The sequence below is a fragment of the Nicotiana tabacum genome, chromosome 18 (assembly GCF_000715075.1).
Source record: "Nicotiana tabacum cultivar K326 chromosome 18, ASM71507v2, whole genome shotgun sequence".
In the NCBI taxonomy this organism is placed as follows: Eukaryota; Viridiplantae; Streptophyta; class Magnoliopsida; order Solanales; family Solanaceae; genus Nicotiana; species Nicotiana tabacum.
This window is the reverse complement of record NC_134097.1, coordinates 22,638,035-22,710,123: the sequence shown is the minus strand read 5'-3', so window position 1 is coordinate 22,710,123 and position 72,089 is coordinate 22,638,035. Positions and strand designations below refer to the sequence as shown.

At 38.8% G+C, this 72,089-nt stretch overlaps 2 protein-coding genes across 2 annotated transcripts; one reads left to right on the top strand and one right to left on the bottom strand.

The window, feature by feature from the left end:
* Positions 1-16,646: 16,646 nt before the first annotated feature.
* On the bottom strand, positions 16,647-39,950 carry LOC142172445 (uncharacterized). The gene is made up of 5 exons (XM_075236059.1): positions 39,750-39,950; positions 39,496-39,573; positions 39,031-39,204; positions 17,330-18,410; positions 16,647-17,209 (listed from the first exon to the last, which is right to left on the bottom strand). The coding sequence occupies exons 1-5, from the start codon at positions 39,948-39,950 to the stop codon at positions 16,647-16,649; spliced, it is 2,097 nt and encodes a 698-aa protein (XP_075092160.1).
* Positions 39,951-43,355: 3,405 nt separating this feature from the next.
* On the top strand, positions 43,356-49,406 carry LOC107781736 (axial regulator YABBY 5). The gene is made up of 7 exons (XM_016602477.2): positions 43,356-44,172; positions 45,531-45,671; positions 46,952-47,075; positions 47,202-47,250; positions 47,367-47,442; positions 47,999-48,068; positions 49,088-49,406. Exons 1-7 carry the CDS (start codon positions 44,098-44,100, stop codon positions 49,111-49,113), a joined length of 561 nt encoding a protein of 186 aa, XP_016457963.1. The 5' UTR covers positions 43,356-44,097; the 3' UTR covers positions 49,114-49,406.
* Positions 49,407-72,089: the final 22,683 nt, after the last annotated feature.

Here is a 72,089-nt window from a genome sequence, read left to right as displayed (position 1 = left end):
AAACCCAAACAACTTCCCAGATGGCACCCCGAAAATGCACTTTGCAAGATTGAGCTTAAGATTGTACCTGCGAAGCCTTTGAAAGAACTTTCTCAAATCTCTGACATGGTCGGATTGCTGTCTAGATTTCACGATCACATCATCCACATACACCTCGATTTCTTTGTGTATCATATCATGGAATATGGTTGTCATGGCCCTCATATAAGTTGCCCCAGCGTTTTTCAAACCAAACGGCATGACCCGATAACAATACATTCCCCATGGCGTGATGAATGCCGTCTTTTCTGCATCTTCCTCGTCCATTAGAATCTGATGATAACCCGCATAACAATCTACAAAAGAACCAATATCATGTTTGGCACAATTGTCAATTAGTATATGGATGTTGGGCAGTGGGAAATTGTCTTTTGGACTTGCCTTGTTAAGGTCCCGATAATCGACACATACCCTGGTCTTGCCGTCTTTCTTCGGCACAGGCACAACATTAGCTAACCAAGAGGGATACCGTGTAACCTGAATGACCTTCGCGTCAAATTGCTTGGTAATTTCCTCTTTGATCTTCACACTTATGTCCGTTTTGAACTTTCTCAACTTCTGCTTGACAGGAGAGACTGCCGGATCAGTAGGCAACTTGTGGACCACCAAATCGGTGCTTAGACCTGGCATATCATCATATGACCATGCAAAAACATCTTTGTACTCATGCAATACTCTAATTATCTCTTCCTTGAGTTGTGGCTCCAGATGAACACTTACTTTAGTTTCCCGCACATTGTCTTGATCCCCTAGATTAACTGCTTCTGTGTCATTTAGGTTAGGTTTGGGTTTTTCTTCAAAGTGGCTTAATTCCTTACTAATTTCCTCATAAGCTTTATCGTTGTTACAATCCACCCCATCATCACACTTGATTTCTTGTATTATTATTTCTGAGCTAGATTGGCTTTTAAAACTGGGCCAAAGATTCCCCATGCATGTCATATCATTGATATCAGCATAAAAAGAATTGTAAAAAAAGGAAAAAATGGAAACAAAATTAGGAACGAAGAAAATTGCATTTCATTGAATGTAAAGATAACAAGGTTTTAACTCATCCAAACGGACGGAACATAGCAACGGGATTACAAACCCTGGAATAACCCAGTGGACAAAAGGAAAACAAAACCCACTACCACGACTCCCTCCGAATTGGAAGAGGAGTAGCTTCCCAATTGTTGATGTTAGCATGTGGTCTGATGTACTGTATGTCTGCTCCGCTTGACCCTTCCTCGGCCTGAACCATGTTCACTTCAGCAAATAATCTCTCAAACACCTTATCCAAATTCTCTTCTGCCCCAATAAGTGGACCCGACACCTTGGCCAATGACTGCTTCTTGCTACCCGGCCTGACGAAGGACCTGGACAAGCGTGGAATCGGTTTGGGGAGAACCCAAGCTTTCTTCTTCAATTTACGAGCCCTTCTAACATCTGTCGTTATTGGTTTGAACCCCAATTCGAACGTGTCTAGATTTTTTGGCAGAGAAACAGGTTGAATAATGCCCTGAAGTTCCCCCCCCCCCCCCACCGTCGAACCCTCGAACACAAATGCTATTTTTGCGGATTCTGTCATCGTCAATCTTCAACTTGTTCAATGTGGACAACGTACAAATATTAGCACTTTACCCGAGTAACCATTGAACCTTCACACTTGACCGTAAAGTAGAGAGCTTTATTGTGTTCTGTGCCTTCTACAGGCAATTCATCATCAGAAAATGCTACCCTGTTTACCTCAAAGATCTTGTTGGCAATTGTCTCTAGATGGTTCACTGAAATTTTATCGGGCACATGAGCTTCATTCAATATCTTCATCAAAGCTCGGCAATGCTCGTCAGAATGGATCAATAATGACAACAACGAGATTTGGGCCGGTGTTTTTCTCAATTGTTCAACAATGAAATAATCTTGCATTTTCATCTTTTTCAAAAACTCTTCTGCCTCTTCTTCCATCACAGCTTTTTTGACTAGCACTGGATTGTCTTTAGCACCCTTAGCCTTTCTCAACTCTTCGGGAGCAAAACAACGTCCCGACCGAGTTAGTCCTTGTGCTTCACAACTCTCTTCCTCAATTTCCTTTCCTTTGTACGTCACCACTACCTTGTCATATTTCCATGGTACGACTTTGCTATCAACCATGGGTAATTGGACTACCGTTTTTATGACAACTGGTTCTATGTAGGCCCCTTTCACAACAACCATGGGTGCAGATGATGACCCTGGTACCACTAACTTGACTGGCTCTGGCTTTTTTGCAGAAACAAATAGTCCTTTTCCCATTACCAACACTGGCTTATCTTTTATTGCTTTTAGCTGAACCACTGGCCTTGTGCTCACTGTCTTTTCTTTGACCTTGGCTTTCGTAGAACGGATCACCATAACCGCCTGTGAGGGTCTTTTAGGCTCTGTCCCCTTATGTATCAGTTCGATCATATTGGCTTCATAGTGCGCTGGTAACGGATTTTGATTGATGTTTGGGGCCTCTGGAGCCTGTACTTCAATAAGACGATTATCAATGAGTTTTTGTATCGCGTTTTTCAACTTTCAACATTTTTCAGTATCGTGCCCCGGCATCCCTGAGCAATACTCGCAGCTAACAGAATGGTCCAGGTTTCTGGGAAGGGGGTTTGGTGCTTTTGACTCAATTGGGGTCAACATTCCCAACTGTTTCAATCTATGGAAGAGAGCGGTGTAAGATTCTCCCAGCGGAGTAAATGTTTTTCTGTTTGGGGCCTTTTCACTTCTAAAAGCTTGGTTTGGGCGGAAGCTGGTTCCTGGTCCGTTTACCCTGGGAGGTGGATAGGTGTTTTGTGGGGGTGGATGTGTGTTTTGAGGATTCGGTGCACGCCATTGCGAGTGCACCGGAGGCTGAGTGTAGGTTTGGGCGTGGTGGATAGAAAGGTGTGGTTTTGGGGGTGGATAATAGTGTTGCGGTGGGCCATATGGGGTATATTGGTAGTTTGGGTGGTGGGGTCTGGGTAGGTTGTAGTAGAGTGGAGGGTTATTGGGCCTGGACCAAGCACTAGCTTTAACCGTAACAACTTCTTCCTTCTTCTTCTTTCCAAGCACACCACCAGTACCGCTTTGGATAGCCTGGGTAGGTGCTTTCAATGCCGAGTAGCTCAAGATCTTGTTAGATTTCAATCCCTCTTCAATCATGGCTCCCATCTTTACCACTTCATTAAACAACTTTCCGACAGATGTCACTAGATGACCAAAATAGGTAGGCTCCAATGTTTGCAAGAAGTAGTCTACCATCTCACTCTCCCTCATTGGAGGATCAACCCTTGCTGCTTGTTCCCTCCAGCGGAAACCAAACTCTCTAAAGCTTTCCCCAGGCTTCTTTTCCAGCTTCAACAATGACAGACGGTTGGAAACTATCTCAAGGTTATACTGAAAATGGCCAATGAATGCCTGTGCCAAATCATCCCATGTATACCATCGGCCGGGGTCCTGTCTTGTGTACCATTCTAGTGCGGATCCGCTCAGGATTTGACCAAAATATGCTATCAACAATACATCCTTCATCTCAGCACCTCTCATTTTGCTACAAAAGCCACACAGATAGGCTACTGGGTCACTGTGCCCCTCATACAAGTCAAACTTCGGCATTTTAAACCCCGCAGGCAACTGAACATCAGGGAAAGGGCACAAATCTTTGTATGCGACGCTGACTTGGTTACCTAAACCATGCATGTTCCTGAAGGATTGCTCCAGGATTTTGACTTTACTAATCACTTCCTCCTGTTCTGTATTCTTAATCGATTTCTCAACCTCTCCCGGGATTTCAAAATGGGGAGAATAGGTATATGGCTCAGGCGCTTTGAAAGTAGGTTCGGGAGGGTAATATTGGGTGTCATGAGCTTGGAATAGCGGTTCACAGGACGATCTATGTAATGGGGCTGGGGGAGGTTCCACAAAGACTGGAACCATGGGTGGGGGAGGGTTTTGTTTGGGGGGTGGAGCTGGGGGAGCGTATGAAGTGGTACCATAGCCCTGGGCGTGATAGGGGAAGGCTGAAGATGCGTGGGGAGTGGTGGGCTCCTGAGCTTGATCCAGGGGTGGGATGTAAGATGGATTAGCGGGATATAGTGGTGTCGGATGTCCCTGAGACCATGCCCGATGCATTTCAGCCATTTGTGCTTTTAGTTTCCTCATATCTTCTTTCATAGCACCCACATCTGTTACCTCAACTTCATTTGAAGGGTCTGCGATGCTGATTTCCGAGTCATGCCCTGTCATTTTTACTTTATCTTTCGACCGGGTGTTGTAAGGGTGAGTTGCCAGAATTGCCAATCAACTAACCACCTGCCTGAACTCACACATTTAGACAACCACTTTGTTAGCGATTAAGTTTTAACAGATTTGACAACCGCACGTTGGCATGAATGCACTTATACAGTTAATCATTTCCATTATGCGTTTGCTCGATTGCATGCGTCATCCCGGCACTTCGTTCCTTGTTTCTTTTTACCTTTCTTTCAAATTTCATCACCTCATCCCTCTCTTGTTCTCATCTCTTTCTTTTATTTCTTTCTCTTTTGTGTTCTCGCTCATTTCTCTTTTTGTTTTTCCGCTCTTTTCTTTCTTTCTCTCATTCTTTGGTTTTTCTTCTTTTTCTTCTTTTTTTTTCTTACGATTACGGTCGAATCCTATGGAGATTGCCTACGTATCGTGACCCCGCACGAATCAGACCAAGCGTAGTTCATGAAAATAAATGCAAAATAAATGGTGGAAATAAGAATTTTTTTTTTTTGAAATTTTCATTACTAAAACAAAATATTACAAACTAAACACTTTTCGGAATGAAACTAACAAACGCAAATTAAAAGCAAACACAGACTCTAAGACTGCAGACATACTTGACCTGGAAAGATAACGGACATACGAAAGACTGACTCAAAATGGTAGAAAATTACATACACGGACTATGCATACTCTAGTGCTTCAAACTTAGGTGTCCGCGGGGCGTCGTTCGGCCTCACCGCGGTCCTAGGATCCAAATCCCTTTCAAGCTTCTCTAATTCATTCATGGTTCGCTTTACATAGATCATTACTGCTAAGACAAAAGTTGTATAGGTCATGTATTCACAAACCCGGCATCTCCTGAAAATGGCATGAGCAATGGCTCTAATCCTGTCTTTTGTTTGCTTCTTTTCTATAAGCAAGCGTCTTATCTGATTGCTGCACATCTTTAAAGCTTGAGAGTCCTGCAGGTGTTGATCTTGCAACTACTGCACTTCTACCTCCATTTGGGCCAACAAGTCGTAACAGTGTCCACTTTCAATTCCAAAATCTCTAGCCTGCCTAACCGTTTTACCCTCAAGGGCAACCACTTTTCTCTTTAAATTGGCAACAATTTTCTCATGGTCCCTTTTCAACTGATTCAAGTACTGGTGACGCTCCTCTGTTCTTGTAGCCCACTGCGCTTTAAGCTCTGCCATGATGTTCTCAGATTTTTCTAATTCATCCCGCCATTCCCTGACTTCGTTTTCCAGTTTTTTTATCAATTGCTCATCTGATCGACTCCTTGGTTGCTTGTCGACGGTTATCCTCAATTGCCTGATTTGGGCCCTAAGCGCCTCATTTTCTCAAGACAGTCTGTTCTTTTCACCTTGATTTGTGGCAACCTGTACACTGTTCTCGAATTTCAGACTCTCAACTTGCTGCTTCAGTTTACCAATCTCAACTCGATAGCCTTCTTCCTTTGCTAACCAATCCCACTACTCTTGGGACGACTGGCGCAATCTTCGAGATGATGTCTTTTAGCCGGTATCCCACATGCCACGTCACCTCTGAACCAATCATGATACCCTGGGGCAACTTCCCCTTTGACCCTATCTGACACACAAGTGTTCACCATCAAATGTTGACATTCACTCCAGATTTGGCGAACCTCTTCCTCGGGGAACCGACCGTCAGGACTAATTTCGACCACTTGGGTACTCAGATCTTCATCTCTCGGTACTACTTGATACCTCTCGAGTTGCCTCAGAACCCGATATGGTGCATAGGGCTGGATGCTTTTGAGTCCTATCAACAAAAAATGCGGTCGGGCTGCTGGAATATATATGACTTCCTCGACAGGCAACCATCCAAGCACCCACTATATCTGGCTGGCAGTGAGGTTCCGAAATAATGATGTCCAGGCCGTGACTCCTTCAGGTAGACTAGCCCCTTTGATTCTTGTGTAAAATTCTCCTATACAAGTTTTCTCAACCGAACCATAACTCAATAGCTGAGAGCGAGGGCACAAATGTTCAGTCATCCACATTTGTAACAACAAGTTACATCTCTCAAAAAATTTGCCCCCAGTTTTGCACGCAGTGAGAGCCCAGAAGATGTCAGCCACGATCATAGGTGCTAAAGTGCTTTTCCCCATGGTTTGCAAAGTACTGACGACCCCCGCTACTTTCAAATCAATATTACCATCTTTCCTTGGGAATATTATGAGGCCCAAAAAGGCTATCATAAAAGCCACCCGTCTGTGTTCCTCCCATTTTTGTCGGTTACTTCTACTGCATAGCTTAAAGTCTGGATTATTGAACCCGCCCACATGTCCATATCTATCATATATGAAGCGGAAACTGCAGAAACCCTTTGCAAAATCTAGATGATGAACTGTTCGGGGTATTTTCAAGGAATCCAAGAACCGGTGTATGGTAATGGCCCTAGGAGCAATCAAGTATTTGAACTCAATGGAGCTTGATTACTTCTGATATACCCCGCTATTTCTTCCAATGTTGGGGTGAGCTCAAAGTCCGAGAAATGAAATACATTATGTGCCGAATCCCAATAAGCGACCAATGCCCTGATAATATCCCCCGAGGCTGAATGTCTAATAAATCCGGAAGATCTTTCAAATATTTCTTCACTTCGTCTTGCCCTTCTTTGCCTAAATCATTCCACCATAATTGCAGCTCAAAAGGGATTTTGGTCATTATTGAAAAAGGCTCATTTATCATCGTGTTCATCCTGCACATTTATTAAGGCGATTAAGTAAAACAGAAAAACTTTTATTGGACTCCAAAAATACTCTCTACATTCTCGACTCAAAATTACCCCTATATTTTCAAATGAAGAACTCAATTCTCAAACGCGGCCTTTCAGTACTTCGGGAACCAAGATTTTAAGGCTGCGAAAGTCAACCGGTCAAATCAAAAATTGACCAAGATGGCCGTTTTTGCAAAGTCAGCCTTCCAGCGTCCCTTTTGGGGACATTCAGCTATTTATGACAAGACGGCTCTACTTGACTTATTTACAACTCTTTACTTGTTTTTTTCTTTTTTTTAAGGATAAAAGACCCGGTATTTCAACACGGCCTTTCAACGCCTCGAGGACGAAAGCTTAAGGCTGTGAGGGTCGAAAAATGAAAACATGACCAAAGGTGGCTATTTATGCAAGGTCAACCTTTCGGCGTTCCGTTTGGGAACATTTGGTTATTTGACAAAACAGCATCACCCAACTTTGTTATGACGAAAAATAAAAAATTTGACACATTTTCTTTTTTTTTGCTATTTTTGCAAAGGAAAGGTTGGACCCGATGAGGGTTGCCTACGTATCCCACACCCTGCGAGAATCAAACCGGCGTAGTTCGGACGATTTAACTAACTATATTTTAAACACAAGGCCCCTTTTTTCCATTTTCCATGGCAAAACAAACTATTTTCCCTTTTCTATATATTTTTTTTTTTTTGAAATCAAGACGAAGTAACGACTCTTTTTTTCATTTTCAATAAACAACCTATTTTTCCAGACTAAAATAAAGACTCTTTTTCTTTTCTTTTCAACAAACAATTTTCCAAAAATAAAAGATTCTTTTTTTTCTAATTTCTTTTGCCTTTAGTAAAACAGACTGTTAAAATAAAGCGTTTTTCTTTTTCGTTTTTTCAAAATTTTGGCAGAGTTTCAACAGTGTCTGGGCATTGGGTTTTTCTAAAATAATCAATTAACCCCCTAACTGTTATTTCTCTCTTTTTCTCTTTTTTTTTTTCAATTTTCCAACGTTCCCGAGGTTCAGAAACCAGTCAGCATGCAGGTTCGGAACAAGTAAATGCACAGCACAAGAGAATGCATCAGAATGGTCTTTTTATTTCAGGTTGCTAGTCCTTGACGGACCCAACCCCTGTGTTGAGTCCCCTAAGTCAAATGCAACGTGATGCAAATAAGCGTTCCTACTAGGGATCCGACATGAAGTCACGTTATTCTATGTTCAAACCTAGATCAGTGTTCTAGACTGTGTACCCGAGCGGACAACTCGAGTCGAGGAGGGGGCAACTTACCGGGAAATAAAAAGGCCATCCGGCTTCGTAACTTGTCCGGACTCTTTCTTATTTTAAGGTATGACACTAACAGAATAGGGAGTCTCAACCAGTAAGCACATCCCCGGAGGTGAAGAGAGAAGGGTGTCGGCACAGTTTATATACAGTTCAGATAATATCAAAGCGGTAACATTTAGCATATTCAGCACAAAACATGTAGGAAAATCAGATACAACCAAATACAACAATTTATCTAAGCTCGAATTCTGAACCCTGAACCAGAGATTTTGGGTTCGGTCCCCAGCAGAGTCGCCAGAGCTGTCACACCTCCTTTTTACTACACCCCGCAAAGGGCATCAAGGAGTTTTTCCAATTAAAGGACAATCGGAACGGGATTTAATTACTAATTATTCAGAGTCGCCACTTGAGAGATTAATGGTGTCCCAAGTCACCGATTGAATCCCGAATCGAGGAAATTTATGACTCTGTTAACAGTCCGCGTACCAGAAATCCGAGTAAGGAATTCTGTTAACCTGGGAGAAGGTGTTAGGCATTCCCGAGCTCCGTAGTTCTAGCACGGTCGCTTAACTGTTGTATTTGATTTTATCTGATTTTTAATACCTGTTAGCTTATGTGCCTTTTATTCGTAAACCGCTTTTTATCATTATTTATTCTAAAAGAATTACGACGTCGTGAAAACGCATTTCGAACCACGTCGCAATCAATGCACCCGTGGTTGTCAACATATTTCGACTTCGTCGAGATTTGGATTTGGGTCGCATCAATGCGCACCCGAGTTTTAAGAAAATGATTTAATTAAATCGCGCCTAAAGATTCTAACGTAATATTATTTGGGGAAGGCCGTGAAGTTCGCTAAACGGCCCTCCCAAATTCTAATCAATTATAATAACCAATTACTGAGGGGCCCATTTCCATTTCTAGATGTTGAGCGCCAGTCAAGCATCGAATCTGTCCAGACTTCAATGGAGTATCAATTACAATTGCAATCACACGTATAAACACACATTAATCCTTCACAACCACAGTCTAATTTCAGTTGCAATATACGCAGGAACAATTCCAAATTATTTGTATTCCACACTTATAATAGAGGAGACCGTGATTCAGCTTGAGGAAGATACTAAACTATCCCGATTTTAACGCAACACTCGGATTATTTCTACTTACCCTTAGATATTATTAAGGCGAATGAAACACGTATACTGAAATATTAACCAAGGCTCAAATGATTGCAATCTCACACCACTCTAACAGCTATCACAGGAGAGTTCCAAGACCTGGATTAATTGCCTATTTCAGACCACCTTTTGACATTTACAACTGAATTTAACAAGAACAAGGTTAATTCTAGATCGCCCCCTCAAACTAACCAATTAACAAATCCTAGATCCCTAAACATCAACTGCTAAATACACAACGACTTGGACAGTCCCAATTATCAGTCCCTGTTATTACAAATCAGTTATTGGCTCGAATCAACACCAACTTAATCAATTATTAACAGTCAAACAATTTAAACAAACTAAACTATGGAAAAGCAATCATCAGACAACATTTTCAAAGGCAACAGAATTCCAGTAGCATTCTCATTCTCTCTACTTCAACTTGGATTTACATAGATGCAAGTCAAGGAAATGTACCTGGGAATCAAAATTCAACAGGAAAGAGAAGAAGTTAGCACAGCATCAAGGAGCAACACTCAACCAGCCAGGAATCGCAAGGAAATTTGAAATCAAATGATAATCGAGTAGTCAACACCAAACCACACCTTCAAAAATCACAAACCACCACCGAATATGACTAAATCCCACTCTAATTAGACCTTAAACCAATCCCAAGTAGTTTTCAGAACTTCAGTCGTCAACTCATGAATGAAGAGCAACGAATTAACAACTACATTCGAGATGTATCCTCGGTTTCAATAGAATAATTTCTGATTCCCTTTTTTTAGAGTTTTTTTTATTGTTTTTTTTTTTTGAAGTTTTGAGTTTTTATTCAAATCCCAGATCTGAAATTTAGAGAACATACTTTTGGGGGAATTTTGGGCTCCCAAAACTTGTGTGTGAAGGCATGGGAATGCCCTTTTATAGGCAAAGATAAGGGCAGCCCTCCAATTTTCTGTTTTCAATTTTAGTCCCTTATTTCCCAACTTGTTCCCCAAGTAACTACTACCAAAATTATTAAAACTTACACTAAAACCCCATATGGAATGTCTTGGAAGGTTCTTTTAGCCATACAATGCCTATACTACCCCTGCCCTAATTTTGAAATTACCAAACTTACTAAAAGTTACCCTTTCCCATACCTACACTACCCTTACTTTCACTATGGAATTACTACCCAACCACAGCCCTTTTACCCTAGCTACAGATTCAAGTTAGTTAAACAAGTATTAAACTATTCAGCTAAATCCAATCAACCAAACCTTTACTACTAAAAACTGAATTAAGAAAAACTAAATCTACCAATCGAGCTAACAGAAAACTAATTCAAACCAATTAAGATCTAACAATATTCATAACAGAATTCGCAAACACATAAAAGTCTAGAATTACTAAACCAAAACTAAAGAAGGAAACAAAATCAACTACAAATATTTACAAAAATCAATTATTGCCGAAGTCAGAACTAAAGTTGAAATTAAAATGAGTAAAACCTAATCGAATCGAATTATACTAACTAAATAGAACTAAACACTGAAACGAATTAAAATACTCTAAACCTAGAATTGTAACAGAAGCATGAACGATTAGAAACAGATAACAACTTAACTTCATTAAACAACTAATACATGAACCTAGAAACAAGATAAAAAATGAATCAAAACAGAGAAGGAAAACTTACAGCTAAAATCTTCGCTTGATCAATTCATCGAACTAGATTTTTTTGGTTGACGTTACATGTTTGTAAAGCATATGGCGTCAATTAGAAATTAACTTGACGCCTTAAAATTCCCTAGAACAGGTTCGAACCCTGAACCCTAGATCCGATATTTGATGTGATTCAAAGAGATTCGAGGGATTTCGACCAGGGATTCAGGATGAGGAAGGTCAGGGGATTATTAGGTACCAATTTGGGGCCATTTGGACAAACTTGCGAACTGGCCGGAAAATTAAAATCGACATTCGACGAGTTCTGGCCGGATTCGAGGAAAAGCAAATACAGGACTGGAAAAAGGTGGAAAAGGGGAGTTGATGGTGTTAATTGGGTGAACGTTGGTGTAGTTGACGTTCACCGCCGGCGAGGGATTTGGGGGCAACGTGGATTAGGGTTCATGAGGATGAAGGAGACGGTACGAATGGGGTGAGGGGGTGTTTCGGACACTTATATACCAAACATCCTAGTTAGATCCGGACCGTTGGATTGATGAGATCCAACGGTCATGATTGAGGGCTGGGGAAACGACGTCGTTTCATCGACGGAGAGGAGGACCGGGTAAGGGATTGGGCCTGGGTTGTTTGTCCGGTGGAAACGGGTATTGGTCTAAGGGCATTGGATCAAAAAATGGCCCAGAGGTCTTTTGAAAGTCCACCCCTTTCACACTCTATTTTTCTTTCTCTTTATTTCTTTTATCCAATTTGTATTTTGTATTTATTTATTTTTTTCTGATTTTATAAAATTGTAACAACTAAAATAAAGTCCTAATATATTTCAAGACTAGACTAATTAAATTCTAAAATTATTTAAAACCTATTTTATGCCAAATGTACGATTAAAACAATTAAAATGTGAAAGTGATCTATTTTGTAATTTTTCATGTTTGGTTCTAGAATGCACTAACCCCTAATTGATCCTAAAAATATAAAATTATATCCTAAATGCAAATGCATATATATTTTTTGTATTTTATATGAATTAACATGCACAAATAAAATGCAACCATTATCAAAAATGATACCAAAATGCACAAAAATTTGTAAAAATAATGAAAAAATATTTTGTTGGAATTTTGGGAATTATTCATATATAGGGCAAAAATCATGTGCTCACAGGGATGCTATGGGCCGACTTCACTGCTAAAGGGTGCACCAAGTAACCTTCTTTCCAAGGTTGGATGCGACTCATCCAACCTTTTCTCCTCTAGTTGGAGCATCTTTTTTCATATTTTTGCACTCCAAACACCCTAAATCATCACACACAACTCCATTAGTCATAAAACCAATAATTAGATCATGTTGGGCATTTTAAACACCAAATAGCAACAAAAAGCGGTTAAAATATGGGTAAAGTAACATCAAAACATATAGAAATATGCTCAACATCAGGGTTCAGGGATGTATTAAACGTTTGGCTGTTTTAGCTTCCGCATTATTACTTCGAATTATTGCAATTAATACAGTTTTCTTCTTTATTTAATTTTAAATTGTTCTAACGTAGGCTTGTCTGACAAGTAAAATGGTAGGCGCCATCACAATTCCAATGATGCACTACTAGAAAATGGCTATTTTGTGACTGCAAAAACGGCCAGAAAGTGGTCAGAAAATGCTAATTTCCGACTACATTTAAATCGAAAAGTCGTAGTCGCAAAATAGCTGGTCTGAAATAGTTAGCGACTGAATCTGTCCCTAATTTGCGACTACAGCGGTCGCTAAGGCCAAATAGAAAAACGACTATAAATGTGCTCAAGTTTCTGACTGACGCGGTCGCAAATAGGTTAAATTAAATTTTAATTTTATATTAACTTTTCCACTACTTCGATCGCAAACGGTATATATAATTATAATAATATTTAATTTTGTTTGAGTTTTTCCACTACGGTGGTCGCAAATCTAATTCTAAATTATTTATTTATTTATCTTTCCGACTACCGTGGTCGCAAATCTAATTTAAAACTATTTATTTATTTATTTGTATTTCCGATTACAGTAGTCGCAGATGTTCCTGAATCTAGAATATTTTGATGTATTTTGCGACTACTATGTTTGGAAATAAGTCAGAAAACTGGGAATTTTATGCCAAATTCCAGCTCTTTTAAAGCAATACCACCTACGAATTCAAATATAAAACAACTAATTAATCTACCATGCTAACCAATCAATCCACCATTGCAACTAATCAAATCCATATAATGCAAAACATAAATATTTGTAACTAAAATATCCAAAAAGAGTTAAACATTGTGGCACCATTCAATCTAGTCTAAAATACTACAATCATAGTCAAGTGAAAATATTACCAAGTATAAACATCTAACTACAACAAATAATAATGTCTCAAACATCAATAACCATAACAAACTAAAACTCATTATCCCCGCCATCCTCGCCATTCGAAGGACCAAATGGACGTCCGCTCATAAATTTCTCCACTAGACTCTGTAATTTATTAAAATTTGCGCGGTCTTCTTTCTGTTCCTCCTTCAACTCTTCAACTTCCTTTTGTAATGCTTCCACCTCTTCGTGATCTTGCGAATAACTCGCATCACCAGATAACAATTTCATAGAACGGCCTACAGATTATTGTGATCCAAGACCGTAGGTTCTACCTTTCTTTGCGCCACCAACCACCTGCGTCCATATTGAAGCTACATCATTGAGTGACACTTGGGTTGAGCTACCATACTCAGAATCGGGTTGACTTTGACGCCATTCCTCAAAACGTTGCTGATAGGCTTCCTGAAATTAAAATGGAGTCAAAGCGATACTTGAAGAAATTAAAATGTATGTTTCACAGTTTTTCGATGAAGCATGTATCTATAAAAATACAAACACACACATAAACAAGGAATGAAATGGTGCAAGTATGATGAAAGTAAAATTTTAAGAAAGAAAAAACTTATACTTAAGCAACAAACAATACTTTTTTCCTTTTTTTCTAGCTCATGCTTCCTTCTTTTTCCTTTAGTATTTCTTTCTTCCCCAAGCAATGCCATGATCTTTCTTCCTCCAGTCCACTTCTCACTTATTAATGTCAAGAATCATTTCTTAGGGAAGCACTACATGATCTTTTTCTCAAACTACTGCTGCTTCTGAGAGCCAACATCCATTCTAAAAGTACATGGATATGTGAGTCTACATGAAGAAATTCTGCATGCCAAAACCAGAGGCAACAGATGCACAATTACAAGCCAATATAGACAGGATATATACTAATCAATGTGTGGACTGGATATGTACTAAGAAGCACTTGGAAGTTGGAAATTAGGGTGATAGAAGATTTTTCTCAAGGAAAATGCTTACAACAAAACCATGTTAACATCTACGAATTTTCGGGGATGTGTATCTAGACATAAATAATCACATGTTTTACAACAAAACCATGTTAACATCTACGAATTTTCGGGGATGTGTATCTAAACATATTGCTTGATAGAACAAAATTTGTTATAGCTGCATAAGTCCTTGGTGACTTAATGTATAACCAATTTTTGTATTCCCTTATATTTGAATGATCTGTATACAAAAAACTCCAACCTCATGAAAAATGCACTTATTCTGTGCAAATTGCCAGTCAGTGCATTTCTATGAAACAAAAGGAAGGTTCATGTTCAAGAAATGGTGAACAAAAATTGGGGCACATATAAGGTCCTGCCATTTGGGGCACATATGAGGTCCTTCCAACAGATAAAGATGTTCATACTAAAGGTGCCAAACCTTGTTCTATAGTTTCGAAAAATGTAAACATTCCCTAACTTGGACAACATTTCAAAACGCATGCCCCAATTGAACTATATGAGATCCACTATATCTTGAGTAACTAGTTGAAATCAGTAACCCGAATTGTCACTGGTGTTCTGCCACAAGATTGGCTGGCAAAGGCGGAAGAAACTTTAAGTTTCATTCAAACCATGTCCGTTGAAACAACATATTGATTGAGCTAATTAACCTAAAGTAAATTGTAACATATATAAAATATAGTATAAAAGTCATAGATTGTGTAAGGTCCTTGTCTTATGACTAAAAGAATAATCAACCCCAACAAATCAAAGAAGAAGAAGAAGAAAAAGAAGAAGAAGAAAGAAGAAGAGACAAAAAGGAAATAGAAGGATCTTACATATACCTTTGCAACACGCGGCTCGACCCATTCTCTTGTCCCAACCCTTTTCTTTTTCAAATGTTTGTCCTCAAAGACCTCAGCATAAGTCACAACTCTCCTTTTTTCCTTTTCCTGCCAAAAACAAATTAAGTTTGATAAAGTTCAATTGCATCTAGTTAAAATCAAAATAAATATAATAAGAAAGTTACCATTCTCCTTCGATGGGTCTCCATACTAATTGAACCCCCAGTGTGCAATGAGCCACCCGTATTGGAGGCACGGGCAGCCTTTGCAGCATTGCTCCTCTTCTTAAATTCTTTAGAAGCCCATATCACAATAAGTCTATCCCACATGTCTTTTAGCATCCAACTGGGCTTCTCGCCCTTCTGTCGAGCTTTATAAAGGAGATTTTTAAGACGATCAATAGCTTTTTTCTCAAAATCATGACTTATTTGCTGATGATATTTGGGAATCCATGCACACCTTGTCTGCAAATTATTTAAAACATTAGATGAAATAAGGGTAGTTTGATAAATAATAAAAAATTTATGGATTTTGTACCCTAAATTGATTCCACATCTGATCTCTATAATAATACGGTATATCTGACCATTTACTCTAAGCATCTCGATAAAATCCTTTGACACAATCCACAACCACCTTCGTAGATTCATTGGAGGGAACAAACCTACATTAAAATTAACATATGTTAAAAATATATTCAACAATTCAAACGAATAATAAAGTAATTGCTTACCGAGTAGTCCCATCAGGAATGATAATCAGTCTATGAAAGGAATCATATAATACAATCTCTTTAAAAGTCTGAGTTTGTGTATCATCAGGAGCAGGTGTATGTGTATTAATGGATGGGGATGACAGTATGGTAGAGTCTCCAACATGCAGCCTAGAAACACTAGGAGTGGATGATGATGGAGATGAAGATGGAGCCACAGATGCGGAACCACCATTCTGACTAACATGGTAGCTTGGGTATGGAGTGCAGGATGACAGAGGCATAGATGAGGAGCCACCATGATGACTAGTATGATAAGCTGACGAAGAAGATGAATGCAATAGGCATCAAAGATTCGAGGAAAATGTGACAATCGTGGCTCTTCATAGACGTCAACTTCCCTTCTTTCATATCAACACACCTGGATAAGTTTGATGCATATCCATCAGGCATCCTCAAATTCTTAACCCAATCACAAATCTCTCTTCTCTCATCCAAAGTGAATGTGTAACTGGCCTTGGGTTTCTGAATCTTGTTGTTCAAGTATGTCAGGTACAACTCTTGGGCTTCTGAATCTTGTTGTTCAAGTATGTCAAGTACAACTCACTTCCCCTACAATATTACTTTAAGTCCATCCTAGCCTTCAAGTTATCTTTTGTCTTATTATTGACATCCATTATTGTATTAAACAAGTTGTCAAAAAAGTTTTTCTCAATATGCATGACATCTAAATTATGCCGAAGAAGATTATGCCTCCAATAAGGTAACTCCCAAAATATGCTCTGTTTAGTCCAATTATGCGTAACACCATAACCAGGTATTTTATTAGACATTGGAGACTCTGTTACCTTTGGTAGAAACCTAACTCTGTTCCAAATTTCTTCTGGCGACAATGGTGACGGTGGCTCCTCAAAATCAGTTTGGTTCTTCATAAATGCACTAGAATTTCTCCTAAACTCATGATCCATAGGCAAGAATCGACAATGGCAGTCAAACCATGTATTCTTTCCTCCATGTTTCAACGTGAATGCTTTTGTTTCTTCCATACAAATTGGGCAAGCTAACTTTCCTGCAGTCGACCACCAGGACAACATTCCATAAGCAGGGAAATCATTTATAGTCCACATCAAAGCAGCATGCAATCTGAAGTTTTGTTTAGTTGATATATCATATGTTTCCACACCTTCATGTCACAATAACTTTAACTCATCAATTAAAGGTTGCATGTATACATCAATCAAACTTTTCGAATTGCGCGGACCTGGAACAATGCAAGTTAGGAACAAATATGGACTTGTCGTACACAGCTCAGGAGGAAGATTATACGGCGTAACAAACACTGGCCAACATGAATATGGTGCAGCAGAGACAGAAAAAGGGGTGAATCCGTCTGCACATAAATCCAACCTAATATTTCTAGGTTCACTAGCAAAATTCGGAAACAACCTATCAAAATGCTTCCATGCTTCTCCATCTGACAGATGACACAAAATACCAGGTGGCCTTTTATTTTCATGGTGCCATCTCATATGAGGAGCAGAGCTCATTGATGCATATAACCTCTTTAACCTAGGTATAAGGGGTAAGTAATGCATCGCCTTAACTGGAACCTTCTTCTTTTTTGAATTTATGGCTTTCTTATAACGAGGTTGGTTACAAAATTTGCAATTTTTTAAGGCTGCATCATCCTTATAGAATAACATGCAACCTTTCTCACAACAATCAATCCTCTCTGATGAAAGTCCTAACTTAGAAACCAATTTCTTTGCTGTGTAGAAATCTTTGGGTAGGTCAATTTTATTCGGATTAAGTTCATTCATAAGGCCAATGATAGAGTCCATACCCGCTTGAGAAATACTTGAATCTGATTTAATACTTAATAATCTAACTGCGACAGACAACTTAGAATGCATTGAGCCTTCATACAATGGACGACATGCTTCGTCTAAGTGTTCATAGAAACGTCTACCATCATCATTTGGGTCAGATTGAGCCCCCGGGTGCATCACAAAAGCATCCCTAACCGTTTCACTGAATCGAGAATTTTCAACATTATTCTCCGCTAATGGACTACCCTCACTATCAAAAATTTTTTGAAAATCAATATTACCAACACTAGTAACATCCTCTCCATGAATAGTCCACACGTAATAATTTTCCATAAACCCTTTTTTATAAAGATGAACTTTAACAACATCTGGATGTAATAACTTTCCGCATTTGCATTTCATACAAGGACACTTAATCACCCCTTCACTGAGAAATTCATGAAGTGTTTTTGTTTTAGCCATGAATTCGGCAACCCCTTCTATAAATTCCTCCCTCAACCCACTACGATTAGGATAAGTTCGATTATACATCCATCTACGATGTGCAAGCTCCATCTACACAAAATAAATCCAAGATATGTAAAACAATACATATTAATTAGTAAATTGCCATATAATGCAGTCATGATTTAGTAAATTGCCATATAATGCAGTCAAATATAGCCCTAAATCTTCTTCTGCTTCAGTTATACTTATCACTTTTGATCTAGACTCTTAATGTATGGAAATCTGATGTGCTCTGCACATAATCATCACAGATTCCAGGTTATGTTGAGCATTTACCGTATGTTTTCTCCTATAGTATTATCAACAAGTATGCATTTTTGCTCGTACTTTTTAGGGCTCGGAAGGACTTCTTGTCTACTAGAATCCCAGAGTATTAAATATGTCTTTAGTTCATTTCATATATAACTAGCACCGCTTTTGTAAAATGTTCCTCTCAAATTCTCTTTTATAGTTGAATTTACTTATCAATATGAAGATAAGAGTTTATGTACCAGCCTTGTTTTACTTCTGTGAAATTGTAAGTTTTCTGTTTCATTAGCAAGAATATGTGTCTTTATAATTGTCTAAATTCAAGCTCAAAGCGCGTGAGAACTTGAGTGTGAGTTTTTTTTTTTTTTTTTTGCACCAGAAAGTTGAAAGTCCAAGCTGAATTTCACTTTGAATGCAAGTGAAGTGTGTGTCCACTATTTTATTCCTTCAAAGACACTGATGCATAATTCTCTTTTAGGTTTCTACTTTGCTGGTACGATACAAGGAACTAATGTTCGACACAGCATATAGTCGGATAAAGTTTTGGCAGAGGGAGCCAGAAATGCTGCAGATATGGTGGACATTACTATCAATAATGTATACCACATGCAGATTTCTTTAACAAAGTACCCCAAAAAGTCAATTGGTCCTATGAATAAAGTTCATATATGGAAATCTATACATGACAAAAGCGCATTGAAGCTATCAATTTGTAACAATTTAAAAATAATGTGACCAGCAAACAAAACTAATTACTTCTATCTTTTCTTACCGTAAGATTTCAGCCGTTTGCCTCTGTCAGCCTTTTATCTCCCTCAGTCGTTTGCCTCTGTCAGCCTTTTATCTCCTTCAGTCGTTTGCCTCTGTCAGTCGCACAGATGAACTCGAAGAACAATCAGCCTCACGGGTGAAATGGAAGAGAAATCAAAGAAGAAAAAAGATATGAGAGGGAAAGAGAGGAGGGAAATTGGGCGCCCAGAAATTGGGAAAATAGGGCGCGGCAGAAATTGGGGAAATAGGGCTTTGGCATAAATCCGAAATATTAAATTTAGATTTCTGACTACCGTGGTCGCAAACCCACTTAAATATTCTTTTACCATTTTAATTTTAACTTTGTGACCGACACAGTCGCTTTGTTAGTCAACTAATATTTTTGACTTTTTATTATCCGACCGATTCGGTCGCAAAAGTGATGGCGGGAAATTAGCCCGCTATTTTTCCACTGCTTTCGTTGGAATAATAATCAAATTTCTTTTTAACAAAAAAAGTAATAAAAAATCAGTCTGTTTCCGACTACAACAGTCGCAAAAGTAATCCCATTAGCGACTACTTCATTTTCAGTCGGAAATTTCAGTCACAAATTAATGTTTTTCTAGTAGTGATGGAAATTTCAGGTCGTGACACAACAATATAACCCAGCTGCCTTCATGTTAATTCGAATAGCATGGGATAAAGCGGGGCAAAAGAATCAACCCTCTTGTAACAATTTATAAAATTCGCCCACTAAAAAGTCACACAGCACAATTTAATACGTTATATACATCTTTGGAGTATAAATCAAAGGGGGCCATGGGCTTTAATCGTTATTCAGGAAATTATGTAAATTGTATACTCGGAAGATATATAACAATAAGAATAATTGAATCACAATGTTATATATTATTAAGGTAAAGAACATGTGAATTGTGTACCTCGAATGTATATATACAACGTACGTACCTGTTGGATATTCTGTAAATATTTTTTTCTAAGTAGATATGAATTGTAATATTTTTTAAATAGATATTTTTGAGTAATTATTTTTACAGTATGGGAATTCTTGTTATTTTTTCAAAAATAAGTAGGGTAAAGTTAGGTTTTTTAAAGAACAATTAATATGAAAACATGCAGCACTGAAGCACGTTATATCCTTTATTAGCTTTTAAATAATAGTTTTAATTACATTGAAAGACTTTATAGGTACCTCTAAGGGCTCATCAAGATAGAAATGAATTATCCTTCATTAAGAGGGTGTTTGGCTAAGCTTATAAGCTGGTCAAACTGGTTTATAAGTACTTTTTGGCTTATATACGTGTTTGGTAAAATTAAAAGTGCTTATAAGTTAAGTGCTTATAAGCCAAAAGTCATAAGTTGGTCTCCCCCAACTTATCAAATTTCAACTTATAAACACGTTAGGTTTGACCAAGATATTACTATTCTATCCCTAAAATACTTCTTTTTAAAACAAAATTCTTCATATACCCAGTTCTTCAGCTGCTTATTATTAGTTTCAGCACTTTTATCCAAAACGTAACTGTTTATTTTTTAAATCAACTTCAGCACTTAAAAGTGCTTTTGAGCACCTAATCCTTATCAGCTACTCTAAATCAGCTAAGCCAAACGGGCTCTAAGTTTTAAAATTATACTAACCCCTATACTCAAATTTGAGAAATATTTGTACACTTATGTGGCCGGAACATTTACAATTGAACCTTCATTTATCCTTTATATGTTGGGCTAACCGGGGCGGATTTATAGCCCTAATTATGGGGCATGTGAACTCATGGTCGTACCGTCAAATTAAGTACTTTATGTACGTATTTTTTAGAATTACTCTAATATAATCTGTTGGCACCTATGATCCAAAAGATTGAATGGAGTACTTGGTTGAATATTTGATTCTTTACTTTGAGGAACGGGGATCAATTCCAACATAATACATTTTTTTTTACTTTTTTTAGTGGTGTACCCACGTTCAAGAAATCCTCTAATTGCATATTTTGTTACGTGTGTGTCATTACTCATTCCTAATATTATTATATTGTACGACTGAATTTACTACCATATAACATTTGTAGTGCAATTTTCATTTTATTTTTGCTTTGTTAGTGGATGATAATGGTACAAAAAAGCTGCAATTATTAGGGATATCTTCCAATGTTTAACCTATTGTTTCTCTAACAGTGTAAAGCTTCAACTTATTGTTAAACCCGTTTAAATCTACAGGACCTATCAGAAATGAGAATCATCCTGTCTCAAATGGTGAAGTATTGAAGAAGATTAATATAAAAAACCTAGATCAAGAATTATTTCAAACCTAGGAATAGGATAATTTTGGAGTTATATACCCCTTAGTTACTGAATACCACTTTGGTTTTATGATGTTTGGCTACAATATCTATATTTACTAACAAAACATAAAATGTATGCTTATGTTCCCTTTATAACTGACTCATAATAACAGATCGACTGCTATTGCGTATATAATTACCACATATTAATATCATGTTGAGCTTGGTTAATTCCAGTACTCTTAATGTGTAATCCAAAGTTATCTAGTCTTAAATCAGTTCACAAATATGATTTTAGAATTTTCTTCATTGAGAGTGCCAATATAATAACCTAACCTTCTAGCATTTAAATGGTTCAACAAATAATAATGTAGTTTATAATAATTTAAAACGTCAAATTATTAGAAAAACAATTGCATCGATTTAAATAAGGGTCACATGATATCAGCGGCGAAGCTGTGTGGTCAAGTGGTCAACTGAACATCAACAACAACAATCAAGTAAAATCCCACAGGTAAAGGGTCTGGGAGAGTAATGTGTGCGCAGACCTTACCCCTACCCCGATGGAGTGGAGATGTTGTTTCCGATATACCCTTGGCTCAAGAAAACTAAAAAGACGAAAAAATAATATATCAGTATCATCAACAGAGACTATAGAAATAATAACAACATTATAAGAACCATAAAACAATTGAGATGCAGTGACAATAACCAGTAAATAAGGCTCGATGCTATGAAAAATGGAAGAATAGTGTGAACACAATATTAATCACTAGCAATCTAAGACAAAACATATCAGACTAGCCTCACACCCAGAACTAAATAAAAAATGCTTAACTACTTCCTAACCTACAACCCTAACGCTCGATCTCCAAACCTTCCTATCAAGGGCCATATCCTGAGAAATCTGAAGTCATACCATGTCCTGCTTGATTATCTATTCCCAATACTTTTTAGGTCGCCATTTACCTCTTCTCGTACCCGCCAAAACCAACCGCTCACACCTTCTTACCGGGGCATCAGGGTTTCTCCTCCGCACATGCCAAACCATTTGTTCCTCGCTTCCCGCATCTTGTCATCTATAAGAGTCATGTCCACTTTCTCCCGAATATCTGCATTCTTAATCTTATCCATCCTAGTATGCCCGCACATCCACCTTAACATCCTCATTTCTGCTACTTTCATCTTCTGGGTATGTGAGTGTTTTAACCAGCCAACATTCTACCATATACAATATGGCTGGTCTAATCACCGCCTCTATAAAACTTATCTTTGAGTATCAATAGCATTTTCTTGTCATACAGGACTCTAGATGTCAACCTCCATTTCATCCAACCAACCCCTATACAATGTGTGACGTCCTCGTTGATCTTCCCGTCCTCCTGGATAACCGACCCAAAGTGCTTGAAACTGCCTATCTTGGGGATGACCTATGACCCAAGCCTCACATCCATACTCACTTCCCTCAACTCGGCACTGAACTTGCACTCCAAGTATTCTGTCTTAGTCTTGATCAACTTGAAACCCTTAGACTCAAGGGCATGTCTCCAAACCTCCAGCCTCTCATTAACACCGCTTCGCGTTTCATCAATCAGAGCTATGTCATTAGCGAATAACATACACCTTAGAACCTCCCCTTTAATAAGTCGCATCAATGCATCCATCACTAGAGCAAATAAGAACGAGCTGAGCACATATCCTTGATGTAACCCCATAAAATCGAGAAATGGCTCTGAATCGCCTCCCACTGTCCTAGTCCGAGTCTTAGTTTCGTCATACATGTCCTTGATCGCTCTAATGTAAGCTACTGGCACACTTTTTACCTCCAGGCATCTCCAGAGAAACTCCGTAGGGACCTTATCATATGTTTTCTCCAAATCAATAAATACCATGTGCAGATCCTTCTTCCTATCCCTGTATTATTCCACCAACCTCCTAATAAGGTGGATAGTTTCCGTGGTCGAACGACCCGGCATTGAACCCAAATTGGTTGCGGATATAGATACCATCCTCATCACCCTCACTTCCACCACCCTCTCCCAAACTTTCATCGAATGATTTAGTAACTTGATACCACTATAGATATTACAACTTTGGATATCACCTTTGTTCTTATACAACAGTACCACCGCACTCCACCTCCACTCATCCAACATTCTCGTCATCCTGAAAATAGTATTAAACAGCCCAGTCAGCTACTCCAAGCCTGCTCTACCAACACACCTCCAAAATTTGACCGGAATTTCGTCTGGCCCAGTTGCTATGCCTCTGCTCATCTTATGCATAGCCTCCATGACCTCCACAACCTTAAAACTGATGCAATACCTAAAGTCTCGCTGACTCTCTAAATGCCCACTACTAGAATAATGCAAATTTTCCATGGATATTTCCCACGAAAATATTATCAGCGGTAATTCCCACCAAAAATTTGAGAAAAACAGTGGGAAAATGGGGACAAAAAAATTTTGCCAAAATTTTAATAGGTCTCCCAGACTCTCCGTGGGAACTATTTAGCGACTAAAACCGCAAAATTCGTTTCCCACCTATTTCAGTGGGAAAAGTATTGGAAATTACTTACATAAAATTAAAAAATAGTTCCCAGGGAAAACAATGGAAAACTAAAGAAAGTATATTAAATATTTTTAATATTCCTACACATTCTCTTGGAAAGAAAATATTAGTACATTTTTTATTTTACCAAGAAGGTTTTGCACATTCTAATTAGGTCGCAGACGCTTCTTTCATTCAGCAAATTCTTTGTTATCTTCTCCCATTCTCTTCTATGTAAACTTAAACATCAATTTTGTCCAACAAGCTTACAATTTCGGGAATCCCTTCACTCTGACGAGTAGGAAAGTCAATCTCTCTTTCTCTCTCTCCTTTCCCCTTTCCCCGATTTCTCCCCCAAAATATATTTAGGGTTCTTCAACTGTATCAACCCTAGATTATTTTTATGCTTCCTCTATTTCATTTATGTAACTGAAGGCAATTTCGTGATCCTTGGGGTGTAAATAAAATACAGCAATAGTAGGAAAAGGATTTTAGGGGTTTAGAATCCAAATCCTTGTAAAAATCAAATTCCAATTGTAGAACTAGTTAAACTCGTTTCCATATTATTTCTTTGTTTCATGTTACTTTTCTTCTTAGAGAAGGGCTTGACTTTGGCTTAATTAACAATTTGATGTTTTACATTAGGTATGTAGGTTTAAGATGTGCATAGTTAGTAGATCGATTAGCTTTAATCCTTTATTGCAGTTACTCTCAACTTCTCTCAAGACTAATTAATAATTACCCATATATCAAACATTGAGTGGAAAAAAAAAGAGGCAATGATGAGTCGTTCCCTTGCAACTTGCCTTTAAAATATTGCTTGTGAAAGGACGACGCATTAAGACTTGTCACTGGTGACGTTGAAAGCCTCAAGTCTCAGATAAACTCCCTTTAGCATCTGGTGCATTTCCTCTGGCCCGTTCTCCGGCACCATTTGATAATAATTAAGGAGTAGTTTCTTGTATTAATTTGTCTTGGATGGTACTTGGATGTCGAATATTGAATGTTGGATTTTTGAGTTTTTGTTCTACTCTGTTTAATTGGATATTGTTTATGAATTAGATTGAATTAGATGTTGTTTATGAAATGAATTGGATTAAATGTTGAATTTGGTGTTTGAATACTTAATTGTAGTTAGTCGTGTATTGTTGGTTATACTTCCAGTTTGGCAGGTGTTGTAGTTCTAAAAAACGGAATTGGTCATGAAAATATTTTCAAGATTTCCCACGAATTTCCCACCGACGTTGTGGGATTTTCGTTCTTTTTCCTAGAATTTCAATATTTCCCACTGGGATTTCCCACTAACGTTGTGGGAATTGTTATTCTTTTTTCTCATAATTTCAATCTTTCCCACTGATTCTCGTGAGAATGTTCATATATTTATTTTCAGGTTATGCATATTTTCTACTACTATCATGGGTAAAATAAAAAAGAATATATCTAAATTAATATTAATACTTCCCATAGAGATGGTGAAAAATTTAAGAAAATTAAATTATTATATTTTGTTACCTTTTCCAGTATGGTCGTGGAATTTTACTACTTGACCCTACCAATTTCACATGAAACGCTCCCTGGAAAATTCTGTGGAATTACCCACGACGGTCTAGGGAAACTATTTTCCTACCAGCCCTTTTTCCACTAACCGTCTCCCATGGAATTGTTGTGGGAATATTTACACTCGGATGTTCCACTAATTTGTCTGTGGGAAATGATTGTGTTTCTAGTAGTGGCCCAACTCACCTAGCACAATATCCCGGTACCCCTCTTCATTTAAATGTCTATGAAAGTAAGTCTGTCATCTCCGTTTAATCTAAGCTTCCCCCATCAATACTCTATCGTCCTCGTCTTTGATGCACCTCACTTGATCAAGATCCCGAGCGGCCTTCCTCTCTTTCGCCTTAGCTAGCCGAAATAACTTCTTATCCACGCCTTTGTCCTCAATTCCTCGTACAACCGGCCAAACGCTGCAGTCTTGTCCTTCATGACCACCAACTTCACCTCCTTCCTCACTACCTTATACCTCTCCATGTTCGCTCTCCTCTCCTCCTGGCCTGAGCTCCCTACTAACTTCAGGTATGTCGCCTTCTTCGCTTTCACTGTGTCATTCTACCACCAGTCGCCTTTGTGCCTGTCACGACCCTAATCTGAACCCGGTCGTAATGGCGCCTCTCGTGAAGCAAGGCTAGCCAACTAAACTCAATTCACTTGTTAAAGCAGTTAAGCAACATAAAAGTAGTCTGAAAGATGATTTAATGATAATAAGTAGCGGAAATACAACCCGACACAACCCTAACCAGGGTGTCACAAGTCACGAGCATCTATTAGCCATAATACAAGTTTCCTAAAGTCATAAACTACTACAAATGTTTGAGACGGAACAAAAGTTCTAGAGGAGTAGAGACACGGGGCTGCGGACGTCAACAGCTACCTCGTAATCTCCGAAAGGCCCGCCTGGAACTGGAGGAAATCAGCACTCAGGAGCAGAACCAGCAACGCCTGAATCTGCACACAGGGGTGCATGGAGTAAAGTGAGTACTCCAACTCAATGAGTAACAAAGGTAAATAATGACTGAAAGTAAGAAAACACGTAAGGCACAAGGCATTCTATAATGAAGCAGTAAAACCGTTTAAAAGCATTACAATAGTGAAAAGTCGAGTAAAATTCTCTTTCAACAAGTAAGCAAGTAATTGACAGTCAATTATGAAAAATAAACACATAAAGGTTCGCCCATCGGGCACAGTATCGCCACATCCGCCCCTCGGGCACAGTATCGCCACAATAACAGCCCCTCGGGCTCAATCTCACATCACAATGGGTACCCGGGCTCAATGGGGGTGTGCAGATTCTTGGAGGGGCCCCTTACGGCCCAAGCGCAATAACAAGCCATCTCGTGGCACAAAACTAGGGCCTCGACCTCATATCAATCAAACCACCCCGTGGCATATATATATATATACATATATATATATATATATAGCCCTCGGCCTCAAATCAGTATCAGTATTTCCTCACAACTTAGGACCTTGGCCTTACTCAGTCAAAAATACTCACAAGCCCCTCGGGCAATAGTAAAATAGTATTTCTCAGCCCAAATATTATTTAAATATCATTTAAGTCTTAAAACTGAGTAAACATGGCTGAGTAGTAAAACAGTGAAAAATAACATGACTGAGTTCAAGTATAAAGTCAAAACAGTGAGGAAATAGAAATGAAAATCCCTGAAGGGTTCAAATAGTTGGCACGAAGCCCAAATATGGCATTCAACCCAAATGATGATAATAGCAAATAGTTTTCAGTCAAATACGCGGTAAAATCATCAACCGGGACGGACCAAGTCACAATCCCCAATAGTAAACGACCCTACGCACGTCATCAAGTGTGTGTGTCTCACCTCAACATAGCACTACGATGTGCAATCCGGGTTTTCAAACCCTCAGAACATCATTTATAGTCATTACTCACCTCGAACTGGCTAAATCTCTAGCTCGCAACGCCTTTGCCCCTTGAATCGGCCCACATGCGCGTCGAATCTATCCAAAATCAGAACGAGGATGTCAAAGTATGCTACGGGAACAAATCCCAAGCGAAAACAATCAATAAAGGGCACAAATCTCGAAATTAGCAAAACCTGAGCCCCGAGCCCACTTCTCGCAATTCAGAAATTTTCACATCATTAGATCCGTATCTACCCACGAGTTCATACATATCAAAAGTTCTCAAATCCGACCCCAAATGGTCCTCCAAATCCCCAATCAAAAGTCCAATTTCTCAAACCCTAGTTCTTCAATTTTAGGCTTAGCTTTCATGATTTTCTAGGTGGAATTCACATAATAATCGAGTTTGTAGTCCAAGAATCTTACCTTCCAATGGTTCCCCTTGAATCCCTCTTCAATTTCCTTCAAAAATCTCCAAAAATGAGCAGCTATGGGTGAAATAAGTCCCAAAATTGCGAACAAGACGACTTAAAAACATTCTGCCCAGGCCTATATTTCCTTCTTCGCGAACGCGGTCAAACCCATGCGTTCGCGAAGCACAAACTCGCGTTGACCAACTTTTCCTCTATGCGAACGCGTAATGACCATTGCGAACGAGATGCTTTGTCCACCTTAACCTTCGCGAACGCGCTCACTCATCCGCGAACGCGATGAACACTGGACCTCGAACCCATCTGACCCAATTTCCTCTACGTGATCGCGAAGACCTTCTCGCAAACGCGATGCACCAGTTGCCAGCCCTTTGCGAACGCAAAGCCCTTCTCGCGAACGCGAAGGCTTAATTCTTGCCTTCCTCAACTGCCTCTTTGCGAACGCGAGGCTCCACTCGCAAACGCGAAGGGTAAAATCCCTACAACATCTGAACAGCATTTTCTGCAACATTTTCCAACGTCAAATGATCTGATTGGCCACCCGAAACTCACCCGAGGCCCCCGGGACCTCAACCAAAGGCACCAACACATCCTAAAACCTCATTCAAACTTGTTCCAATCATCAAAACACCTCAAACAACATCAAATCACCCAAAACACATCAGATTCAAGCCTATGTTTCTAAAATCTTCCGAAATACGCTTTTGATCAAAAACCCAACCAAACCATGTCCGAATGACCTGAAATTTTACACACACATCCCAAATGACACAACAAAGCTTCTGCAACTCTCGTAATTCCATTCTGACCCTTATATCAAAATCTCGCCTATCAACCGGAAATCGCCAAAATATCAACTTCGCCAATTCAAGCCTAATTCTACTCCGAACCTCTAAAACCCGTTCCGATCACACTCCTAAGTCACAAATCACCTCCCAAAGCTAACCGAACCATCGAAACTCACATCTGAGTCTTCTAACATATAAGTTAACATCTAGTTGACTTTTCCAAGTCAAACTCCCTTAAAAGAGACTAAGTGTCTCAAATCTTACCAAAATCATTCCGGATTCGATCCGACCAACCCGATACCACATAACACGGATAACAAAGTATAAAGAAGCAGAAATGGGGAAAATGGAGTGGTAACTTATGAGACGACTGGCCGGGTCGTCACAGCCTCTCCAACTTAAACAAACGTTCGTCCGCGAACAAGCCAAGAAACATATCTGAAGCCTCAAACAGGTGATGATATCTACTCTGCATCTCCCGCTCGGTCTCCTAGGTAGCCTCCTCCATGGGCCGACCTCTCCACTACACTTTCACTAAAGCTATATCCTTTGACCTCAACTTTCGAACCTGATGACCCAAAATAGCTACTGGTTCCACATTATAGGTCAAATCATCATCCAAATGAACCATGCTGAAATCCAAAACATGAGACGGGTCCCCAATATACTTTCGGAGCATAGAAACATGAAATACCGGATGCACACTCGACAAGCTAGGTGGCAAAGCAAGCTCATAAGCCACCTCCCCAATCCTCCGAAGCACCTTAAAAGGTCCAATGAACCGCGGACTCAATTTTCCTTTCTTCCCAAGTCTCATAACACCCTTCATGGGTGAAACCTTCAGTAGAACCTTCTCGCCCACCTTGTAAGACACATCTCGAACCTTCCTGTCAGCATAACTCTTTTGCCTCGATTGCGCTGTACGAAGCCTCTCCTAAATCACTTTCACCTTTTCCAAAATCTGTCCCCAATAGCCTAGCCTCACCAGGCTCAAACCAACCAACTGGAGATCTACACCGCCTCCCATACAAAGCCTCATATGGAGCCATCTGAATACTCGACTAGTAGTTATTGTTATAAGAAAACTCTACAAGCGGTAGAAACTGATCCCACGACCCTCCGAAATCAATAACACAAGCACGCAACATGTCCTCCAATATCTGAATAGTGCGCTCGAACTGCCCGTCCGTCTGAGGGTGAAACATTGTGCTCAACTAAACCTGAGTACCCAACTCTCGCTGCACAGACCTCCAAAACTGCGATGTAAACTGAGTGCCACTATCTGAAACGATGGAAACTGGGACACCATGCAAACGAACAATCTCCCAGATATAGATCTCTACCAACCGCTCTGAAGAATAGGTAGTACACATAGGAATGAAGTGCGCGGACTTGCTCAGCCGATCCACAATCACCCAAATAGCATCGAACTTTCTCAAAGTCCGTGGAAGTCCAACAATAAAGTCCATAGCGATCCTCTCCTACTTCCACTCTGGAATATCTATCTGCTGAAGCAAGCCACCCGATCTCTAATGCTCATATTTCACCTGCTGACAATTGAGACACCGAGCTACAAATCCTACAATATCTTTCTTCATTCTTCTCCACCAATAGTACTGCCTCAAATCCGGATACATCTTTGCGGCACCCGGATGAATGGAATACCGCGAGCTATGGGCCTCTTCCAGAATCAACTCCCGAAGCCCATCCAAATTGGGCACACAAATCCGGCCTTGCATCCTCAACACTCCATCATCGCCAATGATCACATCTCCGGCATAATCATGCCAGACTTTGTCCTTCAGGACAAGCAAATGCAGATCATCACATCGGCGCTCTCTGATGCGATCATATAAGGAAGATCGAGAAACCACACAAGCCAATACCTGACTGGGCTCCAAAATATCTAACCTCACGAACCGATTGGCCAAGGCCTTAACATCAACTGCAAGAGGTCTCTCCCCAACTGGAATATACGCCAAACTCCCCATACTCACTGCTTTTCGGCTCAAAGCATCGGCCACCACATTGGCCTTTCCCGGAAGGTAAAATATAGTGATATTATAATCCTTAAGCAACTCTAACCATCTCCGCCGCCTCAAATTAAGATTCTTTTGCTTGAACAAATGCTGAAGACTGTGATGATCAGTGAACACTTCACAAGATACGCCATATAAGTAATGCCTTCAAATCTTGAACGCATGAACTATGGCAGCCAACTCCAAATCATGAATGGGGTAGTGCTTCTCATGGGGCTTCAACTGACGAGAAGCATAAGCAATAACTCTACCCTCCTGCATCAACACACAACCAATCCGAACTCTCGAAGCATCACAAAAAACTATATATGAACCTGAAACTGATGGCAAAACCAACACTGGAGTTGTGGTCAAAACTGTCTTGAGCTTCTGAAAGCTCTCCTCACACTCGTCCGACCATACAAATGAAGCACCCTTCTGAGTCAAATTGGTCAAGGGCGATGCGATGGATGAGAATCCCTGAACAAACCGGCAATAATAGCCTGCCAAACCAAGAAAGTTGTGAATCTCTATGGCTGAGGACGGTCTGGGCCAACTCTGAACCACCTCTATCTTCATCGAATCAACTTGAATACCCTTACTGGACACCACGTGCCCTAAGAAAGCCACTGAACTGAGACAAAACTCACACTTGGAGAACTTTGCATAAAGCTTCTCATCCCTCAATCTCTGAAACACAACTCTCAAATGCTCCGCGTGCTCCTCCTGATTACACGAATATACTAGAATATCGTCAATGAAGACTATGACAAACGATTCGAGATAAGGCCGAAACATGTTGTTTATCAAATGCATGTATCAATGTTGGGGCATTGGTCAGCCCAAAAGACATCACCAAAACCCATAATGACCATATCGGGTCCTGAAAGGCGTCTTAAGAATATCCGAGTCCCTGATCTTCAACTGGTGATAACCTAAACGGAGATCAATCTTGGAGAATACCCTCGCTCCCTGAAGCTGGTCAAATAAATCATCAATGCGAGGCAAATGATACTTGTTCTTAATTGTTACCTTGTTCAATTGCCTATAATCAATGCACATTCTCATCGTGCCATCCTTCTTTTTCACAAACAGAACTGGCGCACCCCATGGTGACACACTAGGACGAATGAACCATTTATCGAGGAGTTCCTGAAGCTGTTCTTTTAATTCCTTCAACTCCATTAGTGCCATACAATACGTCGGAATAGAAATGGGCTGAGTGCCAGGCACAAGGTTAATACCAAAATCAATATCCCTGTCTGGTGGCATGCCCGGCAAGTCTGCAGGAAACACATGAGGAAAATCCCTCACAACTGAAACAGAATCAATGCTAGGAGCCTCAGCTCCGACATCCCTCACAAACGCTAGAAATGAAAGGCAACCCTTCCCAGCCATATGTTGGGCCTTCAAGAAAGAGATCACTCTACTAGGAACATAATCAGTCACACCTCGCCACTCGATCCGTGGCACCCCCGGCATAGCCAATGTGATTGTCTTAGCATGACAGTCCAGAATAGCACGACACGGAGATAACCAATCCATGCCCAAAATGACATCAAAATCCACCATGCTCAATAGTAGTAGATCTATTCGGGTCTCCAAACCCCCAATAGTCACCACACACAACCGGTACACACGGTCTACAACAACAGTATCGCCTACTGGGGTAGATACATGAATAGGTAAAGCAAGAAACTCATTGGGCATACCCAAATAATGAGCAAAATACGAGGACGCATAAGAAAGGTGGAACCGGGATCAAATAATACAGAGGCATCTCTGTGGAAGACTGAAACAATACCTGTATAGACAGCATCTGAAGTAATAGCATCGGGTTTGCTTGGGAGTGCATAGAAATGGGCCTGACCGCCCCCTGATCGACCTCCCTATCAGGGACGGCCTCTAGCTGACTGACCCCCACCCCTGGCTGGTTGAGTGGGTGGTGGTGAAGAAACTAACACTGAAGCCGATAACTGACCCCGTTGCTGGGATGAACTAGCAACACAACGAGGACACTTCCTCCACATGTGGCCCATCTCGCCACACTCATAACAACTTCCAAGTTCCGGAGAAGGGGACTGAAGGGAACCTCTCGTACCGGAGTGACTAGCAGATGCACACGGCATAGAAGAGCCCTGAGCTAATAGAGCACAAGATGAACTATGAGCTGGAAGGGCGCTGAGTGATGACTGGCCCTGCTGAGATCCATGATAACTGTGACTCGAAGATGCCCCATGATAACTTGGGCGAGTTGACTGAGCAGGCCTGAATGAACGACCTCTGTTGTGCTGAAATTGGCCCTTCGAAGGAGCGCCACTATAGCTGCCAGATCCTCGAGGCCTCTTGGCCTCCCTCTCCTCTCGCTCCTGACGGTGAACCGTCTCAATCTCACGGTGATATCCACAACCTCCTCGAAAGTAGTATCAGTTACCCTCTCCCTAGTCATAAGAATACGGAGATGATAAGTAAGTCCATCAACAAACCTCTTGATCCTCTCTCAATCTGTCAGAACCAACCAGATGGTATGACGAGCCAACTCAAAAAACCTCAACTCATACTATGACATAGTCATATCCCCCTATCGCAACCACTCGAACTGCCTACGCAGCTCCTCTCTACGGGGCTGCGGCACATACTTCTCCAAGAAGAGAATGGAGAACTGCTGCCAAGTAAGGGGTGCTGCACCAATAGGCCTACACCTCTCAAAATCCTCCCACCAAGTGAAAGCAGCTCCTGAAAATGATAGGTGGTAAAAGCGACCCCGCTGGTCTCTAAAATACCTGTAGTACGAAGCATCCTCTAACACTTATCCAAAAAGCCCTGGGCATCCTCACCCTCTACGCCACTGAAGGTAGGAGGCTACAATCTACCAAACCACTCCAACCTACATTGCTCATCCTCTGGCATGACAGGAACTACATAGTCCTGAGTAGCTGCAAGCGGCTGGACTGGATGTGCCCCCAGCGTCTGAAGTCCCTGCATAACCTGCTCAGGTGTACGAGCGGTGGGAGTTTGATTGCCTCCCCCGGCCTGTGAAGTAGATGCGACTGTAGTGGCTGAAACCACCTAAGCTAGGTCAGTGCAAACTGATAAGATCTGTGCCAAGGCCTCCTGAAGACCCGGAATCATGATGGGCACAGCTGGTGCCTGAACTGGTGTTGCTGGAGCATCCACCGCTTGAGCCTGATCCTGAGATGGGGCAGCTGGTGGATCCACAGGTGCTACCCTCGCTGCTCTGCCTCTACCACATCCACGACCGCGTCCACGGCCTTTGGTGGCCGCAGCTGGTGGCACTGGTGGTCATCCACCCTGTCCGGTAGCGTGTGTCCTCACCATCTGTGAGAGAATAGAATAACAGAAGTTTAGCACTCGGATCAACAAGTTCGCACGACAAGAATTTCAAGAATATGAAGTTTTTCCTAAAGGTTTTGCAGCCTCTCGAGGATAAATACAAACGTCTCCGTACCGATCTGCGAGATTCTACTAAACTTGCGCATGACTCGTGAGACCTACGTAACCTAGGCTCTGATACCAACTTGTCATGACCCTAACCCCGAACCCGACCGTGATGGCGCCTCTTGTGAAGACAAGGCCAGTCAAATAAAACCAATTAACTTGTTAAAGCAGGTAAGCAACATAAAAGCAATCTAAAACATGACTTAATGATAACAAGTAGCGGAAATACAAATCGACACAGCCCTAACCGGGGTATCACAAGTCACGAGCATCTATGAGCTATAATACAAGTATGCTAAAGTCATAAACTACTACAAATGTTTGAAAAGGAACAAAAGTGCTAGAGAAGTAGAGGCATGGGGTTGCGGACGTCAACAACTACCTCCTAATCTCCGAAAGGCCCACCTGGAACTGGAGGAAATCAGCACTCAGGAGCAGAACCAGCAACGCCTGAATCTGCACACAAGGGTGCAGAGAGTAAAGTGAGTACTCCAACTCAGTGAGTAACAAATGTAAATAATAACTGAAAGTAAGAAAACATGTAAGGCACAAGGCATTCTATAATGAAGCAGTAAAACCATTTAAAAGCATTATAACAATGAAAAATCGAGTAAAATTCTCTTTCAACAAGTAAGCAAGTAATTGACAGTCAATTATGAAAAATAAACACATAAAGGTTTGCCCCTCGGGCACAGTATCACCACATCCTCCCCTCGGGCAACATCTCAGAACAATAACAGCCCCTCGAGCTCAATCTCACATCACAATGGGTACCCGCGCTCATTGGGGGTGTGCAGACTCTTGGAGGGTCCCCTTACAGCGCAAGTGCAATAACAAGTCATCGCGTGGCATCAAAACTAGGTCCTCGGCCTCATATCAATAAAACTACCTCGTGGCATATATATATATATATATATCAGGCCCTCGGCCTCAAATCAGTATCAGTGTTTCCTCACAACTTAGGCCCTCGGCCTTACTCAGTCAAAAATACTCACAAGCCCCTCGGGCAATAGTAAAACAGTGTATCTCATCCCAAACATCATTTAAATATCATTTAAGTCTTAAAATTGAGTAAACATGGTTGAGTATGAAAACAATGGAAAATAACATGACTGAGTTCAAGTATAGAGTCAAAACAGTAAGGAAATAGCAATGAAAATTCCCGAAGGGTTCAAATAGTTGGCACGAAGTCAAATATGGCATTCAACTCAAATAATGATGATAACAAATAGTTTTCAGTCAAATACGCAGTAAAATCATCAACCAGGACGGACCAAGTCACAATCCCCAATAGTACACGACCCCACGCTCGTCATCAAGTGTGTGTCTCACCTTAACATAGCACTACGATGTGCAATCCGGGGTTTCAAACCCTCAGAACATCATTTACAGTCATTACTCAGGTCAAACCGGCTAAATATCTAGCTCGCGATGCCTTTGCTCCTCGAATCGGCCTCCACGCGTGTCGAATCTATCCAAAATCAGAACGAGGATGTCAAAGTATGCTAAGGGAACAAAGCCCAAGCGAAAACAATCAATAAAAACACAAATCCCGAAATTAGCAAAACCCGAGCCCCGGGCCCACTCCTCGAAATTCAGAAATTTTCACTTCATTAGATTGCTTATCTCCCCACGAGTTCATACATATCAAAAGTTCTCAAATCCGACCCCAAATGGTCCTCCAAATCCCCAATCAAAAGTCCAATTTCTCAAGCCCTAGTTCTTCAATTTTAGGCTTAGCTTTCATGATATTTTAGGTGGAATTCACATAATAATCGAGTTTTTAGTCCAAGAATCTTACCTCCCAACGATTCTCCTTGAATCCCTCTTCAATTTCCTTTAAAGGTCTCCATAAATGAGCAGCTATGGGTGAAATAAGCCTCAAAATCGCGAACAAGATGACTTAAAAACATTCTGCCCAGGCCTATATTTCCTTCTTCGCGAACGCGGTCAAACCCACGCGTTCGCGAAGCACAAACTCGCGTTAGACAACTTTTCCTCTATGCGAACGCGTAATGACCATCACGAACGCGATGCTTCGTCCACCTTAACCTTCGCGAACGTGCTCACTCATCTGCGAACGCGATGAACACTGGACCTCGAACCCATCTGACCCAATTTCCTCTACGCGATCGCGAAGACATTCTTGCGAACGCGATGCACCACTTGCCAGACCTTCGTGAACGTGAAGCCTTTCTCGCGAACGCGAAGTCTTAATTCTTGCCTTCCTCAACTTCCTCTTCGCGAACGCGAGGCTCCACTCACAAACGCGAAGGATAAAATCCCTACAACAGCTGGACAACATTTTTTGGAAGCTTTTCCAACTTTAAATGATCCGATTGACCACCCAAAACTCACCCGAGGCCTCCAGGACCTCAACCAAAGGCACCAACACATCCTAAAACCTCAGTCAAACTTGTTCTAATCATCAAAACACCTCAAACAATATTAAATCACCCAAAACACATCGGATTCAAACCTAAGTTTCTAAAATCTTCCGAAATACGCTTTTGATCAAAATCCCAACCAAACCACGTCCGAATGACCTAAAATTTTACACACACATCCCAAATGACACAACAAAGCTACTGCAACTCTCGGAATTCTATTCCAACCCCTATATCAAAATCTCACCTATCAATCGGAAATCCCCAAAATATCAACTTCGCCAATTCAAGCCTAATTCTACTCTGAACCTCCAAAACCCGTTATGATCACACTCCTAAGTCACAAATCACCTCCCGAAGCTAAATGAACTATCGTAGCTCACATCCGAGTCCTCTAACACATAAGTCAATATCCGATTGACTTTTCCAACTCAAACTCCCTTAAAAGAGACTAAGTGTCTCAAGCCTTACCAAAATCATTCCGGATTCGATCCGACCAATCCGATACCACATAACACGGATAACAAAGTATAAAAAAGCAGAAATAGAAAAAATGGAGCGGTAACTCATGAGACGACTTGCCAGATCATCACAGTGCTCCCCAGAGAAACCCTTCGAGACTCCAACACCTCTGTCGCCGCCTCCCATATATAGTTCGTTGTCGTCGTCCATATAGCACTTGCATCCTCACTACTCCTCCAGGCTCCAATAGCCAATGATTTGCTGAAACATTACACGGTGTATAAGGTAAAATAATACTCTATATTTTTGGTAATTAAATGATTTTATTTACCAAGTAAAGTTATTTACATATCCAAACAAAACTGAGACTATTCTTTAGCATAACTCCTACTAGACATGAAACCCCAGCTTAGAGATACCTAAACTTTGCTACTTACTCATCTCTTGCTTCTAATTACTCCTAATCTACAACAGGATACCAGTTTAGTGTTGACATGGTTCATACTAGTCTATGGAATAAGCTGGACTTGACATGTATTTTCTGTATGATCAATCGTTGGATAGCTTTAGTTGATCTCTTCTTCTTCTGGAAAATCACATTATTCCTCTCTTGCCAAATGTAATAAATTGTTGCTGCTAATATCATTATACATATTGCTGCCCCTCCACTCTTGCCTTTACCAACCTGTTCTAACCAATTCAACTCATCTTGCCAAGTTTTCTTTCTTCTCTATATACCTTGCCAATCAAGTAACTGCTGCCAATTCACTCTGAGTTTACCAGGATTCTGTCGATTCTACTATGGATGTGTTTGTTATTCCAGGTGAACTTCATCCCTGCATTTTTTAATTCATCAAGCCTAGTGTAAAATAAGAAGTTCTTGAAATACCTTACTCTATCTCTCCAACTGAATTCACATGTACCATATCCTCACTAGATAGGATAGTGTTAAAGTCACCCATTACTAAATTAGGCCCACTGATTCCATTCATAGTCACATTTAAATGCTCCCATAGAATTTTCCTATCCTATATAGTATGCATTTCATACACTACACATAAATTGAAATTGATCCTGTACTGAATCATAGTAACATTCCTAAGTATAACTTTTTCATGTGTTCTTATCATAGAGAAATTCATCTCTGACTGATCTCATACTACCCATATTCTACGACCTGGTGCTTCATCATAATTTTCTTCCCATTGCCAATTGCTAAGTATCTTCATCATTATTGAAACTACATTATTCTTCTTTACTCTATTCTTTATAACTTCCATAAGTACCACTTTGTTCTCCCTACAATTTTTTTTAGTTCTTTTTGTTTAAAGACTTTATTCAACCCCCTAATATTCCATGTTATGATGTTCATCAAAATATAGTGGATTGTTGTGAGCCTCTTCCTCTATCACTCATACTATGTTGCCCTCTTACTTCCTGATTTTTAGATAGTTGTAATATCTTATGTGCTTTATCAACTAGTACTTTGAGGCATTACCAATGTCTAATTCACTCCCCTTTAAGGGTCCCATATTCTTATTTGATGCAGAATTTTCCCTTGCAAGTTGCCATTGTGAGTCATTCCCCTGTTGGGATATCTGCTCATCTCCTGCAGTCTCTAGTTGTTCAAGGAACTTGCCTTGCGCATCAATTTTATCCACAGCAAGGTCAAGCACCCTTACTATTCTACATTCCTATTTTATCTTCAAGTCTAAACCCCTCTGATGGCCACCCTCCTGCTTCTGCTTCTTGTGATCTCTACATGAGTGACCTAGCTGACAGCAGGTCTGGCAATATGTTTCCTATCAAATTGCACCATATGCTCGATCACATTACCTTTAGGATCATGTAGCTTGATTTTCTCTTGTAGAGGCCTAGTGGTAGAGGCCTAGTGATGTCCATTTCAATCAGGACCCTAGCATATGAGACTCTATCAGCAACTGTGGTACAAGCATCAGCATACAAAGGCTTGCCTAAACCACTTCCAGTTTTGCTTAGGGCATATTTGCTCTAGTATTTGAGCGGCAAATCAGGGAACTTGACCTATAGAGGAATGGTTTTCAGAACTTCCTCATTGAAATCAAGGCATGGCTTATCGTCCATAGTCTAATTATGATTGGCCTACTATTGTTAGTATATGGACCATTCAGTAGTACATCATCACTCTCTTCACTACTATTCAACAAAATCACAAAATATCCATCATTATAGAAGAGTACCTTAGATTTTTTGACATTACTCCACTGACTAGCTTTGAATCGTTCAATTGCCTCAATAGTTGGATTATTGCCCACCATATACAGGATTATTGCTCGATTCCATTTCTGCTTCTCCTATTCTATTTTCCTCGTATAATAGTTGTACTACAACCTCACCATCCTGCATCAGCGGATAATATAGGACATATTTATGCCCTTAACACCTAGTTTGTTCTCCTCAAACAACCCTACCCGTGATCTTCCCCCATCTCCATTCTGCTCTACTGCCTTGTCCCGTGTGTTCTTTCAATTGACGATCTCTAAAAGTCGTTGTTCCTATGGTGGGGTTGCATATACTATTCCATTGCTCTGTGACTTGCTCGTACTCGCATCACCAATTGTGACCGGCACTAGAGCTAGTCCTTTAGCTCCAACGTTCACAACAGTTATCAATTTAGCACCTGAGCTCACCAGCGTTGCCAATTTAGCGCTAGCACTACCCAGATATGGCCAATTTGGCTCGCTATCACTTTCCTGATCCTGATCTTCATCTTGCATTTTCTCTTTTGCTTTTGCAGTGCGTTTTCATTGTTCTCGCATGATAATGTCCGTTAGTTTTCTTTCTACCACTAGTGTTTTGCTGATGTTTCTGTTCGCTCTTCCACTTCCCTCCCCCCATTTCTGGCGAAGGTGCATGTTAGCTTGGTCACCTAACGTGCGCTGAGAGAGAAAAAAAATTAGACACAATATAATTGTAAAATACTATTTATTATTGATCAGAAAATAGACTTTGAACACTCTTGCATAGCCCACTAGCTAAGTACAATTAAATTTTGAACACCCTTATTTAAGTTTTTGGTTCGTTACCGCATGATGCACAAGAAAGGAACTCAGGTCAAGTTCTTTAAATTTCTTTCTGATGAAGTCTTAGTTTTGATTATTTTTAATTGTTAAATCATACTTGTAATTTTTACAAAAATTTTCCTCCTTTTCTTTCTCTTTTTATAATTTATATTTTCGGCATTCTTCTCGTCCTTATTGAAATTTATATAATTTTCAAATCCAAATAGAAAGTCAAAAAGTATGCTTGAATATTGTCTTTTTGCTAATAAGGTTTTAGCTGGCATATAGAAAGCAAAGCTAGCTAGTAATCCGACTTTAAAAGTTGGTTGATATATGTATAGAGTATCAAGAAACAATGAACAAAAAAGGGGTCAGAACAAAGAGAGATGCTTTAGAATAAAGCACCAACAAAATCTGATACTTTAACCCTGTTAGACCTCATAGCATTTCTTGTAGATATATACTCTTCGGAAAATGGGTCATATTTGTCCCTGTACTCTTTAAAAATGGTTATATTTGTTCTTCGTTATACTTTTTTGATATACTTATCTTACATTTGTCCTTCGTCATACTTTTTGACATATTTATCCTTACACTTATACTTTAGGATCATATTTGCCCCTCATCCATTAAATCCCTATGTCCCATCTTTGTTTTCCTACATGGTGCCTATGTGGATTTCTTTTTCCTCCAATTTAAATATGGTCAACTATTTAAGATAATTTAATCTGCCCACCCAATTTAAATATGATCACCTATTTAAGATAATGTTCTTTTTCAGCTCCATATTTTTCGGATAGCAGCGGCAACATATTGGCAAACAAGAACTTTGAACTCAAAATCACTAATCTGATACAGCTTACAATTATTGCAGTAACCAAATTAAATTACGAGAAGTTGCACAACAATGGAATTAATGACAAAGGTCCGTGCTTAAAATAGAGCACTGCCAGAAGCCTAATATTGTCTAGGATGGTTTCCTCAAACATATTTTTTCTCGAAAAGAAAATATTGCTCCCTCCTCTCATTTTATATGAAAGAATTCGATTACAAGGGTCAAAACATCTAGTTTTTTTTTGTGATTTGGGTATATAATTTTCATGTTTTTCAAAAATAAAATAAAATTACATATTTAAAAAAGTATATCTAAATAATTCAACTTTTTGGATGGCAGAGTCATGATTTAAAGTTTATGGGTTCTGATCTTGCTCATAGCTCATTTTAGTTATTAAGTTCGTAATTAAATATTTATACATATTTAATGTATTTCCTAATAGAACACAAATCTAAACAAAAGCTATAGAGTTCATTCAAACCATACCTAATACTCTAGCTCCACCCCTTATCTTCGACCTGGTTTAACATAAACCTACAATGACGAATAATATTAGAGTAATGTGAATTATGAGAATGAAGCCACTATATTTTATATATTGGCTGCCCAAAGACACAAATAAGTGCAGACAACCAAATTATGGTTTATGGTTTATGATTAAATTAAATTATCTTAAATAGTTGACCATATTTAAATTGGGGGAAAAAGAAATCCACATAGGCACCATGTAGGAAAACAAAGGTGGGACATGAGAATTTAATGGATGAGGGGCAAATATGATCCTAAAGTATAAGTGTAAGGATAAATATGTCAAAAAGTATGGCGAAGGACAAATGTAACCCTCTTTGAAGAGTACAGGGATAAATATGATCCTAAAGTATAATGGTAAGGATAAATATATCAAAAAAGTATAACGAAGGACAAATATAACCATTTTTAAAGAGTACAGGGATAAATATGATCATTTTCCGTAAAAATAATATAACTAATGCATAAATCGTACACGTGTTTTTATATGGATTTAGTTTACACACCGACATTAAAAAAAAAATCAATATCAATGTAATTTAACCTTTTGTGGGGATACCTAGATATCTTATTTTTTAGAATTTATGTTCTATGTATTGATATTTATATAATTAGGTTGCGCATAACTATATTTAATACAATATTAATTGACAATCTAGAATTAATGTAAAAAGTACACTGAAAAGTTTATTACCCTGAGAGTGTATATAACTTAAAATTTATTTTTTCCGCATTTTATGGACGGTTAATTATATCAATAATCTTTTAGGCGTCTAATAATATAAAAATTCTTTCACATTACAAGTAGATAGAACAGTAACATGGTGTATTGCTATACCTTGTAGCGGATTTTTATACATACACATAATGAAAGAGAAAATTACAAATACATACAAAAGAAATAAGAAAAGTATATAAATATAATTACAGGTCGAAATTTCGCCCCCCTCGTCCGCTGTGGTGTTTCAGAGGTAAGGAAAGGGAATGGCCACACCACACTTTTTTCAATCAATATTACAGCATATCGTAATGGCAAGAAACAAACAAACAATACTGAGCCCCCTACCCCACCCCTACCTTCACCACCAAAAAAAATAATAATAGCGAATTTAAAGAAGAATTTAAATTATATATATTGACGGTAATTTTATTTCAGATTGCAATCAATACTACTCCCTCTATTCCAGTTTATGTGAATCTATTTCCTTTTTGGTCCGTTCCAAAAAGAATGATCCTTTCCGAAATTTGGAAACAATTTAGCTTACACTTATAATTATACTCTTAATGAAAAGCTTTTATAACCACACAAATACTCTGGACCCCTTTTTGACTTGTTTAGGACCATAAATTCCAAAAGTCTTTATTTTTTCTTAAACTCTGTGTCAGTCAAACAGGTTCACATAAATTGGAACAAAGGAAGTATAAAACAGAATCACTTGCAATTATCTTTTAAGTGATTTATTATTTAAATATTTTTATAATATCAGTGCATCGATCTTACATTCCAAAGATAAAAACTCATACCAATAAGAGTTGTGGTAGATTTATAAGTATTTCTCCCTCCTTAGCTAGAGATTTTAGGTTCGAGCATCGAGTATGAAGTCGTCTTTATTAGAAAAGTGGTTTACACCCAAATATGTGATTTTCCAATGCAAATTCAAATTTAGTCGAGCTCGGGTACCGAACGCTAGACGGGAACCAAAAAAATCAAACCCTCCTTTTTCTGTATTTACCATCTTCTTCTTGACTTATTCTGTTGTAGACTGTTAAGCTAGTATAATGCAGCCAAAAACTTTCTCTTCCCTCTTTCCCCCATGAAACCCTAGACTATTATTTGGCTAATACATAATCTGACAATTTCTGAAAAGAGCCCACCTTAAAATCCCTAGCTTAATTCCTAAAAACCCAGTTTTCTATGTACCCTTTCCTCTATATATACACCATATAATAGGAACTAACCTGTATTCTACTAGTTAAAAAAAATTCTACTGTATTTCTCTATTTCCTTATTACCGTGGGCAATATTAAACATATGATCAGATTAATTAGAAGAAGCTATATAGCCCATTTTTTTTGCTTTTCTTTAGTAAGCACTAAGCTACTTTTGTGTTTCTATACTTAGGTCTATACTGTATAGGAGAAAAGGGAGAAGAAAAGGGAAACCCTGATAGGGAGTAAAAAGAAAGGACCAGTTTATGTTTGTTTTTTGTTTTGCTTTCTAAAGATAGATGTATTTTGTAGGGAATAGTATTATGTCTTTCTTTATATATACACAAGTTTTACTGTTTTTGATAGTTGTACATTATATTAGCCCTTCTAAAAGGCTACATATAATAAAGAGAGAATAAATAAAAACCTTTTTCTCTTCAGTATTGTCTAAAAAGTTCTATATATTTGGTGTTGTTCCTTCTTCTTCCTTCTTGAATTTACCCCTTCACTCATCATTGCTTCCTCTTCTTCTTTTTCTTTACTTATTAGCTGCAAACATTTTCCATTAAAATGGCAAGCTGTATCGATGGTGCTTCTGAAAAACTTTGCTATATCCCTTGCAACTTTTGCAATATTGTTCTTGCGGTATATATTTTTTTTTTCTTGGTTCCATCTTTTTCTTGACCTATTTTGTATGAACGTTTTCATCTAGTCCGTTAGCAGATACAAAATTCAGGATCTAGAGTTAGTGAGTTTAGAATTCGTACGATTTTGTGATATGTATACATACATAGTAATTATTTTTTTCATAATTTTAACAGAAAATTTTGAGTTTAATTAGTTGAACCCACAAAACTCGCTCTAAATTCGCTTATATGAGTGTGCTTATATGTGAATTTGGTACTCTTTCTATTTTTTTCTTTTGTGCTTGAACTTTCTTTGTCATGTGAGAGGGTAGTCTAAGAAGAGAAAAAGATGTTACCAAGCTGAATAAAGCTGATTTTGAGAATTCAGAGTTAGTTTGGTGGTATTATATATACACAAATCAAGTGATCTAGTTTCTAGGTGTTTACTTTGTTTTTAATTTGCTTTGAGAAGTCAAGTCTCCATCCATATATAGACTTTTCTTTTTCTTCTTCTTCTTCTTTCTCTTTGATCTTTTGCAGTCAAAGAAAAAAAAAGTCATACCCTGAAAATTCTGAACCTTCCAATCAGCTAAGAGAAAGAGAATTCTTCCTTTGTTGATTTTATGATTTTGAAGATAATTTGATGAAGACAAGTCCTTTAATTTCTACTTATTAGAGATTTAAATCTCTCTCTCTCTCTCTTTCTAGCTCTGTGCTATATACCTTTCTTCTTCTTTTTTCTACTGAAAAGATTGCACTAAGTGCAGGCACCATATAGCTCACTATGTTCTGATGAAGTGTGCTATCAAAAAGATAAGCTTTTTCCTCATGTATTTTTCAATAATTATCAAGCTCTCCACTTCCTTCAAGATAACCAAATTCTTCCCCTTACTTTAACAGATATAGGGTTTGTTCTTGATCTTTTTCAAGAAATCACTCAACTATATTCCACAAAATAGCTATATTTTGTAGGGTTTGAAATGTTGTTGTACATAAAAAGATGCGTTTAGGATGAGCCTGGTCTTAGTTGTATACCTTTCTTTTTAAGCACAAACATACATAGTTCGAGTTGAAGGTAACGTGTTTAATTGAGCTCAAAAATTCGCCTCCACAATGAGATCTCAAGATTTAGAAACCCCATTTCTCAAGAAGTGTTAGTAATCTTGGTCTTTAATTTTGTGAGGTTTTAAACGTTTTTGTTTTCGTCTTAATTTTATGGAGTGCGCAAAGTAGACTGCTCCTGTGTACCTGTTGGTCCTAAACAATGTCTTGGGCGAAGCGATTCGTCTACTTTCTCTAAGAGAAAAAAACATATGATTATGTTCTTTTTTATGAAGATTTTGTTAATGTTGATATTTTTTTGGTTCAATAATGCAGGTGAGTGTACCGTGCAGCAGCCTATTTGATATTGTGACAGTTCGATGTGGTCACTGCACAAATCTGTGGTCCGTCAATATGGCAGCTGCCTTTCACTCTTCTTCTTCTTCTTCCTCTTGGCAAGACATTCATCATCTTCAGGTTTTTGTTTTGTCCAAAAACAATAATTAACTTTTATTTTGTTTTTTCCTTTTGCAGCTCAAATTGTGGGCGTTTTGTTCTCTACATATCATAGGCTGGCTTCTGAATTCTAGGGTTTTCCTCCTTTTGAGGGAATAAATAACTACTCCTATATGCAGACATATTAATACTCAGATCGAGTTTTTCAAAAAATTAGTAGTACTACAACTAATATAGCCGCCATAACTAAAACCTATATATTCATTTTTCTATTTGAAGGCTGCAGCTTTTATAAACTAGGGACTGTCCTTTGACCCATCAAAAGCATTTTCTTAGGTTACTTTTTTCTTGTGTAATTGTTTGATTTGATAGTTTAGTTTGTTTGAATTACATTTATTTATTAATGATTTTATTTTCTATCAGGGGTTTGTCCTCTACTGTGGAAACAAAGCCTCAAAACTAGATTATGGGTTCCCTTTGGAAATCTTTACAACAACTACCTATTTGGGTTTCATTTATCATTCAATATCTTAACTGATTCAGTCACTTCAATGCTGTTATGACATCTTTTTTCATAAAACATCACTTCAACCTTTTTGGTCAAAACAGAAACAAGCCCTCTTAGCACCCCCCCCCCCACCACCACCACCACCAGCTCCGCTTTTACCAATACCCTAAAAAGAAATTGAGGTTCATGAATAATAAAAGGAAAAATAAACATAACTCCTCTTACCTGTACTTATTAGTAGCAAAAACAAAATTAAGTGAGCTGCATTACATATTCTTTTGTTGCTTTGCTTCAACACTTACACATTAAGAAGAATTTAGATCTTGGAAACTCCACACAAAGGGAAAAAAATTGTAGTGCCATATCTAGTAAGAGCTTCTGAATTTATGTTTGGTACTATCAATATAATAACCGGGTTTGGCTTTAGCGAGGACAGGGTATATAAGTAAAATATTAGATTTTAGATGTATATAACATATATTAAACAATCTTTGTCGAAGAATTTGTTTTACTTCTTTAAGTTTGAACACTTTTAAGAAAATTCTTTTCTCCGCCACTGAATGAAGAAGAAGAAGGAGGAGGAGAAGGGCGAATAACTCACAGAATTGATAGTTGAGTGATTAGACTGATACTAGTACATTAAAAGATACCAATCAATAAAAAATAAGTAGCAAAAGTTTAAGTTTTTTTTTTTGACAACTAATTTGTGCTATTTATTAGCAACTTCTCTTTGTTTTTGCAACACTTATATATTAATTATAAAGTCATGTATATTTCTGACTTAATTTTGTAGGTGCCAAATTACACTGCTCCTGAGTACAGAATGGATTTTGGTTCATCAACCAAATGCAACAACAGGATGACAATGAGAACACCAATCACAAACAACACTCACGAGGAGAGGATTGTGAATCGACGTAATTATTTATACATAGAGATTCCTATTTAAAATCATTTATTTTTAGGGACATTTATTCCCGTCATTGTTTTAATTTTTTTTTTTTTTTTGGGTTATTAATGGTTGTTGGTGTTTTCTTTTACAGCTCCCGAGAAGAGGCAGCGAGTACCTTCTGCATATAATCAGTTCATAAAGTAAGGCAGCTGTAACACTGATGACTTGAATAGATGTAGAGATATCTTTATTAAAGCTGTGGAAAATTAACCACTCTATATCAATTTCTTTTGTCACAAAATGCCTAAATATGCAGAGAAGAGATTCAGAGGATCAAGGCTAATAATCCAGATATCAGTCACAGGGAAGCATTTAGTACTGCTGCCAAAAATGTAACTCTTTTATCCTTAGATTCTTGAAATATTACTTTATTACTGTTACTTCCTCTACTCTTTGCTTTTAAATTTTCGATTTAAGTTGCATTAAGCTGACCCGAAAAAAAAAAGTTATATATGCACTACAATCTAAAAAAAAATTATGTTATCAATGTAATTTAATCTGTTATAGCATGTTATTTACTCTATTTAAATTACAAGATCGTGTTTGTTGTTAGGAAATACATGTTATAGCAAGTAACTTAACTTGATAATGTAAAAATATTATATATTATCAATTATAGAATTTAAACTCAAGGTTTTCTGTTACATTTTTTCTGGATTTAACGTATATACACTAACCATGTAAAGCATTTTTAACTCAATGAATTTAAACTTGTTGTAGCAGGTAATTTATTTTATTTTTTAAGTTACTAACCACATTTTGTATGAAAATAATTATCTTTTAGATGATTTGATAATTCAAAGTTCTATTATACTGTGTATATATAGATAGTTACACTCTATTTTTTGAAGAGTTGGTTGATGACTAATTAGCTTTTGTGTGGTGTAGTGGGCACATTTCCCTCACATTCACTTTGGACTCATGTTGGAGAGCAACAATCAAGCCAAGCTTTCTTGTGGTAATGCACCTATAACTCAAGCTATATTTTTGCCTCCCTTAAACATTCATGGTACATAAACTTGGTCTTGCCATTATTTATTTCCTTTTATCATTTTTGCATCATTTAGTGATAGTTGGGCTTTACTCTTTAATTTTCGCGAGAAATTCAAAAATAACTAGATTTATAAGTGGTCATTTAAAAATAGCTACGCTTTTAAAATAATTGAAATTTAGCCACTTTTCATGTAAAGATAAATCTGAGCGAAAACGCTGTTCAAAACCCGAAAAATACGTCCAACATATTATACTGGAGTTCCAGGATAAGTATACTGGAACTCCAGCATAATATAATGGAGTTCCAGCATAAGTACACTAGAACTCCAGCATAATATACTGAAGTTCCAGCAAAGTATATCGGTCCAGTATAATATGCTGGCAGTTTATACACAAGTGCTCGAATCTCCAGTATATCATGCTGGAACTTTCCGTGTGTTGGAGTTCCAGCATATTATGCTGGAAGTTCATACACAGGTGCACCGAACTCCAGTATATTACGTTGGACCGGTCTCTGTTGCAGCAAAATAGTAGCTATTTTTCAATGACTTGGCAAACGCTGGCAATTTTTGAATGATCAGTCCGATAACTGGCCAACCCGTGCTATTCTTACCTAATTTTCAGTTGAAAATTATGTCAAGGTGTTTGGAAGAGATTTTATTGAAATAGTTCATCATTAGAGATGTTTCCATATATGCCTTTTTTTCCTATAATGGTACTATAATTCCTATAATCATATTACTATCCCTTCATTCCCTCTTTTATTAGTCTATTAGACAATATAATTTTTTTAAAACCCTTAGGGTTTTTAACTAATTATAACAAGTTATTTATACTCAACTTGTTCAGGATTGCCGTGTTGTTGTTATTGTTGTATAACATATTATTTGTTTCATTTTTAAATTATGCGTGCCACAATAAGTTTTATGTTACACATATATTGTTTTCTTAGTTTGCACCATTTTCTTCCTTTACTATTTTCAGGGAGCAGAAAATTGTCCAAATCATAGAGATCTTTGCTAAAGAAATAAAGATCTTCTTCAGTTTATGGAGAGTTTCTACAAGTTGTGTGTTGAATTGAGGACAAGAGTGTGACCTCAAGGTGTTCTACGGAGTGTGGACATAAAACTATATATTATAGCCTTTCTAATTCGTTGTATTTCACTTATATATTATGCAACTTGAAAAACTAAGTTCCTTTAATTTATTGACTACCTCTATCAATTGTCTTTCTCTAATGAGAGGAATTTAGAGAGGTTTCCATATGTCTTGTTCGTTAACCTAAAATATGAAATTTGATCGTTGAATGCTATATATCCCATTGAAATCATGTTAATTTACATTTTCATATAATATGTCAAGAATTATATCAAAGATAGCAACAAGCGGTCAGCATAATTAAAAATGTTTGTAAATATAATGTTGAAATATGAGAAACTATACAAAAACTAAAACTTTCGTTGCTAAATGTTGAAATATGATTAAGTTGGTGTAAGAATCCATAAATGTACATCAACATCTTTAAGTAAACAGATTAGTGAACATGTTCATGATTCATACTTTGTCTAAACATGTTAAAAATGAAATTTAAAAGGGCAGATTGGCCATAGATTTTGGCTGTTTTTTTTTTCCAAACAAAAAAAAATTGAAAATATTGTTTGTTCATAAAATATGATCAGTTAATTTGATTTTTTTTTCAAGTTCCCAAGAACTGGTTTAGGGAACAGTTTTGGGTGAAATTTTTCTTCCACTCACAAAATTTCAAATTATTTCATAAGTCAAACCCTCCACCACAACCGAAGGTGAAAGCTTGGATGGACAGATTTAACTAAAAAAATTAAAAAAAAATCATTTCATTACCAATTACCACCTTTTCTTTTTTATCGCCGATTACCACTTGTTTTTAGAAATAATACATACAAATTTCATGTACTAATATGGCATATAAGCTTCGATTACAATTTGAAATCCAAATATAGAAGAAGAAAAAAAATGCTGAAATTATATTATAACGTAACAACGGTGAAGTTATTTATGTCTTGTAGCTTGATGAAGGGTCTTATCTTGATGTTCATTGTAAACTTCCTCTAAAGTCTTGTCAATGGGACATTTTAAATGCTGCATATGTACCACATTTAGAAAATGTGTATCCATTCTATTTTGGTTACTTCTATTTCCTATACTTCATTCGAATCATGTCCTATAACATCATAACCAGAATTTGGACCTTTCATTTTAGGACAAGCAAAAACCTAAAACCTTTAAAACCTTTTGACATGTTAGTGTTAGTCTGATAGGTCTTACTTTTGGTCGGACGATATATATATGACTTGGATTCCTGCTTCTTAATTACGCCCCTCCCACGGTAAAAACTTATTCGAACATATGCAAATCATATATTTTATCACGGTTAAATGATAGATGAAGGTAAGTTTAGTAATAATCATGTTTGTGAAGACATGTATTATATATTTATTAATTTTTTATAAACACTTTATGGGGGTAATTTTTATTCCCCCATCTTTCTCTCTCTTTGTCTGATTCTTCATATGAAATTTAAAAATCATCGTGAAAGACACGAGTTAGTAGTTATTTACATTATTTTGTTAAAATAAGTGGTGTCTATGTTTTTTTGTCCAATACATCAAAGAGTTTGTGATAACTCAAAAGATCATCACTTATTTTGGAAATAAATTTGGTGTTCCGAGGCCTTAAAATCTCCTTTTTGCCTCACCTCGATTTGCGTGCGCAGTCCGGGCGTGTATCCGGAAAGCCATTATGTAAAAATTTGTGAAAAATGATAAATTTTGCTTTTAAATAAATTTAAGTTGACTTCGGTCAACATTTTGGGTAAACAGACTCAGACCCGTGATTCGACGGTCCCGGAGGGTCCGTAGAAAAATATAGGACTTGGGGGTATGCCCGAAATTGAATTCCGAGGTTCCAAGCCCGAGAAATAAATTTTTGAAAGAAATTGTTTAATTGAAATTATAAGAGTTTTTAGAAATTGGAATGTGTTTGAATTTGATGGTATCGGGCCCGTATTTTGGTTCTGGAGCACGAGACAAGTCTTATATGGCATTTAAGTTGAGCCTGCAAAATTTGGTAAGAAACGGACTTGATATGACGTGAATCGGACCATCGGTTGTTAAAAATGGAACTTAAGAGTTCATGAGATCTTTCTTTGATTTTGATGCTAAATTCATAGTTATTGATGTTACTTTGAAGATTTGATCGCACGAGCAAGTTCGTATGATATTTTTAGACTTACGTGCATGTTTGATTTGGAGCCCCAAGGGTTCGGGTGAGTTTTGGATTGGCCACTGAGTAAAATTGGACTTAGGAGAATTGTTGGTGTATTGCAGGTTGTGTAGCAGGCCTCTGATCTTGCATTTGAGAGATCAGGCATCGCAATTGCAATGCAAGTAGGGTTTGCAAATGCAAGGATTTTGTCGCAAATGCGAAGAACCCCGGGCCAGCCTTATCTCGCATTCGCAAATGCGAAGTCTTCAGTTAATGCCAGAAGTCGCAAATGCGACCCATGTATCGCAAATGCGACAGGTCCCTCGCAAATGCGAAGGTGACCGGAATTGCCCATGGTCGCAAATGCGACATTTCCTTCGCATTTGCGAAGTCAGCAGATTCCTTAAGGGTCCGCAATTGCGAACCCTGGTCGCAATTGCGATATCTGCAACCTGCTAAATCATAACTTAGCAGAAAATTTCTTATTTTTCAAACCCTCTCAAACCTAAAACATCTTTAGGCGATTTTTCAAAGATAACTACTCTTCCAAATCATTAGTAAGTCATTTCTAACTCATTTCTTTCAATCTAATCCATCTTTTTACATGATTTCAACTCAAAATCAAGGGTTTTCATGGGAGAAATTGGGTGTTTTGGGTAGAACCTAGGATTTTCAAATTTTGGGGATCTGGACCTCGATTTGAGGTCCGATTTCAAAACAAAATATATATTTGGGTTTGTGGGTGAATGGGTAATCGGGTTTTGGTTCGAACTTCGGGTTTTGACCATGTGGGCCCGGGGTCGATTTTTGACTTTTTGGGAAAATCTTTATAAAACCTATTTTCATGCATTAGAATTGATTCATTTAGCATTTGTTGATATCGTTAAGTAAATTATGGCTAGATACAAGCGAATTGGTGGTGGAAACAAGAGATAAAGCGGTAGTTAAGGCTTCAATTGTGTTCGTGGCATCGAGGTATGTGTTTGGTCTAACCTTAGCTTGAGGGATTAGGAGTCGTGTCTTATTTGTTATGTGTTAATTGTTGAGTACGACGTATAGGCATGGTGACGAGTATCTATACGTTGGTGTCAAGCACGCCCGTGAGTCTTATACTATGATTAATGTGACTCTGTTTCGTATTGTTCATGCTTTATATGATGATTTCTATTGTTGAACAAGGCTTGTGGAAGTATTGTTGGTAATTGATCATCGTAGAGCGTTGGCTCAAGTTGAGAAATGAGTTGTGAAGAAATTGTGAAAAAGAGAAGAGGTTTATAATATTATCTCCTTTGCCTGGATGTTATTGCTTTTGATATTATCTCCCTTGTTGGACGTTATTATTCATGATATTGTTTCCATTGCCGGAATATTGTTGTTATGCTATTGTTCCCTTGCCGGGATTTTATTGAAATATTATTGATTCCCTTGCCCAAATTGCTTCGTGATTGTTGCTTGGGTGAGGAAGAGTGTAAAGCACGAAGGGTGATGTCGAGCCGATATTGTGAGGTAAAAGTACGAAGGGTGATGTTGTACCGCACGTTGTACAATTCTGTGCCATGATATGATTTATAATGCACGAAGGATCATTCCGTGCCATGATTATGTGAGGTAAAAGCACAAAGGGTGATGTCATGCCGATTATATTAATTTTTATGGTGAGGACGAGAGTAAAAGCACGAAGGGTGATGTCGTGCACTTGTCTTTGATTTCCGATTCTTGTTGATAATTGAATTATGGTGTTCTTTACATTTATCTATTGTTACTTGTTGTTCCCCCGCAGCATGTTTCCCCCTCCCATCTGTAACTGTAAATTTCTGCCTTTATTTTTCTGCTATATATGATTTAACTGCACAGGTTTATTTGGTAGTCTTGTCCTAGCCTCGTCACTACTTCACCGAGGTTAGGCTAGGCATTTACCAGCACATGGGGTCAGTTGTGCTGATACTACACTCTGCACTGTGTATAGATCTCGGTGCTGTAGCTTTTGGACCACAGTGAGGTTGCTGCCTTCAGTCCATCAGGCGACCCGAGGTAGTCCTGCAAGCGTCCGGGGGCCTTGGTGTCTCCTTCTATCTTTCTACACTGTTTCTTCTATGCATTTCTGAAATAGCTTGTATTTATCTTTCGAACCCTTATTTGTACTACTCTTAGACAGTCTGTGAAATTGTGACACCAGATCCGGGCAGCTTTTGGTTTATGGATTTTGTTATCGGTATTTATATTAAATTTCTATATTTCATTCTTTTGCCTTATTATTTCCGCGGATTATGAAATGTTAATTCACAACTGTTAAAGGATTTAAAAATAGAAACAAGCAAATAATTGTAATGGTTGACTTGCCTAGCTTTCACTAGTAGGCACCATCACGACTCCCAATGGTGGAAAACTCAGGTCGTGACAGAGTTTTAACCAGAACAATAGGGTAATACCATGTTATATCTAATTAAATTGTACTAATAGCGTAAATATCATTTACGGTTGGTTAGGATATATAACTTAAAATTTAAGGTCACTAGAAAAGGACTTGTTTTCTTTGGCGTGTATGCTGAAAAGATATAATTAAACAGATAAAAGTATGTTATTTCTAATCGCTTAAGTTTTTCGATTAAATGATCATGATCTTACCAGGCTAAGATATCTTAAAGTCTTTTTTTTTTTTAAAACAAGTTGCATGCAATTAAAGAACATGCTTATTACAGTTTGTGCTTTATTTTCCTTAAAACATAAAAAGAGCCTTTTTTTATTTTTCACCCCCTTCCATATTGTACATGTATAATGAGCTTAACCTATTCCTGCAGGCTTTTTTCCCCTTAATTTCTCTTTAGACTTAATTGGTTCCAAGTATCAAACTGTTGTCTACTGTTTCGTGAAAAGGAAAATATTTGGAGAAAATTAGAATTTGAAAGATATATAGTGCTTTCAATTTGAAATTTGATATGAGATCGAGTTGAAAAAAGGTCACCAAAACTCCTATTCTTCTGAAATATCACCACTAACACCTTATAATTTTTTCTCTTTGTTACTAAAATAGCTTAATATTAAATAATATTAAGCTGCATCATTACAAAATACATTTTTATATTATATAACACCTGATACTATGTTGTACCAAGTTCTCAAACATCACTGTTTGACTTTGTGCACCCATGTCACTGTGTGTGTGTGAAATTATTATATGTAACATTCTCTTGTAAGTTGGAGTCATATTGATGGCGAAAGTTGTTTTCTTCTTTTTCACCCAAAGGTGAACATATCTAGTAAAAGACCTTTTATGTCCAAGCATATCATCATATAGTTTACAACTCTCCAACAAAATGAATCAACATTACCAAAATATAACTCATTGGACCACCAAAATGCCTTTCCTGGCATCAAAGCACTAAGAATAAACACTTTAGCAATTTGCTTCACAATGACTTACTCAACATTTTTCTTTTTCTTTCTTTGTACTTTTCAAAAGAATAGGTTGTTGTGGTCCAGAACTTTTCCTACATGACTGTGTTTACCAATAAAAGGGGATCAAGATTATATGTCATCAATTGTTTCCCACTTTTGATGAGCACATGAAATATTGTACCTTTAATCTAATTTTTTTTTATATTTCTCACTCGGTATTCGGTACTTATATTGGGGCCCGATTAATCCAGATTCGCGTCGGAAAATTCCACATTGGGGGTAAAGCGCTCCCTAACAAAGACGACTTCATACTCAGGGGCTCGAACTCGACACCTCTGGTTAAGGATGATGAAGTACTTACCACTCCACCACAACCCTTGTTGGTAATCTAAGTTATTATGATCAGCCGTAGTTGGTTAAATTGCAACCATAGTGTATATTATTTATATTCTTAGTGTAAATAATATATAACTTAAATTAATAGTATTTTGTGATATCTAGGCAAATTTTATATCGACAAAATACGAGAAAAATGATGGGTATATAAGTAAACAGGCCTTAAACTCTAGTGATACATTTTAAAACTATACGGCCTAGACCTAAAACGGATAATTGGAATGAACTGTTACATATTTTGTCAAGCCTTATAAGAATTTAAGGATTAACTAAGATTCCATCGTATTGTGTGAGTTTGGAATACGTGTCATTAGTTGTTACCGTGAGATGAAAGGTAGGGGTGGGGGCAGAAGTCCAATACGGATTTGATAGAACTTCGTGTAACTTTTGCTCAAAATATATATATATATATATGTTAGCAAGCTCATAAAATATATACAAATATTAAATTTATAATCCAATTATCAACATTTGAATTTGTGGTTCTAAAATTTAGAACTCATAAAATTAAAACTCTGACTCCAAATCTAATAAAAGTGATTTCACAATTGTTGTAATCATTGAGACGAATCAGCCGTTTAAATCACTTGTACAAATGTACCATATACAGGGAAAATTACATTCTTCCATGACATAATAGTCTTGCTTCAGCTATTGCACTTTCTTTTCTCTTTCAATTGCTATTCTTTTTTTTTCTTTTTCTTTTTTATGATCGACAGCCAGTTGATTTAGTTTTTAAAGGCTGTGCGAAGTAGCAGCACAAGTTTCACTCCAGTCAATCTTAAATCAGACGGTAAACAAATTAATTAGCACAATAAGTGATGCTGAACATTGACCGACTAGAGAACCCAAGGCATTTTATGTTGGGACAATAATATCCCGTCCGGGAATAATATCCACGATAAATAATAGTAACACAAGAGAGTAACAAAGACGTCAAATATTTTAACGGGGTAAAATACAATACTCGAGTGGAGCAATATTACCACCATGACATTACAACTTAGTAGTGTCAAAAGACTACTACAACTTCGAAAGAAATAACACTCTTTATTCTAAACACCTCACTACAATATTACTTACTCTCACTATTTATCTCATAGTTGTAGCCCCCTTCCCCCATTCACTGTTTATTCTATGCTAAATTTTCGACATGTGACTTGCCGGGGTAATTGGGTTGCTTCCGGGGATGTTTCAGAATGAGTTGAGACACTTGGTCTCAAGGTTGGAAGCTTATGTTGAAAAGGTTGACTGGATGTTGACTTATGTGTAAATGGCTCCAGAATAGAGTATTGATGGTATTGATAGCTCCGTTGGGTGATTTTGAACTTAGGAGTGTGTCCGGATAGTGATTTGGAGGTCCGTAGTTGATTTTAAAAAATAGAATTGGAAAATTAAAAGTTTTGAAAATTGAGAAGTTTGACTGAGAGTTGACTTTGTGGTTACCGGGCTAAGATTTTAGTTCCGGGAGTTGGAATAGGTCTGTTGTGTCATTTATGACTTGTCTGCAAAATTTAAGGTCAATCGGACTTGATTTGATGTGCGATTTGTGATTTTAGCGTTGTTTGATGTGATTTGACGCTTCAAGTGAGTCCGTATAATATTTTAGGACTTGTTGATATGTTTAGTTGAGATCCTGAGGGTCGGATGGATTTCGGATGGTTATCGTAGTGGAATTTGACTTGGAGAAATGGCTAAAGTTTGCTGGTGTTCACGTCTGATTTCCTTATATGCGATCGCGTGGGAAGGTCCCCGATTGCGTAGGCTTACTTGGGCAGCTGAGATTCTTGTTCTACGCGTTCGCGAGTTGAGGGTTGCGATCGCGTAGGTTAGTGAAGCAGTGAATCGCGAATGTGTGGGCTAGGCCGCGTTCGCAAAGAGGAAATAAGACAAGAGCTGGCCACGCGCGTTGTTCTATGCGAATGTGTGGAGTTGTCCGCGATCGCGTGGGTCTGGAAAGGTAGTGCATCGCATTCGCATGGGTTTATCTGTGTTCGTGTAGGGTTAAGTTTGGCAGCTTAGGATTTGTGCTCCGCGATCGCGAAGCATTTCCCACGATCACGAAGAAGGGACTTCTGGGCAAAAATTAAAATCTCAAAAAATGAGGGTTTGAGTTTATTTCACAATTTGATTTTGGGAGCTCGAGTTGAAGCGATTCTTGGAGAGATTTTTAAGGGAGTGATTGGGGTAAGTGATTCAAACTTGATTTTGGTTAAATTCCATGAATATATCTTTTATTTCATCATTTAATTAGTGATTTAGGTTGAAAAATTAGGAAAATAGGTGAAACTTCTTAGGCCGAATTTTGGGGATTTGAGCAGGATTTTGGCATCGGATTTGAGTAATTTTGGTATGGTTAGACTCATGGTTGAATGGGTTCGGATTTTGTAACTTTCATCGGATTCCGAGACATGGGCCCGAGGGTTGACTTTGAGTTGACTTTTAATTACGAACTTAGCATTTTCATATGGAATTGATTCCTATAGCATGAGTTGATTGTGTCGAATTGTTTGTGGCTAGATTCGAGGCATTCAGAGGTTGATTTGCGAGGAAAGGGCTTATTGGAGTAGAGATTTACACGGTTTGAGGTAAGTAACACTTCTAAACTTGGTTCTAAGGATATGAAATCCTGAATTTCATATTATGTGGTTGATGTTGAGGTGGCACACATGCTAGGTGACGGGCGTGTGGCGTGCACCCTAGAAATTGTGACTCAGTCAATTCCGTATAATTGTATAGTTGAATAACCTTCTTGTTATCCGTATATTCTCCATGTGTTAGAGAAATTGAGCTACAAGTCATGTTAGAAATCATGCTTAGGCTATATGTTGGTACTATTGGGACCCACATAGATCATATTGTTGTTAAATTACTTGCTTAATTTGCAATTATGTACTTAGTCACATCTATCATCCGCATATCATATCTCAACCTCTGTTGTCATTTATTGATACTTCATATCATCATTGTTTGGGCTGCTTTTCATGACATCGTGAGCCCGAGAGACTGGAGAGATTGGTGACTGAGTGAGGTCAATGGCCTGATTGTGAGGATATTTATGGGATCGGACTGCACGCCGCAATATGCTTTATTAATTCATAATATGATTAGCGCTTGGGCACCCACAGTGAGCAAAGGTACCTACTGAGTGCGAGTGCTGAGAGCGAGTGACGAGCAATTGGGAGGATTGAGTGATTGTGAGGATGGAGTGACTGTGAGGAATGAGTGATTGTGAGGATGGAGTGACTGTGAGGATGGAGTGAATGGGAGGACTGAGTAATTGATACTCTGAGAGTATGCATATGATTTCATCATTGTTTTGTATTTCAGTTGGCATACATAACTAACATGTAGATATCGAGACGTATCATTCTCATTTCAGTTACACTTGACATATCTTACATGTTTGAGCTTTAAGTGTTAAACTTGAAAGCATATCTACATTTCTGTACTGTATTTTTGTAATTGGACTGTACCTGTGAGGCTCGTCACTACTTTCAGTGCAAAGGCTAGACTTGTTACTTATTAAGTTAGTTGTACTCACGCTACACCATGCACTACATGTGCAGTTCCAGGTGCTTTTGGGTTCGGTGGTTGCTGATGTTGGAGTTATTATTCAGTTCTGAGATCCTCGAGGTAGTTGCTTTGGCGTCCTCAGTCCTTGACTCTCCTCCTTTAGCATCTAGTTCTATTTGTATTGTTCTACTCTCTTCGATAGTGTTTTTTAGAATTTGTTATTGTATAGATGCTCATATACTCAGTGACACCCGGGTTTTGGGAAATCCGGTATTGAGTTGTGACGTTTTTATCTATTTTTATGAGATTTTCACTTATTTAAACTTGTTTTAGTATATTTTAAATTTGAAAATGTTTATGAGTGGTTAGCTTGCCTAATATCATGATAGGTGTCATCACGACCAGGCTGAGGTTTGGGTTGGGACAAGTTGGTATCAGAGTCTAGGTTACATAGGTCTCACGAGTCACGACCAAGTTTAGTAGAGTCTTGCATATTGGTACAGATATGTCTGTACTTATCTTCGAGAAGTTGCCGAACCCTTAGGAAAACTTCACATTCTTGTATTCTTGTCGTGCGAATTTGTTGATTCTAGGAACTAAACTTCTGTTATTCTATTCTCTTACAGATGGTGAGGACATGATAAGTGGGATGTTGACTTCTTATTAGCACCTTTTAGCTTTTATTTCAGTCCGAAAGTATTGAATTATATTCTCGAAACTAATGAAATTTTGCAAATTGCAGGAATACTGGAAGTTTGGTCGCCCTAGATGAAATCCGACTCAAAAATGAGTGTTCCTAAGCACAAGGCAACAAAGGGTGAAGAAGCACAAAAGTGCAGTCCACAGAAGGAATTCTGCGGCCGCAAACCAAGAAGGAAAATCTAGCAAAACTTTCAGCAATATGCGGACCGCAAATAAATTGTGCGGCCGCAAAACTGGGCTAAGAGTCAAAAATCAGAGAGTATGTAGAAAGACTAAGTCCAGGAGCCTTTTTGAATTGTGGACCGCACAAGAATTATGCGATCGCAAAAGAGTGCCTCTCGGTCGCAGTCTAGAAATGTGCGGCTGCAGAACATCACTTTTTGCTAGCTGAAGAAATTTGCGGTTCCAAGTGCAGTCCCAGAACCTCTCGAGGGGCATTTTTGTCCGAGATTTTCAACCCTGTATAAATAGACGAGTTTCACAAAATTAGGTCAAGTTTGAACATCTGAAGTTTGCTGTAGCCGTTTTTCTTTACTACTTTAGGAATTTTTACATTATTTTGGTGTTTTAACATTAGATTTCATCATTTTAATGTTCCATTATGAGTTTAATTAGCTTTTCTTCTCTATTTTCTGTAATTTCTATTTTGTGTAGCTAGACTTCTACTAGGGTCGTGACCCAACCCTATTGTATAAACCTTATGGGTGATTAATTTAGTGTTTGTTTATGATTGGGTGTTGATTATTTAGCTTAGTTCATGCTTCAATTTTAGAATTAATGTTTGCAAACATTGATTCATGCCTATTTGACTTAGTCTCTACTTGAGAAAGAGGAACGTAGTCTAGGATAACTTAGCTAACAAGGAACTGGGTCAATTGAGAGATTGATTAACCCAATAAAAGGGTTCAACCTAGAGATAGTATTAACCCGACTTGAGCTCTTATCAACTATTTTGGTTGATATCCATTTGATCTTGAGAAAACTAAATTGGGAAAAACCACTCTCTGGCTGAGAGGTATTGAGTGGGTAATATAGAGTTGTGAGCTATAATATACCCCAATCAACAAAATAAACATTAACATCTTTATCCCATTAGGAAAACACCTAGGTTTTGGTCACAGTACTAGGCCTTTAATACAATTTGAAAAACTTCAAAAACATTTATCTATAATCTATTTTCTTTAGCATGCGTTCATTAGAGTAACAATAGAAACAGAAAATAAAACCTTGTTGTGGAAGTGCAATCTAGATAAATCCAATTGCTCATTTCAAATATATACCCCTAACTCTCATCATAACTCTCAATGGGTTCGGCCCCGACTCCTAGTTGGATAATTATTACTGCATAGGACTGTTTCATATATCTATTGCGGTGTGTTGTGGACATGATCAATTTTTGGCATCGTAGTTGGGGAGTTAAAAACGGTGTTAGCAATATATTTGGGTTTGTTTTTGGACTATCATCTTTTCCTTCTGTTGTTACTAATTTGTTTGAAAAGATTTTAGGCACAATTATGGCGGCAAACAATAAACTCAAAAATATGCCAGTCCGACCACAAAAGGAAATTTGCGGATGCAACATGAAATCTGCGGCTGCACACAAAATTGTGCGGACCGCAGATGAGATGCTGAGTTGAGGTCACTAGGTAATAGAGTGCAGACCGCACATGAAATTGTGCGGCCGCACTCGACCCTTCTTCCCTTAGAAAACCAAGTAGTATAAATAGAGGAATAGAGGCAACTATTATATTTTTTCCCTCTTTGAGAAAAAACACAGTTATCTCTTGAAATTTCTTGGTGAATCTATCTATACACACACACAACATCTTTGATCAGTCACTCATCACACTCATTCATCTGGTATGTTTCAATTTCTTGTTAATATTTTTCTTTTAATTTGTAGATTCTTAGTTATTTTAGGGCATTTGTCAATAGAATTCAATTGTGTATCCATGTGGGAGTAAATCTGCAGTAGGTTAACTAATGCACGCTCTATGGGGGCTGGTCAACATATTTTCATGTCTCTATGATGTTACCATGTCAAATTGTCCACAAAATTGCAAAATATAGAATGAACTTAACTGAACTGTTTGAAGTTTTTGAATTTTGCGGTCGTACCTAAAATTGTGTGGTCTGCAAAAATTGATTCTAGGACATCATTAGTAAAAAAGGGGTATGCGGCCGCAAGGTAAAATGTGTGGACCGCAGAGTTCCCATTGCGGCTGTAGAACAACCCTTTTACTGTCATTAGAGAGTCTACACTTTGTGACTCATATGTGCGGCCACAGGTCTAATTGTGCGGACCGCAGATATCATGTTGCGGCCGCACATCAGCATATTCTCTGTCATCAAAGAGTTGGCATATTTTGAGTTTCTAAGATGTTGCTACAAGTGAAATTGTGTGGACCGCACTTCACTTTTTTGGCTACAAAACAAAATTGTGCGGTCCACAAGGCCTCATTTGCGGCTGCAAGAAAATTGTGTGGACTGTTGATCCTTATACTGCAAGCATGCTTTAAATGTGAACCTCACTATGTTTTATGGTGTATACTTGAATATATCCTTGTATGTCTGAACATTGAATTGCAGCTAGAAATCATCTTTGCTTGATACAGACAATAGTTTGATCTATAGGAAGAGGTGACACTTCTAAAGGGAGGGGTGAACCTTCTCGGGGTCGAGGCAAGAGTGCCTTACCCCTAGGCCAACAAAGGACAATTACAAAGAAAGCTACGATGGGCAGAGGGAGAGTTGCAGATCTCTCCTAGACGAGCTCTTATGTCCTGTCTAGGGGAGCATCAGAGGGAAAGCCAGCCTCTGTTCAGGAGCAATCGGCCGTACAAGAGAAAGATACTCTTTAGAATCCACTACACTCTGAGTGAACCAGATCCATTGTGAGACAAAGGTAACCAAAGTGCGTAACCTCAAAGTGAGATTTGATCAGCATACACTCAACACATACTTGGGATTTGAAGATGTTGAGCCAAAGTAGTATTTAGAGAAGTATGAAATGGGAGATGCAGCCCGGCCTTGGTTAGCAGAGATTCTAGCAGCACCAGGACCATCACCACCATGGATTGCCGATGGAATTCCTATTTACTAGAGCAATCTGAGTTTCAAGGCGAAGGGGTGGCAAACCTTTGTCTACATCAGACTGGACCTGAGGCAAAATAAGACATACCTTCTAATGCCTCGGGCAATTCTAGTTTCTTCTATTATGGATGGGTACCCTATCAATGTGGGTGCCATGATGCCGGCCAACATCTTAGTGATTGCTAGGCAAGATGACTCATCATACCCATATCCTAACACCATTACATAATATCTTACGGATGCAAGGGTAGAGCCGAGAGATTATGACACAAAGGTGCAGCCAAAGAAGCCTTTCTCTTGGTACTCACTGATGAATACAAACAACCCGAAGAGAAAAGGCCAGCCTTCTACCACCACAGGCCAGTCTGATGAGCCAGTCATGGTAGTTGTGTAGGCAGTTGATGTTCCATCCACTTCGACCAAGTCTTCCTCTAGTGTCGCAGCTATGCCTCCACCATCATCTTTAGTCTCAACTAAAATTCCTGCCACAACTTCCACCTCGGCTTTGAAGCCAGTTCTTATGCCTACTATCCCACTTTCTGCACTACTAGTCTCCTAGATATTGGTGAGCCTCAACAACTAGATGCATACAGCACTGCAAAGCTGTCTGATTTATCTAGTACTATTGCAGCATAGTCTTCTATTCAGGCACCTCAGTTTCCCCCGACTGTGGAAGAGACATTGAAGAAGCTCCTAGAAAACCAGAACACCATTATGGCTATATTAGTACAGCACGGGTCAGTAATCGAAGAGCTGGGAAAAGAAGTAAAGAAGATGAGAAAATCCCAAGCTAGAAAAAATTCAGTAGACAAGCTCCGAAGAGAAGTAAAAAGAATTTCTACGACCGAAGATCTCCTCTTTAACATGATGATTGACCCATACAATTTAGGCCCAGATCCTACAGCACCATCTGCATTGGTGGCACCAGCCTGTCTAAGGAGCCAGACCATGTTGCCGACACTGCTGAGGCAGTGCGCGAGATGTTTACCAACCCAGCCACTCCCAGAGTTGAGGATGATGAGATTCAGTTGGATGAGCCTGAGGGTGGTAACATTGTTGGGGACATGGAGATGTCCAACGAGCCATAGGGAGTTTTCTTCACTCTTTCCCCTCTTTTACTCTTATTTTGTTAAGCATTAGGGACAATGCTTATCTTCATTTGGGGGGTGGAGTTTATTGATTATATTTGATACATTCTGAGATATTTGGCCTGTAATAACTTGATATTATTTTCTCTTTTCTTATTATGTATATTCATTCTATCTTCAGTAGTTTTTGCTTATTAGATTCTTTATTTTTGTTTCTTTATTAGTTCTTGGTTTGATTTAGTAGCTTCTTTGGTTGAATGAATAGCTTCTTTTTATTTTTTTGTAGATAATAAACCTTTTGTTTTCTTAATGGAATGGTTCTTTCCAAAGGTAGTTGTTGTGTAAACCGGGTGACTCGTCCCAATGATGGATGGCGTGACAACTTTCTTAAGGGAATGAGTCCATTTTTGTGTTTAGGTAACAATAGTAGTAGTAATGAATAAAAATACCTAAGTAAGTCATGCTCGAAGAGTCAACCATGCTTCAATTGGTACTAACACACTTAACTACGCGCTTATGATTAGAGACAAGGTTTTGAAAGAAATAACTCTAGTTAGTGATTTTGTGACTCTTGTGTTGACTTTGGCAATCATCGAGTGGTTTAATTGGACCATAGTTATCATTAAATTTGAATGTGGTTGTTGTGGGCCCTTGAATATTTCCTCTTTAACAATCCAATTGCATAAGGGGTGAGATGAATTGTTTCTAGTCCAAGTATCCGTGCGAAAGGTCTAGAACTTGCCCCAATTGTGTTTCAAGGCGAAATCCTAAGTGTTGCTTGGTTTGAGAAGTGATGGTAGGCTATTCTTGGCCCGTTTGAGTTTTCTATTGCCAATCAATGTCATTATCCCTAGTCAACCCCTTTGAGCCTCTAGCATTTCTCATTTGATAACCATATTACAAGTTGTTACCAGTTTTGTCGTGACCCTCTCTTGGCACCCGAGCTTTCCTTAACACTCTCGTGAAACAAATGGCTTAAAATGCAAGTTTGAGAGAGATACGAGGAAGTTGAAAAAGGTATCAAGGCACAAAAAGAGAAAAGAAATGATCTCTATGAGAAAAGAAGGCAAGAAAAGAAAAAAACTAAAAGAATAATGCAAAAAGAGAATAAGTGGAAGGGATGAAGGGATTCAAAAAGAGGTAATAATCTCAAACATGGAGAAATCAAAAAAAAGGAGAAAAAGAATGAAATGATCAAGAAAGAGTAATGCTAAATCTCTCTAGTCCCCCATGAAAAGAAAGTATCTCTAAGAATTGGCAAGGTGTGAGCCGGGAAATGAAAGATGGAGTACTTAAGGAAAGGTGTAACCACTTACCCATACAGTATACTACCCTAACCCAAAAGCCTTCATTATATCCCAAAAGAAGTCCTACTTGATTTCAAACCGAGTGAGCTTACATTAGTGGCGATCTACATGAGGGGCAAGCCTAAGGTACTTAAAGTCGTACTTGTGACATTCTCTTGAGAGAGATGAGTGAACCTTTCATAGATCTTTGGATCGAGTGTTAAATTTCTTAAGTGAGCTTGGCAAATGGAAAGTAGAGGAGGAAGAGTTTGGAGTCCACCATGACCTACATGATAGAGCAAGAGTCCTTGATGAGTAAAGTCAATTTTTGAAGCTCAAATATCACATTAGAACAATATATGCATGAATGTTTTATTCGTCGCCTTGTTCATAATACATGAGTAGTGTGGGTAATTGTTGGTCCAAACTGATGTGTGGAAGGCTCAGCTTTGACTCGCTAAAATGATCCTTAACTTTTGGAGGTAGGAACTAATTTATTTGCTTGAGGACAAGCAAAGACTTAAGTTTGGGAGAGTTGATAAGTGGGGATTTTGACTACTTAATAGCACCTTTTAGCTTTTTTTTAGTCCAAAAGTATTGAATTGTGTTCTCAAAACTAATGAAATTATGCAAATTGCAGGAATACTGGAAGTTTGGTCGCTCGAGATGAAATTCGACTCAAAAAGGAGTGTTCCCAAGCACAAAGCAATAAAGGGCACAGAAGCACAAAAGTGTGGTCCACAGAACGAATTTTGTGGCTGCAGAAGAAATTGCGGACTGCAGAATTCCATTTGTGGCTACAAACCAAGAAGGAAAATCTAGCAGAACTTTCAGCAATGTACGGACCGTAAATGAATTGTGCGGCTACAGAACCGGGTTAAGAGTCAAAGATCATAGATTATGCAAAAAGACTAAGTCCAGGAGCCTTTGTAAATTGTGGACCACACAAGAATTGTGCGGCTGTAGAAGAGTGCCTCGCGACCACAGTCCTCAAATGTGCGGTCGTAGTTCAGAAATGTGTGGCCGCAGAACTCCACTTCCTGCCAGCTGAAGAAATTTGCGGTTCCAAATGCGGTCGCAGAAACTCCCGAGGGGCATTTTTGTATGATATTTTCATCCCTGTATAAATAGATGAGTTTCACAAAATTAGGTCAAGTTTGAACATCTGATGTTGTTGTAGCCGTTTTTCTTTACTACTTTAGGAATTTTTACATTATTTTGGTATTTTAACATTATATTTCATCATTTTAGTCTTTCATTATGAGTTTAATTATATTTTCTTCTCTATTTTCTGTAATTTCTATTTTGTGTAGCTAGACTTCTACTAGGGTCATGACCCAACCCTAGTGTATAAACCTTATGGGTGATTAATTTAGTGTTTGTTTATGATTGGGTGTTGATTATTTAGCTTAGTTCATGCTTTAATTTTAGAATTTAATGGTTGCAAACATTGATTCATGCCTATTTGACTTAGTCTCTACTTGAGAAAGATGTACCTAGTCTAAGATAACATAGCTAACAAGAAATTGGGTCAATTGAGAGATTGATTAACCCAATTAAAGGGTTCAACCTAGAGATAGTATTAACCTGACTTGAGCTCTAATCAACTATTTTGGTTGATACCCATTTGATCTTAAGAAAGACAAATTGGACAAAATCACTCTCTAACTGAAAGGTATTAGGTGGGTAATGTAGAGTTATGAGCTATAATACATCCCAATCAACAAAATAAGCACTAACGTCTTTATCCCATCAGCCAAACACCTAGGTTTGGTCATAGTCCTAGGCCTTTAATCCAATTGGAAAAACCTCAAAAACATTTATCTATAATCTATTTTCTTTATCTTGCGTTCAGTAGAGTAAAAGTAGAAATAGAAAACAAAACCTTATTGTGGAAATGTAATCTAGATAATCCAATTGCTCATTTCAAATATATACCCCTAACTCTCATTATAACTCCTTGTGGATTCGACCCCGACACCTAATTGGGTAATTATTATTGCATATGACCATTTCATATCTCTATTGAGGTGTGTTGTGGATGTGATCAGGACATGTGCTACCGGATCAGGTGGACGGCCACCAGTACCACTAGCTAGGGTTGCGAGAGGCCGAGGCCATAGTAGAGGTCAGGGTGCAGCTCATACAGTAGCTAGAGAAGCATGTGTAGACCTACCAGTTGCTCTGGATTAGGGGTAGGTTCCAGATGTGGTTGAGCTGGTGGGACCAGCTCAGGCACCAGCTGTGCCCATTGTGATTCCAGGCCTTCAAGAGGCTTTGGCTCAGATATTTACTATTTGCACTAGCCTTGATTGGGCAGTTTCTATTCAGGTCGCACCAGCCACATCTCAAACCGGGGGAGGTACTTAGACTCTCCCCGCCCGCACTCCAGAGCAGGTGGTGCAGGGACTTCAGACATCGAGGGTACTACCAGCCCTGCCGATTACGGTTGCTCAGGCCCAAGTAGATCCTATTATGAGTGACGAGGAGCAGAAGAGACTAGAGAGATTTGGAAGGCTCTATTCCCTATCATTTAGTGGGGTTGAGTTAGAGGATGCTTAGGATTTCTTGGATAGGTGCTAGCGGATTCTTCGTACGGCTGTTATTCTAGAGACTAGTAGAGCTATCAGGGGCTGCCTTCAAATTGTATGAGGCCTATGAGAGGAGTAGGCCAGTCAGTGCAGCACCACTTTCATGGCATGAGTTCTCCGTTCTCTTCTTAGAGAAATTTGTTCCACAGACCCGCAAGAAGGAGTTGCGCAGGAAGTTTGAACAACTACGTCAGGAGGGCATGTCTGTGACCCTTATAAGATGAGGTTTTTAGAGGTGGCTCGTCACATAGTTTGGTTTGTTCCCATTGAGAGGGAGAGAATTAGGAGGTTCATTGATGGCCTGACCTATCAGTTGTGTGTTGTTATGACTAGAGAGAATGCATCAGGTGCTAGATTCAATGATGTGGTTGATATTTCTCGCCGGCTAGAGTTGGTTCATAGTCAGGAGCGTGAAGAGAGAGAGGCCAAGAGGCCTCGTGGTTCGAGTGGTTTAAGTGGTGTTCCTTTTGGGGGCAGTTCTACCACAGCAGGGGTCGTCCTTATAGGCCCGCTCAGATAGCTCGTCTAGTTCATCATGGTGCATAAGCTAGCCATAGTTCGTACAATGCTCGTCCGGGTCAGTCATCTCTCAGTTATCTCCCAGCTCAGATTTCATCTCATTCTCCATCGTTTCAAGGTTCATCTATGCCATTTCCTTCTAAGAGTTATTTTGGTGTTCGGGGCCCGATTCAGTCCCCATCACCACCACCTGGGAGTTTCTTTGAGTATGGGGAGTTTGGGCATGTGTGGAGACAATGTCCCCATCGCTCGGGAGGTCCATTTCAGCAGAGGGGTCAGGCTATGACTTCCACACTAGTTACTTCACCACCCTCCAGCCAGCTCGGGGTGGGGCTCAGACAGTTAGAGGTCGCCCTAGTGGAGGAGGCCATTCATGCGGTCAATTTTTTGCTATTCCTGCCAGGCTAGAGGTCGTTGATTCAGATGTAGTGATTATAGGTATTGCTTCAGTATGCCACAGAGATGCTTTCACACTATTTGACCCTGGTTCTATTTATTCCTATGTATCATCCTATTTTACTCGATATTTGGATATGCCCCGTGAGTCCTTAGTTTCACATGTTCTTGTATCTATGGCAGTGGACGATACTATTATTGTGGACCGTGTATACCGGTCGTGTGTAGTGACTATTGGGGTATTGGAGACCAAAGTTAATCTCTTAATTCTTAGTATGTTTGATTTTAACGTGATCTTATGTATAGATTGGTTGTCTCCATGTCATGTTATTCTAGATTATCATGCTAAGACTGTGACGTTGGTGATGCCAAGGTTGCCATGGATCGAGTGGAGAAGTTCTCTAGATTATGTTCTCAGCAGAGTGATTTCATATTTGAAGGCCCAACAGATGGTTGGGAAGGGGTGTCTGTCTTATTTGGCATTTGTTAGAGATGTTGGTGTTGATACTCATACTATTGATTCTGTTCCGGTGGTGCGAGACTTTTTGAATGTGTTTCCTGCAGACCTGCCGAGCATGACACCCGACAGGGATATTGACTTTGGTATTGACTTGGTGCCGGGCACTCAGCCCATTTCTATTCCTCTATATCGTATGGCACCAGTTGAGTTGAAGGAATTGAAAGAGCAACTTCAGGAGCTTCTTAATAAGGGGTTTATTAGGCCTAGTGTGTCGCCTTGGGGTGCACCGGTTCTTTTTGTGAAGAAGAAGGATGGCACTATGCGAATATGCATAGACTACAGGCAGTTGAACAAAGTTACAATCAAGAACAAATATCCTTTGTCGCACACTAATGATCTATTTGACCAGCTTCAGAGAGCGAAGGTATTCTCTAAGATTGATTTGAGGTCTGGGTATCACCAGTTAAAGATTCAGGACTCAGATATTCTAAAGACGGTATTCAGGACCCGCTATGGCCACTATGAGTTCCTTGTGATGTCTTTTGGGCTGACCAACGCCCCAACAACATTCATGCATTTGATAAATAGCGTATTTCAACCATATCTTGATTCGTTTGTCATAGTATTCATTGATGATATCTTGGTTTATTCACGTAGCCAGGAGGAGCATGCACAACATTTGAGGATTATACTACAATGGTTGAGGGGGAAGAAGCTTTATACCAAGTTCTCCAAGTGTGAGTTATGGCTTAGTTCGGTGGCATTCTAAGGGAATGTGGTGTCCAGTAAGGGGATTAAGGTGGATCCAAAGAAGAAAGAGGCAATTCAGAGTTGACCCAGACCGTCTTCAACTACGGAGATTTGGAGCTTTCTCGACTTGGCCGGATATTATCGTCGCTTTGTGAAGGGTTTCTCGTCCATTGTAGCACCTTTGACCAAATTGACCCAGAAGGGTGCTCCGTTCAACTGTTCGAATGAGTGTGAGGAGAGCTTTCAGAAGCTCAAGATTGTCTTAACCGCAACCTAGTTCTAGTTTTGCCTTCAGTGTTAGGCTATATACAGTGTATTGTGATACTTCTCTGATCGGTATTGGGTGTGTGTTGATACAGGAGGGTAGAGTGGTTACTTATGCTTTGTGTCAGTTAAAGCCCCATGAGAAGAACTATTCTGCCCAGTTTTTGGAATTGGCAGCCATCATTCATGCATTGAAGATTTGGAGGCATTATCTCTATGGTGTGTCTTGTGAAGTATTTACAGATCATCGAAGTCTCCAGCACTTGTTCAAACAAAATGATTTAAATTTGAGGCACGGAGATGGTTGGAGCTACTAAAGGACTATGATATCACCACTCTGTATCAACCCAGGAAGGCCAATGTGGTACTCGATGCTTTGAGTAGGAAAGCGGTGAGTATGGGCAGCTTTGCTTTTATTCATATTGGTGAGACACCGCTTGCATAAGATGTTTAGGCCTTGGCTAATCAGTTCGTAAGATTAGATATTTTGGAGCCCAGTCGGGTTCTAGATTGTGTGATTTCTCGGTCTTCCTTATACGATCGCATCAGAGAGTGTCAGTATGATGATCCCTATTTGCTTGTCCTTAAGGACACATTTCGGCACGGTGATGCCAATGATGTTACTATTAGAGATGATGGGGTATTGAGGATGCAGGGTCGGATTTGTGTGCCTAATGTAAGATGGGCTACGTGAGTTGATTCTTGAGGAGGCTCACAATTTGTGGTACTCCATTCATCCCGGTGCCGCGAAAATGTACCAAGACTTGAGGCAACACTATTGGTGGAGGAGGATGAAGAAGGATATAGTGGAGTTTGTATCTTGGTGCGTAAACTGTCAGCAGGTGAAGTACAAGCATTAGAGACCAGGCGGATTACTTCAGAGACTTGAGATTCCAGAGTGGAAATTGGAGCGTATCACCATGGATTTTATAGTTAGGCTCCCACAGACTTTGAAGAAGTTTGATGCTATTTGGGTGATTGTGGATCAGTTGACCAAGTCCGTCTTATTTAATTTCAATTGGGACTACTTATTCTTCGGAGCGGTTGGTTGAGATCTACATCCGCGAGATTGTCCGCCTTCACGGTGTTCCAGTGTCCATCATTTTAGATCGGGGCACATAGTTTACATCGCAGTTTTGGAGAGTAGTGCAGTGAGAGTTAGGCACGCAGGTTGAGTTGAGTACAACATTTCACCCTCAGATGGACAGACAGTCTAAGCGCACTATTAAGATATTAGAGGATATGTTACACGCTTGTGTCATATATTTTGAGGGTTCTTGGGATCCGTTTCTGCCACTCACAGAGTTTGCCTTCAACAACAACTACAAATCGAGCATTTAGATAGCTCCATATGAGGCTTTGTATGGGAGATGGTGTCGGACTCTAGTGGGATGGTTTGAGCCGGGTGAGGCTAGGCTATTGGGTACTGACTTGGTTCAGGATGCTTTGGATAAAGTTAATTCAGGGTTGGCTTCGCACGGCGTATTCTAGACAGAAGAACTACACCGATCGGAAGGTTTGTGATGTTGCTTACATGGTAGGGGAGAAGGTACTAATCAAAGTTTCACCCATGAAGGGGGTTATGATGTTTGGGAAGAAGGGCAAGTTGAGCCCTCGGTATATTGGGCCTTTTGAGGTGCTTGAGAGGATTGGAGAGATGGCTTATAAGCCTGTATTTTCGCCTAGTCTGTCGAGTGTTTATCCAATATTTCATGTTTCAATGCTTCAGAAGTATGTCGGCGATCGTCTCATGTTTTGGACTTCAACATGATTCAGTGGGATGGTGATTCGACTTATAATGTGGAGTCAGTGGCCATTTTGGATCGACAGATTTGAAAGTTGAGGTCAAAGAACATAGCTTCGATGAAGGTGCAGTGGAGAGGTCAGAAAGTCGAGGAGGCTACTTGGGAGACCGAGCGGGAGACGCAGAGCAGATATCCACGCCTATTTAAGACTCTAGGTATGTTTTGAGACATGTTTGAGGATGAACATTTGTTTGTGAGGGGGAGGATGTAACGATCTGGATGGTCGTTTTGAGTGTTATAGCCTCGTTCCCCCATTTACTGCTTATTCTATGCTAAATATTTGTTATGTGACTTGTCCGGGTAGTTGGGTTGGTTCCGGGGATGTTTCGAAATGAGTTGGACACAATCTCAAGGTTAGAAGCTTAAGTTGAAAAGGTTGACCGAATGTTGACTTATGTGTAAATGGCTCCGGAATGGAGTTTTGATGGTTCCAATATTTTTGTTGGGTGATTTTAGACTTAAGAGTGTGTCCGGATAGTGA

Coding starts and splice junctions, on each gene's coding strand:
- LOC107781736 (XM_016602477.2), top strand. CDS start 44,098: ATGGCAAGCTGTATCGATGGTGCTTCTGAAAAACTTTGCTATATCCCT. Junction 47,251..47,366: donor GCATATAATCAGTTCATAAA/GTAAGGCAGCTG, acceptor CTAAATATGCAG/AGAAGAGATTCAGAGGATCA. Junction 48,069..49,087: donor TCAAGCCAAGCTTTCTTGTG/GTAATGCACCTA, acceptor TACTATTTTCAG/GGAGCAGAAAATTGTCCAAA.
- LOC142172445 (XM_075236059.1), bottom strand. CDS start 39,950: ATGCAAGATGAAGATCAGGATCAGGAAAGTGATAGCGAGCCAAATTGG. Junction 39,205..39,495: donor TGGAATCGAGCAATAATCCT/GTATATGGTGGG, acceptor CTCAAATACTAG/AGCAAATATGCCCTAAGCAA. Junction 17,210..17,329: donor TAATCTTCCTCCTGAGCTGT/GTACGACAAGTC, acceptor TGTGACATGAAG/GTGTGGAAACATATGATATA.